The 72,089-nt window shown below is 38.8% G+C and overlaps 1 protein-coding gene across 1 annotated transcript; it reads left to right on the forward strand.

Annotated features, from left to right (window-relative positions):
- The first annotated feature begins 23,029 nt into the window (after positions 1–23,029).
- Positions 23,030–60,468, forward strand: LOC135587679 (GRF1-interacting factor 2-like). Its single transcript, XM_065079332.1, has 4 exons — positions 23,030–23,251; positions 58,842–58,918; positions 59,836–59,920; positions 60,017–60,468. Exons 1-4 carry the CDS (start codon positions 23,174–23,176, stop codon positions 60,389–60,391), a joined length of 615 nt encoding a protein of 204 aa, XP_064935404.1. The 5' UTR covers positions 23,030–23,173; the 3' UTR covers positions 60,392–60,468.
- The last annotated feature ends 11,621 nt before the right edge of the window (positions 60,469–72,089 follow it).

Here is a 72,089-nt window from a genome sequence, read left to right on the forward strand (position 1 = left end):
AAAAAAGGGGAATAATATATAATAAAACTCAAGTCATAAATTGTCAAGATGTCAAGTAGCATATCATAGTTTACTAGAATAAGTTTCCTTTTTAGTTAATAGCAAAAAGAATTATAGGAGAACAAGATCTCAATTCATGCATATAAAATCTTCAATCAGTAAAATTATGATTTGAATAAAACTCATTCAAATCAAAATCATCAAAATCACTTTAATAGTTCAAGAGATTCATAAAAATAACATAAATAGATTCATTAATCTCTTTTTTAATAAAATAGAAAAAATTTTAAGAAAAATGCTTTCCTCTTTTTAGTTGTTTCAATTTAAGTGATTTGATTTCTTACATGCATGCCCAAGTTTTTATTTATACCAAATAAAAACATGCATCATCATTTAAAAGCAAGGTTCATCATGACAAAGATCAATAAGCCATACATCACAAAGATCATCATGCATAATTTTGAAATATAAATTCATTAAGCATGATCATTATAAAATCATCAAACATGATTTCATTAAACATAAAACAATTTCAATCAAAATCGAAAGGCAATACGAAAATCATTAAGATACACATTATTACTTCTTAAAAACATACATAAAATTAATCTTATTAGATTGACAAGCATTAGATCTAACATTTTGTTCCTTTATCATAAAATAAGCAATTTTCATGATCATTTTTAAAATCACTAGAAAGATAAGCATAGTATATTTTTTACAATTTTTTTATTTTTTGCTAACTAATTTAAAAATAACTCATGAAAAAGCATCAAGTGATTTCAAAATAAAATAAAGGAGTATCGTTTGAATTGTCTACCTCATTGTTGAGAGTCACCAAAGTAAAGTTCGCCACTTCATCTTCATCGGTTTGCTCCTCGTCTTCGGATGAGCTCGATTTGTCCCAAGCCACCTTGAATACTTTCTTCTTCTTTAGCAACTTCTTTTTAAGTTCATTTTTATTCTTTAATTTTTATTTCATGAACTTTTTAAATTTTATAGTGAGAAATTCAAAGTTATCATCATCATCACTTGAGTTATCACTCAAGTGGTATTCTATTTTTCGAAGTGTCAATCTTTCCTGTTCTTTGGAAGGTTGTTCTCAAATTCATTTTATGTCATACAACTCATTTCATAGGTCATTAAAGACCCGATAAGTTCTTCAAGTGAAAAATAGTTCAAATCCTTGGCCTCTTGAATGATCGTTACTTTAGGGTCCCAACTCTTTAGAATGGATCTCAATATTTTGTTAACGAGTTCAAAGTTAGAAAAAATTTTACTAAGCGCTTTTAGACCATTGATGAGATTCGTAAATATGGTGTACATGTCTCCAATGGTCTCGCTTGGTTCCATTTGAAATAATTTAAAATCATGCATCAAAAAGTTGATTTTTGAATCTTTAACTTTACTAGTGCCTTTGTGTGTGATTTCAAGTATATGCCAAATATCGAAAGTCATTTCACAAATAGAAATATGATTAAACTCATTTTTGCTCAAAGCACAAAATAGAGCATTCATAGCTCTAGCATTCAAAGAAAAAGTTTTATTCTCCAAATCATTCCATTCGTTCATTGGAGTAGAAGACTTTTGAAATCTATTTTCAATAATATTCTATAATTTAAATCAATAGAAAGTAAAAAAAACTCTTATTTGAGTATTCTAATATGTGTAGTCCGTCCCATTGAATATAGGAGAACGAATGATAGAAAGTCCCTCTTGAAATTCGAAAAGAGTCATTTCTCTTGGTTGTTAAATCAAACGAAAAAAAATGTGAACCGTTTTATAGTGGTTCGGTCATTGTGACCTACATCCACTCCAATGATTCTTCTTACGTTGAGGCCACCAACATCCACTAACGATCTTTCTTCAATGGGCGAAGATCAACTACCCTTACAACTCAATTCACTTTTTGACAGGTTTAGGAGAGAACCTTTACAAACCCCTTCACTCCTCTCTTAAATAAAACTAACACTTAAAGCTTGAGAGGAGTTCTCACAAGATTACAATAGCATTTTTATTTATTTTTGCTCTTAATTCTTGTGTCTGTTAACCAGGGACAAGAGGGGTATTTATAGTCCTCAAGTGGATTCAAACTTGGAGCCTAAAGTATCTCATCCCCTATTTTTAGGGTACTGGCGGTACTATCGCTTATGTTGGGCGGTACCACTGCCTGTGCTGGGCTGTTCCACCACCTACAACATTGACACTAGGTGGTACCACCGCCAAGTCTGGTGGTACCACCGCCTGACACCCTACCACTAGGCAGTACCACTGCTTGACAATCTCTCGGAGACTATGTTTGGGCGGTACCACTGCCCAAACTGGCGATACCACCGCTTGACATAGTCTCGAAGATTGTGCCATGACGATTTCACATGTTGGGTCATTGTTTGGACCTTTCACTTGGCCCAACACAGCCTAGACTTGGGCCCAATTGGCCTCTAATTGAGTTGGCCTAATCCAATCCAATTACGCCTAAAACCTATTTCGATCTAGACAATTATTACAAAGCTTGATTCAAGTGTTGTTCGGCATGTCATTGGTTTATCGACGCTTCGTCCGATTTTTCGATGCATCATCCTCTCTTGTGGCCTATTACCCAATTAGCTAGTTGACCTCTGCAATTTCAATTTTCTTGGTGCAATTTCCGCTCTTCTTGGCCCAATGCCCGAACCCATGTCCCGAAGCCTTTTGTCGATACATCGACCAACCCTCCGGCTCGACGTCCAATCTTCTGATATGTTCCACTCTAGCCCAAAATGATTCTTCCTGTCTTAATTGTCTCTTCCTGATCGAAGCTTCCTACGTCACTCAAATGCTGATCAGATAAACACTATCAATTTGTTTTATCATCAAAATCCGAGATTCAACAATAATATTATTGCCTATATTATCATGCAAGTTAGCAAGTTTTTCATATATGAAAGTTAACGAAACTTTTTCATCTTTTGAGATATGTAAGATAGCACATTTTTGTATCTTTTTGAAATGTGTAAGCTAGCAAACATTGCTTCTTTTGAGATTTGCAAGATAGCACGTCTTTTCTTTGCGATGTTCAAACAAGCAATTTTTTTGAAAAAGAATGCAAGATAGTAAATAACAAGTTTTCCATCAATTCAGAACATATAAGCTAGCAAGTTTTAGATATATGCAAGTTTAGGAATTCTTTGCTTCTTGAGATGAGCAAGATAGTACTTTTGCTTCTCTTGAGATTGTAAGCTAGCAATTCTTACTTCTCTTTTGAGATAAGTTTACAAGTTTTGCTTCTTCTTGAATTGTGTAAGTTAGCAAATCTTTCTCCCTCTTTGTTATTGTCAAAGAGAAGAGAAAAATATAATATTATAATTCTTTTCCCTTTACATCAATTTTAAAATCATGATAAAAGGTTTACAATCATAGATACAAAGGAGTTGTATATAAAAAACTATAAACATCAAGAAGTCAAGTGACATATCATGGTGTATTTGGATAAGTCAAATAATGAAAAGAAAGAATCATAGTAAATGATTTTGATTCATAAAAAGAAATTTTCAAGTTATAATTCTGAGAAATCAAGGGAAACCATGATTCATAAAAAATCTCCTCTTAAATAATACAAGAACACATAATAAGAGATCTTAATTCATATAAGATTTCAAGTTTTAATTTCGAGGAATCAAAATCATGATATAGGTAAAAACTCATTCAAATTCAAATAATCAAAATAATCAAAATCACTTTCAAGAGATTCAAAATGACTTAAATAGATTTATTAATCTCTTAGAATCTCTTGTTGAAAATTTTAATAAGTTTTTGGGGATAGAGTCATGTTGAAGAAAAATAATGCATTCCTCTATATGATTGATTTCATACAAGTATGCCATTGTTTTCTAAGCTAAAACCATGCATTATTATTTAAACTTGAAAAACAAGATTTATCACAAAAATCAAGATCAAAAGTGTAACACATAGTTCCAAAACATAAGATTTCAAATCATCATTACTTCAAATCCTCATGCATAATATAAAATCCCAAGCATGATGCCAAACCTTTTAACATTTTCATTACATAGTTACATCATTAAAATATCAAGCATGATTTCATTAAACATAAAGCATTTTTAATCAAAATCATTTTGTTTGTTGTAGTAATAAATTTTTCTTTTTAAATGGATCTAACTATTCATGCTTAGTGTTAGGAGTTAACATGCAATTGTCATGCTCAAATTTTTATTTTATTTTTAAAATCACTAGAAAGAGAAGCATGATTTTTTTAATATTTTTTAGTTCTTACTAACTAATTTAAAATCATCAAACAACTCAAGTAATTTCATTGTAAGGTAAAGAGGTTTCAGGTGAGTCATTTACCTCATTGTCGAGAGCCACCAAGGCATAGTTTACCACTTTATCTTTGTTGGTTTTCTCCTCGTCGTTGGATGTACTCGATTTGTCCCAAATCACATTAAGTGTCTTCTTCTTCTTCTTTAGCAACCTCTTCTTTTTAAGTTTTTTTTTTATTTTTTTATTCTTGTTTTATAAACTTTTTAACCTTTGTTGTTAAGAGTTTAGGTTCATCATCACTTGGGCTTTCGCTCGAGTGGTCTGCTTTTATTCTAAGTGTAAAATCTTTCTTGTTCTTTAAAAAGTTATTCTCAAGTTCATCATATGTCACATAAGTCATTTCATATATCATCAAAGACCCGATAAGTTCTTCAAGTGGAAACTTATTTAAGCCTTTTGCCTCATATATTATAGTGACTTTCGAATCTTAATTTTTAGAAAGTGATCATAAAACTTTATTAACAAGTTTAAAATTTAAAAAATATTTACCAAGAGCTTTTAAACTATTGATGACATCCGTAAAACGGGTGTACATGTCAATAGTAGTTTCGCTTGGCTTTATTCAAAATAATTCAAAATCATGCATCAAAAGATTTATTTTAGACTCTTTAACTCTACTAGTGTCTTCATGTGTGATTTCAAGTGTGTACCAAATATCATGTGCAGTTTCACAAGTCGAAATACGATTAAACTCGTTTCTATCCAAAGCATAAAATAAAATATTCATAGCTTTCGCATTTAAAGAAAACGATTTTTTCTCAAACTCATTCCATTCAATCATAGGTTTAGAGGGGGTTTGAAAACCAAGTATAATGATATTCCATAAATCAAAGTTCAAAGAAAGTAAAAAAAACTCTCATTCGAGTTTTCCAATAAGTATAGTTCATCTCATTTAATATATGAGGATGAGTAATAGAAAAACCCTCTTAAAAGCCGAAAAAAGATATCTCTCTTAGGTGTTAATCCAATCGAGAAAAACTTGGCTCTGATACCAACTGTTAGGATCGAGTCAGTACTAAGAGGGGGGAGGGGGGTGAATTAGTGCTTATGTTAAAAACATCGGTTTGAAACTTCATACGATGAAAATCGATATTGGAAAGTTGAGTTTAATTTGAAAGTATGTTTGTAAGCATAGTGAATAAATAAATTAATTTATATTTTAAATAAAAAGCATAAAGTAAATGCAAACTAGATTTATAGTGGTTCGATCGTCATGACCTACATCTACTCCTAATTCCTCTTCACTCGAGGCCACTGGCTTCCACTACCGATCTTCCTTCAGTAGGCAAAGATCAACTACCTTTTTACACTCTTTCTCCTTTTCACAGATTCAGAAGAGAACTTTTACACTTCTCTCTTTTACACTGAAACCTCACTTCTCCCTTTAGAAGAACTTCTAAATACTATGAAGAGGTGACTCTATACTAAGAAAGATTTACAACTTTTTTCACAAGAATTCTTTCTCCCTTTTTCAATTTCATGCTACTCCATGTAAGAATAGCTGGGGTATTTATAGACCTCAAATAACTTCAAAAATGGAGCCAAAAAATGTCTTATCCCAGGTTTCTCAAGTCTTGACGGTACAGTACCACCGCCTATGTTGGGTGGTATTACCGCCTATAGTACTGACACTGGACGGTACCACTGCCTGACATAGTTTGGGAGATTATGTTTGGGCGATACCATGGCCGAGACTAGCGGTACCACCGCCCAGTCTAGCGATACTATCGCTTGACATAGTCTTGGAGATTGTGTCACACCCCAAATTTATAAAAAGAATAATAAATCAGTAATTTATTATTCATAATTTACATAATAAAATCCCTCTTTTTATCATTTATTTTTAATTCAAATCCTTGTCTTTACAATAGTAAATATTCTATTAATTAGAAAAAGAACCATATCTTATTGGTAGAGTCACAAGTCTCTTCCACCCAAGCTTCAGATCTATTATAAAGTAATAGATTACTCTGAAAATAAATATAAGATAAAAATATATCATCAACTATACATGCTAGTAGGAACCTCAAAATAATCATTAAAATAATCTTCAATATTCAAAAATAAAATAAATAATAATAATTTAATAAGAAATGATAATATATCAATTCATTATAAAACTTATGCATCAGAAAAATGAGATAATTTCTTACATAATAAGCAAAATCATGCATCAACCACATGTAAGACATACATAATAACAAAGACGTACATCACACAATGGTGAACTCTCCCAACAGCGGATGGAGAGGCATATTCCAGGTGTTAGGAACGAGTAAGCACTAAGAGGGGGGGTGAATTAGTGCAGCGGAAAGATTATGTCGGTTTAAAAATCTTCGTTCACTTAAAATCGATTTCGACGAAAACCGTTTCAGAGATATGTTAACTTTGAAATCATATTCATAAGCGTAATGGAAGTAAAGCAAGTAAGTAGTTTGTAGTGAAGGTAAATAGCAAGAATAGAAATGCAAACCAAGTTTTTATAGTAGTTCGGTCGCCGTGACCTATATCCACTCTATTGATTCCACTTCTGTCGAGGCCACCGGCATCCACTAACGATCTTACTTTAATAGGTGAATATCAACTCCTTACAACTCTATTCTCTTTTTGCAGGCTTAGGAGAGAACCTTTACACCCCCTTTTTATAAAGCTTCCCTCACACTCTCCCTTAGAATGATCTCTAAACTTTAGGAGGAGGGACTCTATATTTTACAAGGATTTTCAACTCTAGAAACATAGAGTTTTTGCTCACTTTTCTTATTTTTCTATGCAGAAATAGCTAGGGTATTTATAGATCCCAAATGGCTTCAAAAATGGAGTCAAAATTTAAATCCCTTGAAATTTCAGGGCACGGGCGATACCACCGCCTGCAGCCTAACACTAGGTGGTACCACCACCTGGTCTGGCGGTACCATCACCTAGAAGACTATGTCTGGGCGGTACCACCACCTAACATAGTTTCAGAGATTGTGCCACGATAATTTCACCTGTTTGGTCATTGTTTGAGCCTTTCTCTTGGCCCAACACAATCTAAACTTGACCCCAACTATCCCCTAATTGGTTTGGCCCAATTCTAATCTCAGTTATGTGCTAGCTACGAATTTCTAAGATATTTACTAAGCTAAACAAAGTCCGTAAGTCTAGGTTTCTTCTAGCGAGCTTCTAGCGATCTTCTAGTGAACTTCCAAGAATCTCTCGGCAATGTTCCAGCGGACTCCCTGCAAGCACCTAGACTTCACAATGATCTTCTTAGAGAGTTCCAATAAGCTTCTTTGGCAAGCTCCTAGACTTCTCGACCAATTCCGATAGAACTTTCGATGAACGTTTGGACTTTCGACGAACTCTCGAACTCCCAACGAAATCATGTTCTTGACTTCGGGACTTCATTTTGCTTTATACATTGCTATCATAGTTAATTCTGCACACATGAAACATACTTCGATCTAGACAATTATTACTAAGTATGAATCATGTTGTCCGGCGTGTCAATGGTCCATTGATACTTCGTCTGATTCTTCGGCGCATCGTCCTCTCTTGCGGCCTATTGCCCAATCGGCCAATTGACCTCCCCAACTCTAATATCTTTGATGAAATATCTGCTCTTCTTGGTCCAATTCCCAAAATCATGGCCCGAAGCCTTCTATCGATACGTCGACCGATCCTCCAACGCAACGTCTAATCTTCTAACATGTTTTTCTCCAGCCCAATATGATTCTTCCTACTATAATTGTCTCTCCCTGATCGAATTTTCCTGCGTCACTCAAAATACAGATTAAATCATAAATACTATCAATTAATTTCATTATTAAAATCTAACATTCAACAATCTCTCCCTTTTTGATAATGACAACTAATTGATGACAGAGTTAACCTTAACTCCCCCTATCAATATACTACATTGATAGAACTCTTGGATTCAAAAATCCAAGCAACATGTTATCATAAACTTATGCATAACATCATCATACTTCTCCCCCTTTGTCATCAACAAAAATGAGAAGTTCAACTATCAAGTGTTTAGGACATTTTACAGTTCAAATCATTACATTATAAATATAATATTCAGTTTTATCATCATGCAAGCTAGCAAAAATTTGAGTTTTGCAAATTTGTAAATTTTACTATATGTACAAGTTTAGTATGTTTTGCCTCTTGAGATAGGTAACATAGCACCATTGATTCTCTTGAGATTACGAGCTAGCAAGTCTTGGTGATGTTAAAGATAGCAAGTTCTACATCATGCAAGCTAGCAAATTTTTACATCATTTTAAAAAATGTAAGCTAGCAATATTTGAGATGTTCAAGAAAGTAACTTTTGCTTCTTGAAATATGCAAGTTAGCAATCTTTGCTCCTCATTTGAAGTATGCAATCTAGCAAACTTTATCTCCCCCTTTGTCATTGTTAAAAATAAGGGAAGAATACAATGTTGTAGTTCTTTTCCCTTTACAATAATTTTCAAAGCATGACAAAAATAAAGTATCAATCTTATTTCAATATGTTTGTGCATCATTATAGTTTCAATTTACAACATGCATAATTTCATAACTTTACATATCATCCTTGTTGAATCTCGTATTTTGATGATGAAACCACTTGATATATGTTTATGATTTAATCTGCATTTTGAGTGACACAGGATGCTTCGATCATGATGAGACAATTAGAGCAGGAAAAATTATGTTGTGCTGGAGGAACACGTCAGAAGATTGGATGTCGGGCCGGTGGATCGATCGACGTATCGACAGAAGGCTTTAGGCCGTGGACTCGGGCATTGGGCCAAGAAGAGTGGGTATTGTGCTAAGGATATCGGAGTTGCGGAGTCAACTGGCCGATTGGGCAAAAGGCCGTAGGAGAGGACGATGCGCCGAAGAATCGGACGAAGCGTCTAGGGACCAATGACATGCCGGACAACTTGGTTAATTACTTAGGATTAATTGTCTCGATCAAAGTTTTAATTTACATGTGCAGGATTAACTACGATGGAAGTAAGACAAGCAGTAGAAGTTACGCCGGAGTCAAGACCATGATCACGTTGGGGGTTCGAGAGTTCGACGGAAGTCCGGATGGTCATCGGAGGTTCTACGGGAACAAATCCGAGAAGTCCAAGAGCTTGCCAAAGAATCTCATCGAAACTCACCAAGTGGATTGTCGCAAGTCCAGGAGTTTGCTGGAAGTCCACCGGAGCATCGCCGAAGGTTCGTCGGATGTTCGCCGGAAGTTCGCCGAAAGCTCGCCGGAAGAAGCGATTGATGCACCGGAGCAAGTTGTAGTAAATGTCTTAAGAAATATCGTAGTTAGAATGTAGATTAAGTTAGGAATAGGAGGTGATCCCATTAACTTAATCTAGGGACAATTGGGCCCTTGATAGACCCAAATTGGGCCGAATGGATCAACCCATTCGGACCGGAATTCCTCCTAGGCGGTAGCACCGCCAGGGTCGACGGTGGCACAGCCCAGGAGATGGTCAACCAGGAAAGCTGGGCGGTGCAACCGCCCAGGCTCGGTCTCCGAGCGAGACAGGGTGATGCAACCGCCCCAGTTAGGCGGTGGCACCGCCTGGGCTCTGTCTCCGAGCGAGACTGGGTAGTGCAACTACCCCTGTCAGGCGGTGGCACCACCAGAGCTCGGTCTCCGAGCTCTATCAGGCGGTTGTACCACCCCAGTCAGGAGGTAGTACCGTCAGGACCCCGAAAATCCGAGAGATGACATTTTTGAGCTCCAAATTCAAACCAATTTGGGGCCTATATATACCCCACCCTTTCCTGCATGAAAGGGCACCCAAAAGCACTAAAATCCTGATCTTACTTTGTGATTTTTAGAGCTCAAAAGTGTTGTATGAGTTAAAAGTTCTCCTTCCTCTTTTCTTCCAAGTTTTGATCTATCAAGAGAGGAAAAAAATTTCTATAAGGGTTATCTCCTAAGCCCATCAAAAGGAGTGAAACTATAAAAGGATGGTTGGCCTTCACCTATTGAAGGAAGGCCTCTAGTGGACGTCTGTGACCTCGTCGGTGGAGGAAGCCAAAAGTGGATATAGGTCAAGATTGACCGAACCACTCTAAATCTCGGTTTGCATTTACTTTGAGCATCTTATCTTTACTACAAACCTCCTCAGTAGCTTACTGCCTTCTGCTCATTTATGAATATGTTTCATAGTTAAGTATTTTCCGAATCGGTGCTAAGATGGAAATTGGTTTTATCGTACGAACATCATATTTCAGTTTGCGCTTACATTCTGATTTCCATCATAACTACAAACTGCCTCTATATATTTGATTTAACTACACTTTGCCTACTCTAAGTTAAAGTAATTTTCAAATAGGCTTTCATACCGAAATCTCTTTCATCGTACGAACATCGTTTTAAATCGTCAAAAGTTTTCTGCTATACTAATTCACCCCCCCCCCCCCCCCCCCTCTCTTAGTGCTCTTGATCCTAACAATTGGTATCAGAGCCCGGTATTTCTCATTTTGGGTTTACACCCGAGAGAAATGGCTCTTCATGGCTTTCAAGAGGGCTTATCGGTTGTTCGTCCACCGTTGTTTAACGAATTGGACTACACTTATTGGAAAACTCGAATGAGAGTTTTCTTGATTTCTATGAATTTGGATTTATGGAATATTATTGAAACCAGTTTTTAACTTCCCTCTAAACCGATGAACGAATGGTCAGATTTGGAGAAGAAGTATTTTTCTTTAAACGCAAAGGCTATGAATGCCTTATTTTGCGCTTTGGACAAAAATGAGTTCAATCGGATTTGTACGTGCGAAACGGCTTTTGATATTTGGCGAACACTTGAAATCACACATGAGGGAACTAGTAGAGTCAAAGACTCGAAAGTTAACATTTTATTACATAATTTTGAGCTTTTTCGAATGCAACCAAGCGAGACTATAGGCGACATGTACACCCGTTTCACAGATGTCGTCAATAATCTAAAAGTTCATGGTAAATCTTTTTCGAATTTTGATCTCGTAAGCAAGATCTTAAGATCCCTTCCAAAAAGGTGGGATCCTAAAATAATCGTAATACAAGAGATAAAAAATTTAAATGGTCTTCCATTAGAAGAATTAATCGGGTCATTAATGACCTATGAAATGATACTTTTGGAACATTTTAAACCCGATGAGCACTTGAATCACCTTCCAAAGAATAGGAAGGATTTGGAACTTCGGACAAATGAATACCACTTGAGCGATGACTCAAGTGATGAGGAAAATGATGAACTTGAACTTCGAACACTAAATCTTAATAAGTTTATTGAACAAAAATCTAAAATAAATAATAAACTTGAACGGAGAAAGAGGCCAAAGAAGAGGAAGGCAACCAAGGATGAATCAAGAACTTCCAAAGGTGAAACGGTGAATTGGGCTTTGACGGGCTTCGATTACAAGGTAAGTAACTCAACTCTCTTGAATTATTTTGAAATTACTTAAAGTTTTTCATGAGTGCTTAATTTAGATAGTAGGAATAGGAAATAAAAAATTATTTTTCAAAAATTATATCATGTTTTTCATTTTAGCATCATTGAAAAATTAAAAATTTGATCATGAAAAGTATATTGCTAAGGTTTCATGCTTGTTATGTTTTGAAATGTTGAATGATGTATGCAACATTAGGGATGATAATTATATGATATGTGATAATGCTTAGGATTAACCCATGCATGTGTATCTTGATGATTTTATGTCATGCATGAGTTTTTGAAGTAAATGTTGATTTGAAACTCTCATTTTAGATTAACATGTTTTTGGTCTAATTATTTTTATGACAAATTAAGATGACATTCTCATGACATATTAAGATGACATAGTGTATGTACATCTATGTATGAATTTCTTGATAGTCTTTTGATGATAGATGTGATATCATGATGTGTTTAGTCTTGATGGTTTCATGACGAAACTTATGTTTTGATTTTAAATGATGATATATGTTTTCACAAAAGGCTTAAATACCCTCACATGAAATCAATTGTATGAAATGGAAATGAATTTTCTATCCTATTGAGATTAATGAATTTATTTTACCAATCTTGTGAATCTCATAAAAATAAATATGATGAATATTTTGAAAATAAATGAGTGTATCATTCATTTGGTCTTAATGATTTCTCTTGAATATACTTTTTGAAATCATACTTGATGATGAATATCAAGATATTAAAAGAATGTTATCATGGAATCATGCTTAATGATTTGTTTTATGAAATTTACCTTTCCATCTTAAATGTTGACACTTGTTTTATTAAAGGTAAAGGCATGCTTATAAGAAGCAAATCACATGAATAGAAATTTATAAAAACGAAATGTGATCCTCTATCTTATCATCTTCTCAATAAATCTATGCTTGTCATGTATGAATTTATTGAATGTGACTTTGAGGATGATTTCGGATTTCACAAATGCTTGATTCATACTTATGACATGAGAAACATTTTAAATATGAATCATGTTCAATGCTTCAATCATGTTACATTTCCCTTAATTCATTTTGTTCTCCTAGATTTATTTACCAAAGAGGAGAATCTTCCAAATGAATGAAATGATACAAATGAATCACTTATCAATATATCTTTTTGAAATATCTCTTTAATGTGATGTTGATAATTTGAGATGCCTGACATGAGATAATTGAATCCTTGACTTACTCTTTATATGGCTTGAAAATAGATGTTTAAAAATCTTGCTTGATGAGTTGTTTTATAAAATTTTGCCTTTATGTCTTGAACCTTCATGCTTATCTTGATTTGGCATATAAAGACTAAGGCATGCTTAGATGAAAAAGAATCACTTAAAAAATGTCTTTCCCATCTGATCGAGATTAATGATTTCATGATATTTTGTAAATCTCGAAATTGATTTTGATAACTTGATTATGAGTTTCAAGTTAACGATTTGACTTGAATGAGTTTTATCTAAATCATAATCTTGATCCTACAAAATTGGAATTACAAATAATATCTTTTGGTATTCATGAATTGATACTTATAATATGAAAGTATTAGTATTCATGACTTGAATTTGATTGAAACATTACATGCTTAAATTAATCATTCTCCTATGTTTCAAAAATTCTTTAAATGCCTTATGTGATGATTGAAAATTAATTTGCTTTATGATGAATCACGAATCATGACTTGATCTATGATATTGATATATTTTAATTATGATCCTTGGTTGTATAATTCTTTTACTCTATTAAAAAGATTTGTCAAATGAATCATGTCCTTCTTGAATTTTCTTGATATCATGACATGATTTTGTAATATGGCTTGTATAATGATTAATTTTTTTAGCCATTGATTTATCCCTTCTTTTCGATAATGATAAAGGGGGAGTTAGTTTACTAGCCTGCATATTTCAGTGGAAGGAAAATTTGCTAGCTCGATCATTTCATTGAAAGAACTTGCTATCATAAACACTATCAATGAATTGCAAATCTTGCAATATAAAGAGAAGCAAAGAATTGCTATCTCGAAAGAAGCAAAAAATACAAAACTTAGAAAACTTGCAATATAATTGCTCTTGCATGCTTTGTATCAAAAATAGGTTGATATCCTTAAAAGCATCGCATTAAATTTTTTATTGTATCACAATGTTTCACATGTATTGCAAATTAAAATTTTTGAGACTATTATCTTATCATGTTTAACAATTGATGTCTTTCATGATATGATTTCTTTGCATTATCGTCTTGTATGTATCATGTGATGATTGAAATATTGATTGATGCAAATTCATAGTTTATGTAAAAGTCTAAATCATTAGTTCCTCTCCTTTTTTCGCCAATGACATAGGGGGAGAAAGATTGCTAGCTCAAGGCAAATGCTAGCTAGCTTATACTCTTCCCTTCTTTTTGACAAAAACAAAGGGGAGAAAGCTTTTGCTAGTCAGAACATGCAAAGAAAAGTAAAGTGCAATCTTGTACAAGAAGCAAGTGTTGAATTGCCATGATTGAACTTAAGAATCTTGCTATGCTTTTGTACTTATGTGTTGTGATGAAAAGCTAGCTTGTATGTAGTAAAACTTGTATATCGTAAAAATTGCTAGCTTGTAGTCTAAAGAGAAGCAAACTGTTGCTATCTCAAGAAAAGCTAAACATGCTAAACTTGCACTTTGCAACGGAAGCAAAATTGTGAGCTCAAACATTGCAAATGAAGCAAAATTGTGCTAGCTTACAACTTGCATATTTCAAGAAGCAAGAGTTGCCTTCTTGAACATCTCTAATTTGCTAGCTTGCATGATGTAGAAGTTGCTATCTCAAAAGAAGCAAAAGTGCTATCTTGTATGTTATAAAACTTGCATATCTAAAACTTGATAGCTTGAATGTTCTAAGCATGATGTAACACTTGCTAAATTTTCTAGCTTCAAAACATGATGATAAAACCTGATATTCATGCAATGAGTTGAACTTATATCATAAACATAAGAATAGTTGTACTTCTCCTTTTTGTTGATGACGAAGGGGGAGAAGTATTTTGATGACATAACATGTTATGCATAAGTTTATGATGACATGTTGCTTGGATTTTTGAATCCAAGAGTTTCTATCAATATGGCATATTGATAGAGAGAGTTTGTTTAAACTCCGGGAGTTAAAGTTAACTCCGTCATCAAGTGGTTGTCATCATCAAAAAGGTGGAGATTGTTGAATCTCGTATTTTGATGATGAAATCACTTAATATATATTTATGATTTAATCTGTGTTTTGAGTGACGCAGGATGCTTCAATCAGGATGAGACAATTAGAGAAGGAAAAATTATGTTGTGCCGGAGGAACATGTCAGAAGATTGGACGTCGGGCCGGTGGATTGGTCGACGTATCAACAGAACGCTTCGGGCCGTGGACTCAGGCATCGGGCCAAGAAGAGCACGTATTGTGCCAAGGATATCAGAGTTGTGGAGTCAATTGTCCGATTGGGCAATAGGCCGCAAGAGAGGACAATGCGCTAAAGAATCGGACGAAGCGTCGAGGGACCAATGACATGGCAGACAACTTGGTTAATTACTTAGGATTAATTGTCTCGATTGAAGTTTTATTTTACATGTGCAGGATTAACTACGATGGAAGTAAGACACGCAGCAGAAGTTGCGCCGGAGTCAAGACCATGATCACGTTGGGGGTTCGAGAGTTCAACGGAAGTCCAGACGATCATCGGAGGTTCTGCGGGAACAAATCTGAGAAGTCCAAGAGCTTGCCAAAGAAGCTCATCAGAACTTGCCAAGTGGATCGTCGCAAGTCCAGGAGTTTGCCGGAAGTCCACCGGAGCATCGCCGAAGGTTCGTCGGATGTTCGTCGGAAGTTCGCCGGAAGCTCGTCGGAAGAAGCGATTGACGCACTGGAGCAAGTTGCAATAAAAGTCTTAAGAAATATCATAGTTAGCATGTAGATTAAGTTAGGAATGGGAGGTGATCCCATTAACTTAATCTGGGGACAATTGGGCCCTTAATAGACCCAAATTGGGCCGAATGGATCAACCCATTCGGACCAGAATTCCTCCTAGGCGGTGGCACCGCCCAGGAGATGGTCTCCTAGGAAAGCTGGGTGGTGCAACCGCCCAGGTCAGGCGATGGCACCGCTTGGGCTCAGTCTCCGAGTGAGACTGGGTGGTGCAACCGCCCCAATTAGGCGGTGGCACCGCTTGGGCTTAGTCTCCGAGCGAGACTGGGCAATGCAACCGCCCCTGTCAGGCGGTGGCACCGCCAGAGCTCGATCTCCGAGCTCTGTCAGGCGGTGGTACTGCCCCAGTCAGGAGGTAGTATCGCTAGGACCCCGGAAATCCGGGAGGTGACATTTTTGAGCTCCAAATTCAAACCAGTTTGGAGCCTATATATACCCCACCCTTTCCTGCATGAAAGGACACCCGAAAGCACCGAAATCCTGATCTTACTCTGTGATTTTTAGAGCTCAAAAGTGTTGTATGAGTTAAAAGTTCTCCTTCCTCTTTTCTTCCAAGTTTTGATCTATCAAGAGAGGAAAGAAAATTCTGTAAGAGTTGTCTCTTAAGCCCATCAAAAGGAGTGAAACTGTAAAAGGGTGGTTGGCCTTCGGCTATTGAAGGAAGGCCTCTAGTGGACGTCGGTGACCTCGTCGGTGGAGGAAGCCAAAAGTGGATGTAGGTCAAGATTGACCGAACCACTCTAAATCTCGGTTTGCATTTACTTTAAGCATCTTATCTTTACTATAAACCTCCTCAGTAGCTTACTGCCTTCTGCTCATTTACGAATGTGTTTCATAGTTAAGTATTTTCCGAATCGGCGCTAAGACGGAAATCGGTTTTATCATATGAACATCATATTTCAGTTTGCGCTTACATTCTAGTTTCCATTATAACTACAAACTGCCTCTATATATTTGCTTTAACTGCACTTCACCTAATCTAAGTTAAAGCAATTTTTGAATCGGCTTTCATACCGAAATCGCTTTCATCGTACGAACATCGTTTTAAATCGTCAAAAGTTTTTCGCTGCACTAATTCACCCCCCCCCCCTCTTAGTTCTCTTATCCTAACAATCCTTACTCTATGCATGATACTAAAAATAAATTAATCATCATATCATACATAATACTAACATTGGTATTTAAAACCTTCATCATTACTCCCATACATGATAATAAAGCATTCATGATACCAAACATTAAATCAACATTTTTAAGCATTTATCACTTCATGATTGTTGGTACTAAACATTCATCATTAAATCAACATTTTGATTATTTATTTTCTCTTTAGCAATTGTCAAAAAGAAACATAGGAGAAAAAATGATATAATATCTTGATTGATGCATAAGAAATCTCTAGTTATAAATCTCGAAAAATCAAGATAAAGCTCATTCAAATTCAAATTGTCAAATCAAAATCATTTTCAAGAGATTCATAAAAAGGACATTGATAGATTCATTAATCTCTCCTTTTTAGAAAAATAGTAAGAAGAAACATAGGAGTTCAAAAATAAGATCTTGTTTCATTGAGAAATATCATGTATCAAATATAGAGAAATCAAGCTGATGATTCATATAAAAAATATCATAAGTTATAATCAAGAGAAAAATCATCATTTATCTTCAAATCATTCGACTTATTAAATTAATAAAGTCACTTTTAAGAGATTCATAAAAATAATACAAATAGATTCATCAAAATCAATAAGATAGAGAAAAAGAAATTTTCAAAAAAAATATTTCCTCGTTTTAGTTATTTCAATTTAAGTGATTGATTTCATATAAGCATGCTCAAGTTTTTCGTATGAAAACCAAATATCATAATTTAAAATCGAAAGAGTAAATCTCATCATTGAAATCATCAAGATCAATAAACCATAATTTACCCAAAAATCATTATTACTTCAAATCATCATGTATAATTTAAATATAAAATCATCAAGCATGATACTTACATTATTTTATATAAGCATACCTTTTTCTTTTATGCCATATTAAAAAATATATCATTTTTAAAACCAAAAAAGTAACTTTCATTACGGTACAAATCGATAAGCCATAAATCACAAAAATCATCATGCATAATTTTGAAATATAAACTTATTAAGCATGATCATTATGCATCATTACTTTGGGCATGATATCATTAATCATAGAGAATCTTTAATCAAAATCGAGAAACAATACGGAAATCAACATGATATACATTAATGCATCTTAAAAACATACATAGAATTATCATTATATTTAAATCTAATATTTTATTTCTTTATCATAAAACACGTAATTTTTATTATCATTTTCAAAATTACTAGCATGATCCTAATTTTTTAGCATTTTCATTACATTATTAAACATATAATTTTCAAGAAAAATAATTAAACTAAATTAAAAATAACTCATGAAAAGCATCATGTAATTTCGAAATAAACTAAGAGGATTTTGATTACCTCGTCATCAAAAGTTGTTAAGGCGTAGTTTGCCATCTCGCCTTTGTTGATTTTTTCATCATCTTCGAATGAGCTCAATTCGTTCCAAAGTTGTTCCCTCTTCTTGCATTCATAGTAAGTAGTTACGTTTTTTTGTTCTTTAATTTTTATTTCATGAACTTTTTAAATTTCATAGTAAGGAGTTCAAGTTCACCATCACTTGAGCTTATGCTCGAGTGGTCTTCGATTGTTCTTAGTCTGAAATCCTTCCTGTTCTTTGGAAGGTTGTTCTCAAGTTTGTTTTGTACCACATGTGTCATAAAACTCATTTCATAGGTCATTAAAGACTCAATTAGTTTTTCAATTGGAAAATGGTTCAAATCTTTTGATTATTGTATTGCCATTAATTTCGAATTCCAATTTTTAGAAAGTGATCATAAAATTTTATTAATAATTTTAAATTTTGAAAAATATTTATCAAGTGCTTTTAAACCATTGACATATCCGTGAAATGGGTATACATGTCAACAATGGTTTCGCTCGACTTTATTCGAAATAGTTCAAAATTATGCATTAAAAGATTGACTTTAGAATCTTTAACTCTAGTAGTGCCTTCATATGTGATTTCGAGATTGAGCCATATATCAAAAGCCATTTCGCAAGTAGAAATCCGATTAAACTCAATTTAGTCTAAGGAGCAAAACAAGGCATTCATAGCCTTTGCATTTTAAGATAAAGTCTTCTTCTCTAACTCATTCCAATTGTTCATTACAAGAGAAGACTTTTGAAAACCAAATTTGAATATATGCTATAAATTCAAATCCAAGGAAAGCAAGAAAACTCTCATTCGAGTTTTCTAATATGTGTAGTTTGTCCCATTGAACAAGGGAGGACGAATGAGAGAGTGACTCTCTTGAAAGCCGAAAAGAGTCATTTTTCTTATGTGTTAAACCAAATGAGAAATGAATGTGGCTCTAATATCAACTGTTAGGAATGAGTCGGCCCTAAGAGGGGGGCATGAATTAGTGCAGCGAAAAGATTACGTCGGTTTAAAATTCTTTGTTCTATTTAAACCGATTTTGACGAAAAATGTTTCAGAGAGATGTTAACTTTGAAATCGTATTCGTAAGCATAATAGAAGTAAAGCAAGTAAGTAGTTTCTAGTGAAGGCAAATAGCAAGAATAGAAATGCAAACCAAGTTTTTATAGTGGTTTGATCATCGTGACCTACATTCACTCCACTAATTTCTCTTTTATCAAGGCCACCGGCATCCACTAACGATCTTCCTTCCTTTAATAGGTGAATATCAACCTCCTTCTTATCACTCTATTCTCTTTTTGCAGGCTCACGAGAGAACCTTTACACCCCTTTTTTACAAAGCTTCCCTCACACTCTCCCTTAAAATGGTCTCTAAACTTTAGGAGGAGGGACTCTATACTTTACAAGAGTTTTCAACTCTAGAAACACAGAGTTTTTGTTCACTTTTCTTGTTTTTCCATGCAAGAATAGCTAGGGTATTTATAGACCCCAAATGACTTCAAAAATGGAGCCAAAATTCAAATCCCCTAAAATTTCAGGGTATGGGCGGTACCACCGCCTGCACTGGGCGATTCCACCGCCTACAGCCTGACATTGAGTAGTACCACTATCTAGAAGACTATGTCTCAATGGTACCATTGCCCAGATTGGCGATACCACCGCCTGACATAGTCTCGGAGACTGTGCCGCGACGGTTTTACTAGTTTGGTCATTGTTTGGGCCTTTCTCTTGGCCCAACACAGCCCAAACTTGGGCCCAACTATCCCCTAATTGGGTTGGCCCAATTTTAATCTCAATTATGTATTAACTATAAATTTTAAGACATTTACTAAGCTAAACAAAGTCCGTAAGTCTAGGTTTCTTCCGGCAAACTTCCGGCGATCTTCCGACGATCTCTCGGCAATGTTCTAGCTGACTCTCGGCAAGCTCCTAGACTTCACGACGATCTTCTTAGAGAGTTCTAATAAATCTTGTATATATGTTGAATCTCATATTTTGATGATGAAATCAATTGATATGTGTTTATATTTTAATCTATGTTTTGAGTGACATGGGATGCTTCGATCAGGATGAGACAATTAAAGCAGGAAAAATCATGTTGGGCTAGAGGAACATGTCAGAAGATTGGACGTCGGGCCGGTGGATCAGTCGATGTATCAACAAAAGTCTTTGGGTCGTGGATTCGGGCATCGGGCCAAGAAGAGCATATATTACGCCAAGGATATCGGAGTTGCGGAGTCAATTGGCCGATTGGGTAATAGGCCGCAAGAGAGGACGATGCGTCGAAGAATTAAACGAAGCGTCAAGGGACCAATGACATGCCGGACAACTTTATTAATGCTTAGTATTAATTGTCTAAATCGAAGTATGTTTTACATGTGCAGGATTTACTATAATAGCAAGGCATGAAGCAAAATGAAGTCCCGGAGTCAAGGATGCGATTACGTTAGGAGTTCGAGAGTTCGTCGGAAGTCCGGACGTTCGTTGGAAGTTCTAGAGGAACTAGCCGAGAATTCTCAGAGCTTACCAGAGAAGCTCGTCAAAACTCAGCAAGAAGATCGTCGTGAAGTCTAGGAGCTTGCCGGGAGTCCACTGGAACATTGCCGAGAGATCATCGGAAATTCGTTGGAAGCTCGCCGAAAGAATAGACATAGGGACTTGTTTAGCTTAGCAAATGTCTTAGGATTTCGTAGTTAGCACGTAATTAGGCTTCGATTTAGGCCAACCCAATTAGGGGCCAGCTACGCCTATGTAAGAACTATGTTGGGCCCAATAAGAGGCTCAAATAGTACCCACGAAGTCTCATCATCGTAGCACAGTCTTAAATACATTTGCTAAGCTATGCAAATAAATATATATATATATATATATATAAATATATATATGTATATATATATAAATATATGTATGTATATATATATATATATGTATGTATATATATATATATGTATGTATATATATATATATGTATATATATATATATACATGTATATATATATGTATATTTATATATGTATATATGTATATATATATATGTATGTATATGTATGTATATATATATATATGTATGTATGTATATGTATATACATACATATATATATATATATATGTATATATGTATATGTATATACATATATATATATATATATATATGTATATACATATACATACATACATATATATATATATATACATATATATATATAATATACAAATATATAAATATATATATATTTGTATATATATATATATATATTTGTATATATATATATATATTTGTATATATATATATATATATTTGTATATATATATATATATATTTGTATATATATATATATATATATTTGTATATATATATATATATACAAATATATATATATATATACAAATATATATATATATATATATATATACAAATATATATATATATATATATATATATATATACAAATATATATATATATATATATATATATATATATACAAATATATATATATATATATATATATATATTTATATATATATATATATATACAAATATATATATATATATATATATATATATATATATATATATATTTGTATATATATATATATATATACAAATATATATATATATATATATATATATATATATATATATTTGTATATATATATATATATATATATATATATATATTTGTATATATATATATATATATATATATATATATATATTTGTATATATATATATATATATATATATATATATTTGTATATATATATATATATATATATATATATATATATATATATATATAAAGATATTGTTTAAGCCATGGAGACGTTGTGATAACATAAGTAGAGCTGGATTGTAGCTTTTGTAAGAGCATCATTTGATTTTTGTGAACAAAGGTGTCATTCTACCATTGTCCGCGAAATATACATCTAGATAAAAACTCATGTCACGTGACATAGTGTTTAAGTTTCATGTTATCCGCAGGATAAATTCTGTCAGGTTAAGTACATACTCAAATGGGATAGTTATTCTATTTTTTTATGTCAAAGAAGAGTGTATTATTTAATATGTGATATAAATATGAGAGGAAAGAAAAACAAAAGAAAAGATGTATCATGATCTTAAGCACATGATAGATAAATAAGACATTTTTTATTAATATTGATTTAATTATATCATATGAATGTATTTTTGTAATGTGTTATAAATGATCTTAAGTTGTTTAAATTTGTGCTTACCACCGCATGAGGGAAGCATGTTCATTTATTAAGTAGTTTTCATAAACAATCATCACAACCCATCTCCACCAGTAAATCAATAAAATATCTATTATTGGTCCAACGTGAACAATATTTGATTCAAATAATTATACATTAAATGTCAGGTGAAGGCATCGGTTTTAGGAGGCATGAAATAGTAAAATAATATCATATGATTTACTATTTTTATTCACTTTTGCACCACCTTAATCTTTTAGATACAAATATTTGTTATATGGGCGTGGTATTTAGTTTTGTTTTTTTAACCTTCTAATAGTGACTTTGTGGTTTCCAGTGATATAAATATTTTTGTATCCCCAAATTATTTGGGATAAAACGTCTACCCACTGAGCCTAATCAGAGGCATTTATGCTACATTAAAATCATATTGGTAATTATGTTATTTTAAAACAGTGCGATGAAGATATGTAATAACTCCAAGGTGGAATGGCTGTCATTGCATCATATATGGGGTGATCTGCAAGTTTCACTGCACAGACAATATACGAATCACGCTTTTACGGTCGTCCTCTTCTTCCGTAGACCACCCGATCCCTTTCCTTCATTATATAGCCAGTGTCTTGAAAACTTAAATCTATAAAGAAATCTTTTAGCTCTCTTCTCCTGCCTATCTTTATATATAGAGGGAGAGGCGGAAGGATTGGATAAAAGAAGTGGGAAGCATGCAGCAGCCGACGCATCCGCTGGCCCCCATGTCCACAATCCCTGTTTCTAACATCACAACGGAACAGATTCAAAAGGTATCTGTTGCCGCTTTCGTTGATTCTTTGTTCTGATTTTTTTTGGTTGGATCAATCTGCGGCTGTTGCTAGGGTTTTAATTAGTTCACTGCCAAAGACGTCACCTTGAGATTAAGGATCAGAAGGTATCCTTTCGTCATTTCCGTTAATTCTTTGTTCTGATGTTTCTTGTTTTGTTTCGTCAGTCTGCGGCTGTTGCTAGGGTTTTAATTGGTTTACTGCCGAAGACGTCATCCAGGGTTTTAGGCTCCATTTGGATTGTATAATTTATTGTGTGATGGGAAGTGAAGGGGAATGGTAAAAGAGGAGAAATTTGCTTTCTTTTCCGAATCTTCTCTTGTTTGGTTTCTGCAAGGTAGAAAAGGGAAGAGAAGAGAACAACTTGGCAAATAAGGAAATAAGATATTTGGATGATCCATTTTTCTCCACTGTTCTCCAAATCTCTCCAATTTTAGAGTGAACTAAAAAGGGCGCTCAACCAGATATTCCTTGATTCTCTTGACTTCTCTCCTATTCCTCGTATCCAGTTGAGAGAATAAACTTATCTTCTCCTCAGTTCTCGCCATCCATTCAGGATGGAAATTTCAAGTTGTCGTTCAAATTTTGTGTGCTTGAAACGTATTTGATAATGAACGAACTGTGAAGCAAGAACAGGTTTCTGTTGGTTGTTGGTGGTGCAATAAGCTTAAAACTGTTGTAGTTTTTTTTAATAGCCATAGCATGCAGATGCTTTGCCAAATCCTGAATTTGACTTGGCTTGATCTTTTCTCTTTTTGCTTTGACCCACCAGTTGCCCCATGCTTGGTTTCGGTTTGTGTATTCTTATGTTTTCTGTGATTGGGTTTTGTCCAGAAACTTGGAACCTTTTTCATGGAATAAAAAGGTACAAGCTAGAGATGCAGTGTCTTCATCAGATATTTGTGGAAAACATTACTGTAATCTGGAACTAAGCTAAGAAACATAGTGATTTTATGTCAAAACAGAGAACCTCTTGTGAGCTCTAACCCGAAGCTCTTATTGGCAATATATATTTTGTACATTTGTATCTAATTTGGATTAGTGTTTTCATAAGTGCTAGACGCCAAGTTGCTAACCTGAGGAACGAGAGGCTTGCCCGAGCGAAGAGAGATACTCTTGAATATTAAAATTCAAAAAATATATACCTGTTACTTATTTATAATTTAAAAAATATATACCGAAAAAGTGAAGCGAGGTGTTCTTGTTATCTACCTAATAGTGTACTACAGTATGCTATTATGTTGTAACTCCTTACAGTGTACCCACCTAATAGTGTTCACAAGTCCCTAACAATTTAACAAAGTTCAACAAAGTCCAGGAAATAGGAAATCATTAAACAAAGTGCTCAAGCTAGTATAGGAAATATATCAATTAACAAAGATGTTGTTACCTATAAATTGAGAACGAGGAGGAGATGAAGAAGTAACTAGTTGGCAAGAGGATCAGGAGTATGACACTGAGGAAGGCAGTAGTGCACGGTGGAGGAAGGTTGGGTTCTTCGACTTAGGCAAGGTTTGTGCGACTGTAGTGTTGCTTAGGACGAAAGAATTTGGCAACCAACAATGGAATACAGCTAGTTGACAATGTAAGCTGCACAGGGCGGAGAAACAAAGCTTTACATGATAGTGTAGGAAGGAGGAGGCTCGTAATCAATGATGTAATCCGATGGAAGACACTGCACATGACGATGTAGAGCGAAGGAGGCTCCCGATTGACTATGTAAGCCAAAGGAAGACATTGCACACGTCGGCATAATGTCACGAACTTAGTTGGTTTTGCCTAAGTCGTGCGACACCCTTGTGTGTTTGTCCGCAAAGGTCAGCCTCCCGAAACCTCTTATTGTCCCTTAGGACTTACAAAAGATAAAACGGGTTAAAGAAAGTGTTTCACTCGGGATCCACAAGCAATCATTTTAGAAAACACTTTATAGCCAATGCAAATTACAAACATAGACTTCACAAGCTCTGAATGGTCGCACAACAAAGGGTCCAAAATGATCTACTACAAACCGAAGTGCCCATATAACACAACCTTTGTTTACAAGCCTAAAACGACCACCAAAGCTAATCAAAATGAGGCTGCTAAGCTTACTACTAGCCCTTTACATGCTGTGCAAAGCATGAACAAAATCAAAAGACACACACATACGTGAGTATTACCCCAAACACCTCATTTATAATTTTGTCCGTGACATTCTCCCTCACTTATTCCTTCGATGTCCTCGTCGAAGCTTTTGTAAACACTACATCTCCTCACCTTTCCTGAGTCTTCAATTTTCTGCTCCAACTGCAATGCGTCTCTTGGCTCCCAACTGTCACGCCCCTCAAATAATATCGATGATTTTAAAATTTTCATCATAAACCAATCCAGGATCCAAACTAACATTTGAGGACACTGAAAAAAACATTCTATCAAATTCACATATATAAAACCTGTGCAGTTTATAATCATATATCACATCACTCGATAATTCATATTTATGGCAATCCAAGCCAACTTAACAAATATGAACAACATTTATAAATCCGCAAGCTATGTAATTTATACAATCATAACTCCAACCATTTACCATAAGTTCATATCATCGTAAACTAGACTTAACATTCCGAAATTCCAAATAAGAGAGATCTTCTAACACTTTTACAAGGTATATCCATTTCGGTTCATCGACAACATTTCATTACATACAAAATATACTTATACAACAATAACATAATAACCAACAAGACTTGCCCATAATTCTGAATAGCTCTCCACTGTCTCAGCCCAATTCAAACATCTCAAAGAGTGACAAGCTGACCTTAAAGATTTTATATAACAACGGAATGAGCTAAAAACAGCTCAGCAAGTGACAAAGCATATTCAGAACAAAAAGAACGATTTCAAACAAGTAGGGTATCATAATGCAAGACAGAATACAAGAATTCTCAAGATACCATATCATTAGATACAAAATCATAAGTGTCATGTCATTCAAAACATATTTGGTTCATAACAGATGGAGCATAGAGTAATTGGAGCATATCAATAGCGTACGAGATGTTCCGGAGCATATCAATAGTAAATAGGATATTTCAGAACATATCAGTTCATAGCAAATGGAGCACAGAGTAATTGGAGCATATCAATAGCGTATGAGATGTTCCGGAGCATATCAATGGTATGCGAAGCATTTTGATGTATATCAATGGCATAGGAAACATTTTGGAGCATATCAATACAAAATACGAAACAGAAGCTCAGACGTCGTACCCTAGCATAGTGCATGTGAGATTTAACTCAGTGGTGGCTCCACGCCGTGATGAGTTCTCGACTCCATCCACGGGTAGCCCTTTCCTACTTGAGCCCTCTCACCCTGCCCAAGTGCTAGGTCGGCTCTGAATTTCATATCAAACAGATAGAAGGTGAAGTGGGATTCCAAACATAATATGGTCTATCCATTTCTGAATGACCACCAAACATAATATAGAGCATCGCGGGCTCTAAGCACATACCCTTTACCATTTCTGGCAAAGGTCCAAATAATCCCACAAACACCAGAGTATAAAAGGGTATTGTGAACAATAAATTGGGACATGTCGGAAGCACATGCGGAACAACGAAATTTACATGTGCCTTTATGAAACATTACGATACAAACATGAAGTTTACATAACAGATTTAGGTATCCAAATACATGTAGGACAAGAGCATACAAGAATTCAAAGTAGTAATATAAAGCTCAATTGAATAAGAAAGCTAAAGGATATTAATTTTCAAAGGAATGAAACCAGAATATAAGAAATCGACCAAAGCTCGATTTCTGGTAGAATACAAGAGGCACATTGAACAAATAATATCAAACTATCAATCGTGCTCCAATTTTACTCAGAAAATATATCATTGGAAAGATATTTCAATCTAGTTTCTGATGAAATAAATTTCGTACGAATCAAGGTTTCCAACAAGGAGTTACCATAGATTTAGTAACCCAAGATCAAAGAACAAATCTCAATTTTTACAGAATTCACAAGGTTAGTTTCAACAAAAAACTGGGCAGGCAAACTTACTCCGAATTCCTAAAATAAGCTATCAAAAGAAAGGTTTATGAGTCTATATTCTGATCAAATAATTTTTGTCTAAATCAGAGATCAATACATGAAGTTATAACCATAACAAGATAGAAAGGTTAGAATCTCAAAAGTTACACAGATTCGAATCGTTACGTCTAAATAGGAGATATATCAAATGCAAGGCTAGAACAATTCAAAGTTCCTCATATTCAAAGCAAATGTAGAGATAAAATTGTTGAATCTCGTATTTTGATGATGAAACTACTTGATATATGTTTATGATTTGATCTGCGTTTTGAGTGATGCAGGATGCTTCGATCAGGATGAGACAATTAAAGCAGGAAAATCATGTTGTGCAGGAGGAACATGTCAGAAGATTGGACGTCGGGCCGATGGAACGGTCGACGTATCGACAGAAGGCTTCGGGCTGTGGACTCGGGCATCGGGCTAAGAAGAGCGGGTATTGTGCCAAGGATATCGGAGTTGCGGAGCCAACTGGCCGATTGGGCAATAGGCCGCAGGAAAGGACGATGCGCCGAAGAATCGGACGAAGCGTCGAGGGACCAATGACATGCCGGACAACTTGGTTAATTGCTTAGAATTAATTGTCTCGATCGAAGTTTTGTTTACATGTGCAGGATTAACTACGATGGAAGTAAGACATGCAGCAGGAGTTGCGCCGGAATCAAGATAACGATCACGTTGGGAGTTCGAGAGTTCGACGGAAGTTCGGACGGTCGTCGGAGGTTCTGCGGGAACAAATCCGAGAAGTCCATTAGCTTGCCAAAGAAGCTCGTCGGAACTCGCCAAGTGGATCGTCGCAAGTTCAGGAGTTTGCCGGAAGTCCGCAGGAGCATCACCGAGGGTTCATCGGATGATCGACGGAAGTTCGCTGGAAACTCGCCGGAAGAAGCGATTGACGCACCGGAGCAAGTTGCAGTAAATGTCTTAGGAAAAATCGTAGTTAGCACAATGATTAAGTTGGAAATGGGAGGTGATCCCATTAACTTAATCTTGGGGCAATTGGGCCCCTGAAAGACCCAAATTGGGCCGAATGGATCAACCCATTCGGACCCTGATTGTTGTGGGAGGTGCAACCGCCCAAGCCAGGAGGTAGCACCGCCTTGGCTAAGTCTCCGAGCAAGACTGGGCGGTGCAACCGCCCCAGCCAAAAGGTAGCACCGCCTGGGCTCAGTCTCCGAGCGAGACTGGGCAGTGCAACCGCCCCTGACAAGAGGTGGCACCGCCTGAGCTCGGTCTTCGAGCTCTGGCAGGCGGTGCAACCGCCCCAGTTAGGAGGTGCAACCGCCTGAGCTCAGTCTTCGAGCTTTGGCAGGAGGTGCAACCGCCCCTGACAGGAGGTGGCACCGCCTAGAGGCTTAGTCTTCGAGCTCTGCCAGGCGGTGCAATCGCTCCAGTCAGGAGGTGCAACCGCCTGATCCCGGAATTCCGGGAATTGACAGTTTTGAGCTCCAAATTTGAACTGGGTTGGGGCCTATAAATACCCCACCCATTCAGCACTGAAAGGGCACAGACATACACCGAAATCTTGATCTTTTTCTGTGATTCTTAGAGCTCAAAATTGTTGTAAAGGCCAAAAGTTCTTCTCCCTCTGTTCTTCCAAGTTCTGAGTTGTAAAGAGAGGAGAGAAAATTCTGTAAGGGTTGTCTCCTAAGCCCGTCAAAAGGAGTGAAACTGTAAGAGGGTGGTTGGCCTTCGCCTATTGAAGGAAGGCCTCTAGTTGACGTCGGTGACCTTGTCGGTGGAGGAAGCCAAAAGTGGAGTAGGTCAAGATTGACCGAACCACTCTAAATCTCGGTTTGCATTTACTTTGAGCATTTTATCTTTACTGCAAACCTCCTAAATAGCTACTGCCTTTTGCGCTTTTACGAACGAGTTTCTAAGTTCAGAGCTTTCTGAATCTGCGTTTAGGCGTAAATCTGCTTTTTCGTACGATCATCATATTTCAGATTGCGTTTACGTTTTGAGCTTTACCATAACTGCAAACTGCCTTTATACTCTTGCTTAAACTGCATCTTGCCTAATCAAGTGATTTACGAATCAACATTTAGACGTAAATCAGTTTCTTCGTACGAACGTCTGATTTCAGTTTGCGCCTATATTCTGGTTTTCATCATAGCTGCAAACTGCCTGCATAGATTGACTTTAATCTTGCTTAGAATCGACTTTCACACAGAAATTGTTTTTATCGTTCGAACGCAGTTTCGTTTTAATCGTAGAAAGTTTTCCGCTGCACTAATTCACCCCCCCCCTCTTAGTGCTCTCGATCCTAACAAAAATTACAGTAAGGAAAGATCAGGACACTTGCAATAGGAAAAAATTGAAAGCTTGCAATAGGAAGGATCGTAACACTTGCACGAGGAAGATCATAATACTTGCAATAAGAAAAATTAGAACAATTATAGGAGAAACGATCGGGAAACTTGCCTTTCGAAGGTTTTGATCCAAAGATTCGAAAAAGGTGTACGCTCGAATCCTTTTTCTTCTTTTCCTCCGTCTCCTCTCTCTGTTTCGTTTTCTGCACTCGTTTTCTTTCTTTCTCCGCAACTACAACTCGTGCCGAACATCGAGGCACAATCATCTGCTCTCTCTTACTCTCATTTCTTCTTTTTCTTTCCCAAACGCAGCTGCCACAGCCACCGCCACCGCCGCTGCCGCTGCCACAGTCGCAACCCCTTCCACCGCACTGCCTTCTTCCTCCCCTTCTTTCGCAGGCACAGCTGCTGCATACGCAGTCGCTGCCGCCGCGGCCGCAATCCCGACCGCAGCCCTTTTTTCCCGCTTTCTTCTTCCTCTCCTTCCCTTCTTCCTTCCTCTTCCTCTTTCCCTGCCACATCTGTAGCTGCCGCAGCCGCAGCCGCAGCTACTTCTTTCCCTTCTCCTCTTTCTTCTCCTTCCTTTCTTCTTCTTCTCTTCTTCTCCTTCCTCCCCTTCTTCTCCCCGACGAACAGCACCTCCTCTCCTCTGTTTCCTCCTGCTGGAAACAGAGGTGCCGCCTCTTCACCCGCTTCTACTTCTTCTCTTCCTCTTCTTCTTCTTCTCTTCTTCCTCACCATCTTTTCCTCTCCTTCTCTTCCAGCTGCAGCTGCCACCGCCGCAGCCGCAGCTCCTCCTTTCCCTTCTCTTCTTCTTCTCCTCTTCTTCTTCCCTCCTCCTCCCCGGCGTCACACACACCCTCTCCTCTGTTTCCTCTGCAGGAAACAGAGGTATCACAACCTCTTCTCCTGCTTCCTTTTCTTCTTCTCTTCCTCTTCTTCTTCTTCTCCTCTTCGAACGCCCCACACCTCTCCTCTGTTTCCACCTGCAGGAAACAGAGGTGCTGCAGCCCTAGCTGCTGCCACCTCTCGCTCCTCTCCCTCTTCCCTCTCTTTTCCCTCTTCTTCTCCTTCTCTTCTTCTCCTCTTCCCTTTTCCTCCCCAACGCCACACACCTCCTCGCTGCAGCCTTGCCGCAGCTATCCTCTTCTCTTCTTCTTCTTCTTCTTCTTCTTCTTCTTCTTCTTCTTTTCTTCTCTTCTCCCTCTTCTTCCTCCTCTCTTCTTTTCCCTCTTCTTCTTCTTTTCTTCTCTTCTCCCTCAACTACTCTTCTTCTTCTTCCCACGCCCCACAGCTCTCTTTGTTTCGGGAACAAAGAGCGTGGGAGGCGGTGGGATAAAACCGAAATTTTCGGTTTTCTTTATTTTTTTTTCTTTTTTGCAACTTAACAGTTTAGTCCTTGAAATTTCAATATTTACATATAGATCCTCCAATTTACATATAAATCCTTATTAATAAATTTTCAAAAGTGAGGGATATTACACCAACTACACTCTACCACTGTCGTTGAGTAGTCAAACTTTGATCCATCATACTACTTTAACTCGCCAATGACTCTAACTTTGATGTGGGGTCGGTTGAGTTGTGTTAATCCTTGTTGGTTCTTGCGGATTCTTTAAATGAAGGAAAAGACCATCCTTGGTATGCACTAGTCTCTCAAATGCCTCGTGTCGTTTGAACTAGGTGGATGTTTGTTGGAGTTTTAACGAGCATCGTCTCGCAAACTTTGAAGTTTTTTGGTCTTTCCTTCGTAAAATTTGCCCATCGATTCTCTTTCTACTTAGTTGTCACTTCCAAGTAGGTTCTCATCACTTTCGTTTTCGATTGGCATTCTGTTGGAAAATGAAACGGACAATCTACTATCAGTAGCACCGATCACCATTAGTGAATATTTGATAACTATTGTCTTCTCTTAGGTTTCTTCGAAGGGTCTTTGAACCTATGCAGAGCTCCTCTACTGGATAGATAAGAGAATTGGGATACCCGATTTTGCCCATTTCTTTAAGAGTTGAGAAGGCAAAGGTTACTTGACTTCGCCCCCCTTCTTGAGGGTTGTACTTCATGCATTGAGCTGGTTACTAGCCATCATCCGCTTTTTGCTCACACTTCTGAAGCACTCAAAGTGTTTGCACTCCTTGCATTAAGTTAGCTACCGTGATTCACCTTCTGAATGCCATCAAACTTCTTGAATGCAAGAAATTTTCACCCCAACTTGGAGCAAGTCTCTAATAGTTTTGGTCACCTCTGGGATTATACCGTCTTCTCCATCATCTCTGTCGCCTACTCCTCTAAGTAGTAAAGTTACAACACCACATACTACCTACTTCGTTCCTTGATTGAGTACTCTTGCATCGACCCGAAGTCCTCCACCTTCGGTTATTTTGATGAGAAGCTCGTTGACACTGGTCTTACAAAGTTGCCCGGCCTCTGCCCTTCAGCCTTGTCTCGGTACTTGGAGTTTGCCTCTATATTATCTATCTCCTCGACTCCTTTCATGACCAAGCATTCTCCTTCCATGAGAACAAGGGATTGATGACTCCACGGAAGTCCTGCATTTGCGGTACCATGGTTTTGCCATGCCTATGACTCTATTATTCGTCACCTCTCATTTGCGTCCCTTTCTTCACGATCGGTAGATCAGCCTCGGCACTTTAGCACTTCTCCGAGTCCATCTTCATTATAATTGATGCTTGGTTTTGGGTAGCTAAGTCCCTTTAGACTCGTCGTCGCTTTCTCGTCCCTTTTGACCACTTGCTTCAACACCTCTGTATTCTTCAAACAATTCCCTTGGTCAATGGAAAGATAGACAGAAACTTCCATGCATGGCCTCCGCCATCATGTTGTAGGGCTCATGTCGATTCTATTCTCCTTAGCTTCCTTGATAGCAACGTTCGCTTACTCGGCCTTGTCCTCTGACTTGCCGGGCTCCCTTAAGTGAATATGAGCTCTGGAGCAGTCCAACTCTCTAATCGCTCCAATCATTAGTATTTGCATTCGAAATTCTTCCTTGGTGGTACACAGCCCCCATATGCTGATGACCAAAGCTTTCATCCGATGCAAAACTCGATGCATGCATGGAAGACCCGCCTCTGCGGTACCATGGCATTCACTCCTCGAATCCATAGCCCTTCTTGCTTTTGTGTTGTTCACCGAAGCAAAGCTCCTAGTAGCTCCCGATCATACCTCCATATGATCTAGTCCCTTGTAGGACTAGTTTCGTGTGTATCGTATTGCCTCGAATTGTTCCACCATGATCCGTTGCACTATGTCGCCTCCTGGTGACATCTCTATTGCATTCTGATCATTGTAGGATGAACTCATATTGCGATCCCTCCATGTGTGGCCTCTACCAGCACATCACAGGGCCTCTTCCACCTTCGATTGTGTACGCTCCTTTAGCAATTGACCTTCGTCCACCCATTCTCGGGTCACACCCAGATAAAGTACAGCTCTAGGATAGTCCGTCGCCTAGCAACTCCCGAAGTCCACTGACTTCGTTGAAATTATTGCACCATTATTTGAACCTTGGTCCTCTGCCTCCCCCCCCCCACAGCACAATCTCCACTACGCACCGCTTCCTTCATGGTAACTCGAATGGCAGCACTGTGGCGTATTCTTCAAGAGTACTCGCCTCAACGTCCTTTTGCCCCTTGCCAAGGCCTTATGGCCCTAACTTTGCCTCCGCAAGTCGAGTCGCCTTGGTTCCTTCGTCAAATGCTTCTTCAAGATAAGGTGCATATGACTTGAAGCTCCCTTCGTTTTTGGCACCATGCAAGATAAGTCTGCTCTATCAGAATGAGGGACCCATGGAATGATATGATCCCGCTCTTGCCTCTACAAAAGTTTATATTCTTGACATCTGTCCAAGGAAAGCTTCATGCCTCCGCTCCATGTTCTATCTTCTATGCTGACTCTTTTCATGTGGCTTGGGTACTTCACCAAGTTACACCCAAGTTGCTCCACTCGATTTGCATTGAGTTGATGGTGGCCCTTGCGCCCACCACTCCACGGGTCAGCCCTCCTTTGAGTCTGATTTTTATATCGGCTCCAAATGTGTTTTTATTTTGTATTGCTTTAGGTCGCTCCTCCACTTGATCTTGAAATGCATCCACCAATGCGTTACCTCATACAAGATCATGTGACGACTCCTCGTCGCTCGCTTGGTCCGTTGAACTTTATGGAGTTGCTGTCTTGAGGTACTCCTCCTCAACATGTGCGGTCCGTTGTATATGAGTCTTTCTCTAGAGCGTTGGGACTTATCTCTCTTGGATATCTGTCCCGTTAGACCAACTTCTCTCTTTGTATCCTTCTCTCTGGATGTTTTGGAGACCACCATCCCCTTGGACTACTTTACCTTACTGAACAAACTGTGCATTGTTCTGCCCCCGCAAAAGCACTTGCTAGATTGCGACTCTTTGCCAATACAACTCTCATTAAACTCCTCAAGGCCTAGTAATATGCTGAACTTGCTGCACACTTCAGCCTCCAATGGATATATCCTTCTCATGCCGAAGAAAAAGTTTCAATGCTCCATGGCACTGAGTTTCGGTCGCTTTGGGATGGCCACAAACATTCTATCGTCCGCATACAAGCCCTTGTATGAGTACTGAATTCTTCGAGTTAACAATTCCCCTCACCTCTATGAGCTTTGTATAACTCTTTCGGTTGCTGAGCAACCCATCTCATTTTGCACGATCTCATCTTTTACCAAGCACCCCACTTGCCTTAAGCACTATCAAGTATGGTTGCCAACGTCGAGCCGTAACTCGAACTCAGCCATCCTAACCTTTGTGTGCTATGCATTCTTCTCAGGTTGGTTGCTTGTTCTCGTGGTATCTCTCACCCGAACGGTTGACTATTCCTCTGAATGTCAATCTCACATGCCTGGTCCTATGAGCGATTCCTTTCCCCTACATCTTCATGCCCGTTTCTCTCAAACGGTCGCGTGTGCTGGCTGCGCTCAATGCAGCCCACTAGGTCCCCCACATTTGCATGTCCAGTGTTTCTGTGTGCTTGTTTCGCTCTGATACCAAATGTCACGAACTTAGCTGGTTTTGCCTAAGTCGTGTGGCACCCTTATGTGTCCGTCTACAAAGGTCAGTCTCCCCGAAATCTCTTATGGTCCCTTAGGACCTACAAAAGAGAAATCAGGTTAGAAAAAGCGTTTCACTCAGGATCCACAAGCAACCATTTCAGCAAACACTTCATAGTCAATGCAAATTACAAACATAGATTTTACAAGCTCTGAACGGTTGCACAACAAAGGGTCCAAAATGGTCAACTATTGACCGAAGTGCCCACATGACAATCTTTGTTTATAAGCCTAAAACAGCCACCAAAGGCAACCAAAATGAGGTTGCTAAGTCTACTATTAGCCCTTTACATGCTGTGCAAAGCATGAACAAAACCGAAAGACACGAACATACGTGAGCATTATATCAAACACCCTGTTTATAATTTTGTCCGTGACAATAGGGTGTAGGCTCGCAGTCAATGATGTAAACCGAAGAAGATGCTGCATACGTTAGCAGTGAGCAAAGGAGGCTCACGATATGGTTTTTTTCATTGGGTTCTTCACCGGATCAGGCATGGAGGGGGGGAGAGGAGGAGGTGGGAGAGTAAGTTTTTATTAGTTGTTTCATTTAAACCAACTAATTCCAATTGATTGAACCCAATCAAAGTCCAATTGAACCCATGCTTTATTTGGCTCGGGCACATGCCTAAGTCGCCCAGTGCCTAGCTCAGCTGCATGCCCGAGTTGTAACAGACAAACTTCTAAACAAGATGTTGGATGTAATGCTTATGTCTGTTCGTTGTCTTTTGGCATGTTTATGCCTTGTACAGCAGGTAGAGGGGCGGCCGAAGGCTAAATAGTCCCATGTTAGTTGGGTTGGTGGCCTCTTTAGGCTTATAAATAAAGGTTGTGTCATGTGGACACGTGCGAGAGCTTTTCGGTCTGTAATGGACCATTTTACCCTTTGTTGTGCCACTGTTCAGAGCTTGTAAAGTCTGTTTGTAATTTGCATTGTCTATGAAGTGTTTTTCGGACATGTTTGCTTGTGGATCCCGATTGAGGCGTTCTCTTTAACCCGTTCTCTCTTTTGTTAGTCCTAAGGGACAATGGGAGGCTTCGGGGAGGCTGACCTTTGCGGACGGACGCGCGAGGGTGCCGCACGCCTTAGGCAAAACCAGCTAAGGTCGTGACATTATGGTATCAGAGCGGGACAAGCACTCATAGAAACACTTGACATGCAAACGTGGGGGACCTAGCGGGGCTGCGTTGAGGGCAGTCAGCACACGCGCGACCGTTTGAGGGAAAACGGGCATGGAGATGTAGGGAAAAGAGTCGCTCAGAGGAGCGGGCATCTGAGATTGGCATTCAGAGGAATGGCCAACCCTTCGCGCAAGAGGCACCACGAGAACAGGCAAGCTTGGAAGAATTTGGAGCGCACAAAGGTTGGGATGGCTGAGTTTGAGCTACGGCTCAACGTTGACAACTTTACTTGATGGTGCTCAAGGCAAGCGAGGCGCTTGGCAAAGGACGAGACCATGCAAAGTGGAATGAGTTGCTCAGCGACCGAAAGAGTTGTGCAAAGCTCACAGAGGTGAGGGGAATTGCTAACTTGAAGAATTCGGTACTCATGCATGGGCTTGTATGCGGACGATGGATTGTTCGTGGCCATCCCAAGGCGGTCGAGACTCGGCGCCATGGAGCATTGAAACTTTCTCTTCGACATGCGAAGGATACGTCCGGAGGAGGCTGAAGTGTGCAACGAGTTCAGCATGTTGCTAGGCCTTGAGGGGTGCAGCGGTGGCTGTATTGACATGGAGGCGCAATCTAGCAAGTGCGTTTGCAAGAGGCAGAACAATGCACAGTTTGTTCAGCAGATCGGAGTAGTCCAAGGGGATGGTGGTCTCCGAAACGAAGAGAGATATTGCTCCAACGGGATAGTTATCCAGGAGGGATAAGTCTCGGCACTCCAGAGGGAGAATCATGTGAGACGGACTTCACATGTTGAGGAGGAGTACCTCACGAACAACAACTCCACGAAGCTCAATGGACCGAGCAAGCAGCGAGGAGTTGCCGCATGATCTCGCTCGAGAGAATGCATTGGTGGATGCATTGCGAGATCAAGTGGGGGAGCGACCTGAAGCAACTTAAATGAAGGCACACTTAGAGTCGATATGGAGATCGGACTCAAGGGAGGGTTGACCCGTGGAATGGTGGGCGCGAGGGCCACCATCGACTCAATGCAAAAACGAGGGGCGGAGCAACTTGGGTGTAACTTGGCGAAGTACCCAAGCCGCCTGAAGGGAGCCAGTAGAGAAGTTGGAACATGGAGCAGAAGCATAGTGCTTTCCTTAGACAGAGGTCAAAGACATGAGCTCTTGCAGAGGCAAGGGTAGGATCATGTTGTTCCATGGGTCCTTCATTCTGACGGAGCGGACTCATCTTGCATGGTGCCAAAGACGAAGGGAGCTTCTGGGCACATGCACCTTATCTCGGAGGAGCATTTGATGGAGGAACTAAGGCGACTCAATTTGCGGAGGCGAAGTTGGGTTCAGAAGGCCTTAGCACGGGGCAAGAGGACGCAGAGGCGGGTACTCTTGAAGAATATGCCACAGTGTTGCCATTCAAGTTGCCATGAAGGAAGCAGTGCGCAGCGGAGATTGTGCTGGTAGGGGCAGAGGCCCAGGATCCAGATAATGGTGCACAAATTACAGTGAAGTCGGTGGACTTCGGGAGCTACTAGGCGACGGACTGTCCTAGAGCGGTGCTTCATCTAGGTGTGACCCAAGAGTGGGTGGATGAAGGTCGATTGCCAAAGGAGCGAACAAAATCGAAGGTGGAGGAGACCCTGCGATGTATTGGCAGAGGCCACACATGGAGGGTTCACAATTCGAGTTTATTCCACAAGGATCAGAATGCAATGGAGATGTCACCAGGAGGCGACATGGTGCAGCGGATCGTGGTGGAACAGTTCGTGGCAATGCGACACACACGACATAGTCCCGGGAGGGACTAGATCATATGGAGGTATGATCGGGAGCTACTGGGAGCTCCGCTTTGGTGAACAACACGACGGCAAGAAGGGCTATGGATTCAAGGAGTGAAGGCCATGGTACCGCAGAGGCGGGTCTTCCGGGCGTGCACCGAATTTTGCATCGGATGAAAACCTTGGTCATCAGCATATGGGGGCTGGGTTCCACCAAGGGAAAAGTTCGAATGCAAGTACCAGTGAGTCCCATGAGAGGGACTTGATCATGCAGAGGTATGATCGAAGCAGCTGGAGAGTTGGACTGCTCCAGAGCTCATATTCGCTTAAGGGAGCCCGACAAGTCAGAGGACAAGGTTGAGTAAGCGAACGTTGCTACCAAGGAAGCTAAGGAGAACAGAATCGGGGCAAACCCTACAATGTGATGGCAGAGGCCATGCATGGGAGTTGCAGTCTGTCTTTCCATCGACCAAACGGACTGCTTGGAAGAACACAGTGGTGTTGAAGCAGGGGGTCGAAAGGGGCGAGGAAGCGACGACGAGTCCAGAGGGACTTAGCTACCCAAAATCAAGCATCAGTTAGAATGGAGGTGGACTCAGAGGAGTGCCACGAAGACATCTCTACTGATTGTGAAGGAAAGGGATACAGAGGCGAGGCGACGGATAGTAGGGCCATGGGCATGGCAGCGCCATGGTACCGCAGAGGCGGGACTTCCGTGCAAGTCATTGATCCCTTGCTCTCACGGAGGGAGAGCGCTTGGTCGTGAAAGGGGCCGAGGAGGTGGAGCATGCAGAGGCAATCTCCAAGTACCGAGACAAGGCTGAAGGGCAGAGGCCAAGAAACTTCGTAAGACCGGTGTCAACAAGTTTCTCATCAAGATAGCCGTAAGTGAAGGACTTCGGGTCATGCAAGAGTGCACGACCAAGGAACGAAGCAGGCAGTACGTGGTGCTGTACCTTTGCTACTCAGTGGAGTAGGCGGCAGGGTTGATGGAGAAGACGGTACAATCCCAGAGGCGACCTCATCTATCAGAGAATTACTCCAAGTTGGGGTAAAAACTTCCTGCATTCCAGAAGTTCAATGGCATTGAGAAGGTGAATCACAGTAGCTAACTCAACGCAAGGAGTGCAAACACTTCAAGTGCTTCAGAAGTGTGAGCAAAGAGCAGGCGAAGGCCAGTAACCAGCTCGATGCATGAAGTACAACCTCGAGGAGGCGGGCGAAGTCAAGTAACCTTTGCCTTCTCAACGCTTAAGAGAATGGGCGAAACCGAGTACCCCAATTCTCTTATCTATCCAGCAGAGGAGCGCTGCACAAGTTCAAAGACCCTTCGAAGATAATGGAAGACAATAGTTGTCAAATCCTCACCAACGGCGATCAGTGCTACTGAGAGTAGATTGTCCGTCTCATTTCCCAACGAAATGCCAATCGAAAGCGGAAGTGATGCGAACCTACTTGGATGTGACAACTAAGTGAAAGAAGAGTCAATGAGCAGATTTTGTGGAGGAAGGACCCAAAACTTCAGAAGTTTGCGAGGCGATGCTCGTTAAAGCTCCAATAAGCATCTACCCAGTTCAAGCAGCATGTGGAAATTTTGAGAGACTGGCGCACTAAGGATGGTCTTTTCCTTCATTTGGTGGATCCGCAGGAATCAACGAGGATCAATACAACTCAGCCAACCCCACACCAGAGTCAGAGTCATTGGCGAGTTGAAGCAGCATGGCGGATCAAAGGTTCGACTACTCAGAAACAGCAGCGGAGAGCAGCTGGGAGCCAGGAGGCGCATTGCAGCTGGAGCGGAAGATTGAAGACTCAGCAAAGGCGAAGAGTTGCAGTGTTCACAAAGGCTTCGACGAGGACGTCGAAGGGATAAGTGGGGGAGAATGTAACGGACAAACTTCTAAACAAGATGTTGGATGTAATGCTTATGTCTGTCCGTTGTCTTTTGGCATGTTCATGCCTTGTACAGCAGGTAGAGGGGCGGCCGAAGGCTAAATAGTCCCATGTTAGTTGGGTTGGTGGCCTCTTTAGGCTTGTAAATAAAGGTTGTGTCATGTGGACACGTGCGAGAGCTTTTCGGTCTGTAATGGACCATTTTACCCTTTGTTGTGCCACTGTTCAGAGCTTGTAAAGTCTGTTTGTAATTTGCATTGTCTATGAAGTGTTTTTCGGACATGTTTGCTTGTGGATCCCGATTGAGGCGTTCTCTTTAACCCGTTCTCTCTTTTGTTGGTCCTAAGGGACAATGGGAGGCTTCGGGGAGGCTGACCTTTGCGGACGGACGCGCGAGGGTGCCGCACGCCTTAGGCAAAACCAGCTAAGGTCGTGACAGAGTGGTGCCTCATTGAATTGCCTTGCATGGTCACCTAAGCGAGTGCTCGAGCACCAATTGAAAACACTGATTTGGATTGTCTTTTGTAGTCTTTTTATATGCTTAGTTTTAGCCTTATGTACCAAGTGTACTTATTTAATACTGCGATTCTGAAGGGCTCCTAAGATGGTCCACTTCATTAGATTAGCTCAGCTTCTGCCCTTCAATTTCTGTCTTTGTCCAATAGCTCAGCTGCATGCCCGAGTGGTGCCTCATTGAATTGCCTTGCATGGTCACCTAAGCGAGTGCTCGAGCACCAATTGAAAACACTGATTTGGATTGTCTTTTGTAGTCTTTTTATATGCTTAGTTTTAGCCTTATGTACCAAGTGTACATCTTTAATACTGCGATTCTGAAGGGCTCCTAAGATGGTCCACTTCATTAGGTTAGCTCAGCTTCTGCCCTTCAATTTCTGTCTTTGTCCAATAGCAACCAAGGCTTGTGATCATTTTCATCTGACTCATATAATCTATTGAATGGCTTCTTTTTGGTCCTTTTACCACCATATGAAGAGGACAGTAATTGGACTTTGCTGAAGCTTGCATATTTGGAAGCTGTAGGGGGATTATTATGGTATATAAGGCTAAATGGATCTTCAACTACTTGGCTTGGCTTAAACATTTTGGTCCTAATGGTTTAATGTTCTAGTCAGTAAGTATATCAGGCCAAGTTGTGATAAAATTGTCTTCTTTACTTGTTCTATCCTATTTTAGTAGGTCTTTTATTGTTTCTGTCACTCACTTTCTATGAACAAATCATAATGATCATTTATTGAAATAACATTATAGTAAAGAAAATTTTCAGATTAAATTTGATTCAGGATCATTGTTTGTTAGATTCAAACAGATCAGGAACAGGTTGGATCAATATTTATTTATTTATAAAACAATAAATACCAAAATAAAACTATAGCTTATTTAAAATAATATTTATTTATTTATTATATTTAATACTTTCAGATAATTAAGCACTATAAAACTATAGCTTAATTATCTGAAAGTATTTTATAATAAAAATGGTTAATAAAAATATTTATTCAGCTAGACTGTTACTATCTCCTTCGATGTGCTCAAATTTGATTTCGACTCCGCTTCCAGTGATGTAGTCTACAAAGGCCATCCATCGGACTCTAGATGGTTTGTTCTGAGTGGACTTGTTGAAAAAGCTTATTATTGCTTGACAGTCAGTTCTGATTATGATTTCCTTTTTATCAAGAAAGTAAATCTTCAAAGCCTCCAAGGTTTTCATGACTGCATGCATCTCAGCGTCTATAGTGGACTTGATTGGGTTGTACTTTCCGCTGGCGTAGGCACATACCTTCTTAGTATTTCTGGGGTCGTATTTTTGTTTTTTCCATTTGCAAATGCCTCCCCATCCTTCCATGCATCCGTCTGTTTCAAGTATTATAAAACAGTCTTCAGGAGGTACCTCTAGATCAGGGAGATTTTGTACCAGGCTCTTAATCTTTCTGATTAATTTCCAATCTTGCTCATTCAGCCTTTTCTCGCCAGTAGGGCTTGTTTTTGAATATAATGGGCCTAGAAGCCTGCCCAGGTTGGGTATATAGCTTCTTGCATAGTTTAGAATCCCAAGCCATGATCTGAGGCCTTTCTTGGTAGTAAGGTCTTCTTCTTGATATTCTGTGATTCTTTTAATAATATGGGGCTGTAACTTGATTTTGGAGTTCCCCAAGACGGCTCCAAGAAATTCAATTTCCTTTACTGCAATTTTCATTTTCGTTGGGCTTAAGACAAGGCCGTTTTCTTGGCATATTTCTAACATTTTAGTAAGGTGTTGCCCATGCTCCTTTTCGTTTTCTGAGAAGACAAGAATATCATCAATGTATACTGCAATGAATTGTTCAGTACCTTTGAAGCAGCTATCCATTTTTCTTTGGAATATAGCAGGGGCATTTTTGAGACCAAATGGCATTGCAAGCCATTCATATAGTCCTTCAGGAACCCAGAATGCAGTCCATTCAATGGAATCAGGGTGCATGGCAACTTGGTGAAAGCCCGATTTTAGGTCAAACTTTGAGTATATTTTGCTATTGCTGACCTTTTTAAGGATGGTATTAATACCAGGAAGGCTGTATTGATCCTTTTCGGTGATGTCGTTGAGCCTTTTGTAATTAAAAACCATCCTTTCCTTCCCCTTTCTTTCAGCTCCTGTTATGGGGTCCACCGTGTTTCCTGAATTAACAATTATAGCAGTAGTACGGTGCTTACTTTTGCTTGGTCTGATAACCCCTATTTCTAGTAGTGCTTTCACATGCCTTGAGAAGGCTTCCTTTGCTTGTGGTGTTAAATGTCTCAGGGGTTTGTCCTCCACCACGAAGTCTTGATTTTTAATTTCCAACCTGCAGGTTATCTTGTTCTTTTCCCAATGTTTGAGGGGATCTTCTCCAATATAGCCTTGGGCCTTTAACTGGTCTAGTAGGCTTCCAAACTTGGCCCTTATATCTTCATTGCTTTGCTGAGCTCTTGCAGAGTAAAATACTGCCTCTTGGATTTGGATATAGTCCTCTTCTTCCAGATCTAGTTCTTCTATTGCTGCAGCTGTTGAGATATAGGGCAAAGTATTAATAGTCGTTAAGTTTTTGTAAAACGTAACCGTGTTACCTTCAATTCTAACTCCTCCTTGCATTGCCCTTATAAAATTACATCCTATTATCATTTGAATATCATCTCCAAGCTTCATTGAGAACACATAGGTGTAAGGAATCCTGAAAGTGTTGTTCCCAATAGTCATTTTGCCTCCCCTTAATTTTTTGTTCGCGGTCGTTTTGGAGGTGATCTCACTGAAATGCACCACATAAGGGTTTTCTTCTATTGCAGCTTTTGGTACAGCCTTCTCGTCTATGCAACAAGTGGTAGCACCTGTATCTAGTATGGCATTAACTTCAAAAGGGGGAATATTCAGAATTTCCATATGCACCTTTAAGTTGAAGAGCATATTCTTAGATCTTCTTGATCCTCCCGTTTTCTTTGTTTCCATAGAGAGGATTTTCTGCGTTTCTTCCTCCAAGAGAACAAGGGCCTCTTCATTTTCTTCTTCTTCTTCGCTTTCTTCAGTTTTTCCTTTTCCAAGCCTTTGTATTTCTTTCAGGAGATCGGCCTTCTCTAGCCTTAACCGATCCACTTCCAGTACTTCTCCTTCCAATTTGTCATATTTTTCCTTTAGCTCTACCACTTTGTTTTGTAAACGGAGGTTTTCCTGAGTTATGGCTATAGATTGAATATGCATTTCTTCTAGCTCCTTAGCCTTTTATCGTTCAAATTCAACCGCCATTTTGAGCCTCCTTATTTCTGCTTCGCAATGATTAATAAAGTCTTGTTGTGTTTGAAGCAAGTTTCTAGGTTCATACCTTGGGGGTTCCTCCATCCTGACGGGGGTCCTTTTGTCAAAGTAATATATGCTACACATTCCACACGAAGTGATCTTGCATAAGGGACAATGTCTCCTATGCCTTCTTTGCGACGTTCTCTTGAAGCATTTGCATTCTTCCAATCCTGGCGGTAGTTCTGCGTTGATTTCCCATATGTGTCTGCATTCCGCTTGTTCTTGGGAAACTTGTATTCTTGCTCTGTATCCTGTTTTAGGTCCTATCCACCAAGTTCTACTATCTTCTATTAGAGCGAAAATTTTATGGGTGAAGGAGTGAATACCATGCTGTAGATCTTCTATGTCTTCTCCTTCAGAAATTGAATAAATTGCGTCGCTTTGGTTTTCTCCTTCTTGTACAGATAGTATTTCATATTCATCTGGAATATCCAACTGTTCAAATATAGCAACTCTTTTGATATTCTTTCGGTCATTTGGGCACTCTCTTGCAAAATGCCCTTCTTCTCCACAAAGGTAACACTTACATTTCTTATTTCTTATCAAGTGCTTTCTCTTCTCAATCCTTGCGTGGGATGAGTGAGGTTTACCTTTATAGGTCGTTGATCTTCTTACCCCATATTTTCTTTCAGGTTTGTTGTAGTATCCTGGGATAGGAATTTCACTGCAAAAGGACAGGTCCTTTAATGCTCTTCTAAATGAAGCATCTTTGTATTCAACTTCTAAGTATTTATAGGAGAAGAGTATTCTCGGGATCACTCCTATAGTGTTTCCCCTATACTTTGCTTCAAATGCCTCTTTGATTCTCTTTCCTAGCTCCCCTGGCATTTTGGACCATAGCTTTTCAGATAATTCAGGGCCCAAGAACATCCTTCCTGTTTTGGATGCCAACCTCATATAATCATTTAAGAATTGAATAATATATTTGAGGTTAGTACAGGATAACCTTTCAAGGTCTCTGTAGGCTTCTTCTTGAGCTGTTGTGGATCCCTGGAATGGATCTTCTAGTATGAAGATCGTCCTTAGTTGTGAGAGGATATTTTGTGTTCCTCCCGTTCCGTCTCCATTGGCTAGAAGTAGTTGGTATTCTTCTGGATAAGCCATTCGCCATTGGATCCATGCCAATTTTTCAACTTCCCCGAGCAAATTTTCAATAAACTCCATTTTTGCTAGAGGATCTGTAAATCCTTGTGAAGATACCAAGTTCTTCGTTATTGATTCCCATCTCATAAATACTTCATCAAACATTCCCAATTGGGATGGGATTATAAATATTGCTCCCTGCTGCTGAAAGGCTGAAGGGGGGTTCCAGGCTTCTGAAAAGTCCTTTGCCTTGAACCTTGGTTGTCTTGAATGCCCTTCATATTCCGGCCTTTGGCTTATGGATTCTATATTCACAGCCGGAGGGTAATTTACTGGTCCCATGGTTGAGTCCGCCGGTGGTCTGTAATTTGACACAGCAGATGATGAATATACCTGATGAGATAATTTTGCTAACTGGGGGTATTCCATTACTAGTTCTTCTTCCAGTCCTGCTGCAATTAATTCCCTCTGAGGCCTTCGAGGATATGGCATCTCTACTTCTTTTTCTGAGATATGGGTATCTTGGAAATAGGAATTCAGGCCTTCGCGTAGTTCTTCTGCTTCATCTTCACTACTACTTGATAATTGAATATTGACAGCTATTGTGTCGCTTCGTATTTCTTCTTCATCACTGAATGTTTCATCATCCACAGTGTTATAGTGGATTCTACTGGATGTCGATGCTGCTTTATAATTATCAAAACTGATCGAAATCCTTCCGTCAATTAGGTTCCTACTCCTGAGCTCAGCAGGTTGCATGGGGATTGAGACTTGCGTCGGTCTAATCATCCAGTTTCTTCCTCTGATTTCTGTTGTGGAATAACTTCTACCTGATAGAGCTCTTATGCCATGGCTTGTTAGGTAATCCACCACCCCTGAGATTTCATAAGCAAAGGCGACATTCGGGGTATTTGAAAGCCGCCCTACCATTCCTCTGGTAATTAATAGATTTGCTTCTCTATTCTGCCATGTGTCATATCCACGGGTTAGTATAGAGAGTTGTATATTGCGGTAAAAATCTCCTACCGTCATCATAGTATCTGGTACAACATAGACCAGTTGACTTCCTCTGGTCAAGTCTACTTCCATGGTAGCAATGATGGACCTATCATCGACCCATCTGTTGTCCCGGAACACTAATAGTGCTAGTGTCCCTTCTTCCTGCCTGTGGAGTGTCTGAATCCTTGTTTGTAGGATTCCAAGATGAATATATCTCATCCCGCTCCTAATTAGTTGGTCAAAGCTTTGTTCTTGTATGAAGGCCCTGTCTTCTTGGTTATTGGTGACCAACATAGCTTCTTCCGATCGATGCGTGTAAACCCTGTGGTGAGCATCGTCCCTCCTTGAGTGATACAGTATTTCAGCTGGTGCTATTGCAGCTCTTTCCCTCATGGATAATTGTAGCTGTGCCTGAGGGTCTATTTGTTGCTCCAGAACTTGTATGTTTGGGTTTGGGTTTCTGGAAATTAGTTGTCCCAGTCGTCTCCTAGCGTTGAATATTCTCCTCTGGTTTCTCCTGTAGTTTCTGATCTGATCTTCTATAAGAGGATTTGACGTGGATACCTCTTGGGTTCGCGTTCTGGAAGTCATCCTTTTGCTTCCTGAAAGATCTTTATAGGATCCTTAAAAACCAAGATTTTTCCTTTCGTCTCTTTTGGCCTTTCTGAAGGACCCAGGTTGAGATTTGCCAATTTGGTAATAAGTTCGTCTGGTACTACTTGGGATTGTATTATCTTTGATTGTTGCAATTCCCGTATTGTTTGTAGTTCTGTCCGTATTCCTTTTATGTCTTCAGCAATTTGTATCAGAAGTTGTATCTGAACGTTATGCTGCTTGATTACGGCTACCTGATGGCTGAGAGTTCCAGGGAAATCACTTGTTTTGAGAAAACCAAGTGATGGAGGTTCGATGGATTCAGTAGCTTTGAGGGCCTCTTTGTAGGATTCGGTGCCCCTAGAGGATATATGGCTCATCCAAAAATCTGTTTCTCTATTTTGGATAATAGAATTTCAATCCTTTGGAGTTTTTGATCTAGGTCTTGTGATGATCGTAGGGTCTTTTCTTCAATAAGTTTGGATTGCTTAGATATTTCTAACACTAATTTCTGTACCTCGGATTGGGTGAGGGGCTTATTTTCAATGAATAAAGAGGATAGCGTTTTTACTGAAGATTCGAGATTTCTAATCCTCTTTTCAAGGTTATGGTTTTCTTCAAGCAAAAGTTTGAAGTTCCTCAGGTTTACTCGGCTTGATAGGCAAGTTCTGTCATAAATAACAGAGATGTTATGAGCTAGTTCTTTCTTAGTGGGTTTTGTGGTCTCTGCTAGATTCAGATAGTCAAGATGAGAGGTATGCGAATCTGTATACCACTTTTGAATAGCTTCTTCCCAAAGTTTAGACATATACTAAATATGCATTGTTTTAGATCTACTTACGTTCTTAACCCTGAGGGCTTACGTCAAAGGTCTTACTGAGGTTCCCTGACCAGATTGCCTTCCTCGGGCTCCTCACAGGTTTAGATTGTAAGAGATATCATTATCAAGCATATTTTAGCATAAATGTCATGATAGTTTGGTTGGAAACTATATCAAAATAGCATACAAACTAGCTCTGATACCAAAATAAAGCGGAAGCGGAAAGTTGACCAATGATTTGTAAGAAATGATAAGCACAAAGAACTATAGAAAGCTTAAAATGCTTACAAAGGATTGGACTTAAACGAAGCGGAAGCGGAAAGTTTAAAATGCTTACAAAGGATTGGACTTAGATTTCTGCTCAAGTAAGACTCTGGTTTTTCGACCGATGTCTTGCAAGAGACTAAGCTAGAGAATATATAGAGGAAGAGGATAGAACCGGGTACTCATTGGGCCCCATCGCATTCTTATCTCTTCTTCTAATATATTTCTAGACTTCCTACTGAAGGAAAGGATATTCCTTAGTACAATTATTGATGATACAACGAGCGGCTCCCCGGGGCTCAACTCGTTTGACAGCTAAGAAAAATAGGTGCTCTACCCCACGTAACTTGTTTTTACTTGGCGGCTAAGAAAAGTAGATGCTCCAGCTGTTGCAGGACTTCTAAAGGCTAAAGCTAGTTGTCCTTTGTGAGACGTCTTTTGCCAGAGATAGAGCCTTCTCCAGTTGTTGTTGCTGCTGGAGGACAACTGGTAACCAGTCCTTGTACCAGTTGTCTTTTCCACCGCTCCTTCTTTGATATTCTTTAGTCTTGATTAGGTGGATGTCCATGAATTGCTATAATGCTTCACATGCTTGTAGGGAGGCTTTCTTTTGAATTGCCCCAAGTCTTCTTTCAGATAGTCCCATTTCATCAAATGTGAGTCCTTCACGTGTCCTGGCTCTGAGCTTATCCATTTCTTGTTGGTATTGCAGGAGGAGGTCGCCTGGTTTATTAGTTGATTCAGGTGTGTAGTGGCCCTGAGGTTTGGTTTGGCTTGAACCTCCTAAGTGGCTTCTAGGAGAAGGAGTAATGATTCGTTCGGCCATCCTGCAACCAAAATATTTATTAGTCGAGATAAAGAGTCGGCTAGAATGTTACTATCTCCTTCGATGTGCTCAAATTTGATTTCGACGCCGCTTCCAGTGATGTAGTCTACAAAGGCCATCCATCGGACTCTAGATGGTTTGTTCTGAGTGAACTTGTTGAAAAAGCTTATTATTGCTTGATAGTCAGTTCTGATTATGATTTCCTTTTTATCAAGAAAGTAAATCTTCAATGCCTCCAAGGTTTTCATGACTGCATGCATCTCAGCGTCTATAGTGGACTTGATTGGGTTGTACTTTCCGCTGGCGTAGGCACATACCTTCTCAGTATTTCTGGGGTCGTATTTTTGTTTTTTCCATTTGCAAATGCCTCCCCATCCTTCCATGCATCCGTCTGTTTCAAGTATTATAAAACAGTCTTCAGGAGGTACCTCTAGATCCGGGAGATTTTGTACCAGGCTCTTAATCTTTCTGATTAATTTCCAATCTTGCTCATTCAGCCTTTTCTCGCCAGTAGGGCTTGTTTTTGAATATAATGGGCCTAGAAGCCTGCCCAGGTTGGGTATATAGCTTCTTGCATAGTTTAGAATCCCAAGCCATGATCTGAGGCCTTTCTTGGTAGTAAGGTCTTCTTCTTGATATTCTGTGATTCTTTTAATAATATGGGGCTGTAACTTGATTTTGGAGTTCCCCAAGACGGCTCCAAGAAATTCAATTTCCTTTACTGCAATTTTCATTTTCGTTGGGCTTAAGACAAGGCCGTTTTCTTGGCATATTTCTAACATTTTAGTAAGGTGTTGCCCATGCTCCTTTTCGTTTTCTGATAAGACAAGAATATCATCAATGTATACTGCAATGAATTGTTCAGTACCTTTGAAGCAGCTATCCATTTTTCTTTGGAATATAGCAGGGGCATTTTTGAGACCAAATGGCATTGCAAGCCATTCATATAGTCCTTCAGGAACCCAGAATGCAGTCCATTCAATGGAATCAGGGTGCATGGCAACTTGGTGAAAGCCCAATTTTAGGTCAAACTTTGAGTATATTTTGCTATTGCTGACCTTTTTAAGGATGGTATTAATACCAGGAAGGCTGTATTGATCCTTTTCGGTGATGTCGTTGAGCCTTTTGTAATTAAAAACCATCCTTTCCTTCCCCTTTCTTTCAGCTCCTGTTATGGGGTCCACCGTGTTTCCTGAATTAACAATTATAGCAGTAGTACGGTGCTTACTTTTGCTTGGTCTGATAACCCCTATTTCTAGTAGTGCTTTCACATGCCTTGAGAAGGCTTCCTTTGCTTGTGGTGTTAAATGTCTCAGGGGTTTGTCCTCCACCACGAAGTCTTGATTTTTAATTTCCAACCTGCAGGTTATCTTGTTCTTTTCCCAATGTTTGAGGGGATCTTCTCCAATATAGCCTTGGGCCTTTAACTGGTCTAGTAGGCTTCCAAACTTGGCCCTTATATCTTCATTGCTTTGCTGAGCTCTTGCAGAGTAAAATACTGCCTCTTGGATTTGGATATAGTCCTCTTCTTCCAGATCTAGTTCTTCTATTGCTGCAGCTGTTGAGATATAGGGCAAAGTATTAATAGTCGTTAAGTTTTTGTAAAACGTAACCGTGTTACCTTCAATTCTAACTCCTCCTTGCATTGCCCTTATAAAATTACATCCTATTATCATTTGAATATCATCTCCAAGCTTCATTGAGAACACATAGGTGTAAGGAATCCTGAAAGTGTTGTTCCCAATAGTCATTTTGCCTCCCCTTAATTTTTTGTTCGCGGTCGTTTTGGAGGTGATCCCACTGAAATGCACCACATAAGGGTTTTCTTCTATTGCAGCTTTTGGTACAGCCTTCTCGTCTATGCAACAAGTGGTAGCACCTGTATCTAGTATGGCATTAACTTCAAAAGGGGGAATATTCAGAATTTCCATATGCACCTTTAAGTTGAAGAGCATATTCTTAGATCTTCTTGATCCTCCCGTTTTCTTTGTTTCCATAGAGAGGATTTTCTGCGTTTCTTCCTCCAAGAGAACAAGGGCCTCTTCATTTTCTTCTTCTTCTTCGCTTTCTTCAGTTTTTCCTTTTCCAAGCCTTTGTATTTCTTTCAGGAGATCGGCCTTCTCTAGCCTTAACCGATCCACTTCCAGTACTTCTCCTTCCAATTTGTCATATTTTTCCTTTAGCTCTACCACTTTGTTTTGTAAACGGAGGTTTTCCTGAGCTATGGCTATAGATTGAGTATGCATTTCTTCTAGCTCCTTAGCCTTTTGTCGTTCAAATTCAACCGCCATTTTGAGCCTCCTTATTTCTGCTTCGCAATGATTAATAAAGTCTTGTTGTGTTTGAAGCAAGTTTCTAGGTTCATACCTTGGGGGTTCCTCCATCCTGACGGGGGTCCTTTTGTCAAAGTAATATATGCTACACATTCCACACGAAGTGATCTTGCATAAGGGACAATGTCTCCTATGCCTTCTTTGCGACGTTCTCTTGCAGCATTTGCATTCTTCCAATCCTGGCGGTAGTTCTGCGTTGATTTCCCATATGTGTCTGCATTCCGCTTGTTCTTGGGAAACTTGTATTCTTGCTCTGTATCCTGTTTTAGATCCTATCCACCAAGTTCTACTATCTTCTATTAGAGCGAAAATTTTATGGGTGACGGAGTGAATACCATGCTGTAGATCTTCTATGTCTTCTCCTTCAGAAATTGAATAAATTGCGTCGCTTTGGTTTTCTCCTTCTTGTACAGATAGTATTTCGTATTCATCTGGAATATCCAACTGTTCAAATATAGCAACTCTTTTGATATTCTTTCGGTCATTTGGGCACTCTCTTGCAAAATGCCCTTCTTCTCCACAAAGGTAACACTTACATTTCTTATTTCTTATCAAGTGCTTTCTCTTCTCAATCCTTGCGTGGGATGAGTGAGGTTTACCTTTATAGGTCGTTGATCTTCTTACCCCATATTTTCTTTCAGGTTTGTTGTAGTATCCTGGGATAGGAATTTCACTGCAAAAGGACAGGTCCTTTAATGCTCTTCTAAATGAAGCATCTTTGCATTCAGCTTCTAAGTATTTATAGGAGAAGAGTATTCTCGGGATCACTCCTATAGTGTTTCCCCTATACTTTGCTTCAATTGCCTCTTTGATTCTCTTTCCTAGCTCCCCTGGCATTTTGGACCATAGCTTTTCAGATAATTCAGGGCCCAAGAACATCCTTCCTGTTTTGGATGCCAACCTCATATAATCATTTAAGAATTGAATAATATATTTGAGGTTAGTACAGGATAACCTTTCAAGGTCTCTGTAGGCTTCTTCTTGAGCTGTTGTGGATCCCTGGAATGGATCTTCTAGTATGAAGATCGTCCTTAGTTGTGAGAGGATATTTTGTGTTCCTCCCGTTCCGTCTCCATTGGCTAGAAGTAGTTGGTATTCTTCTGGATAAGCCATTCGCCATTGGATCCATGCCAATTTTTCAACTTCCCCGAGCAAATTTTCAATAAACTCCATTTTTGCTAGAGGATCTGTAAATCCTTGTGAAGATACCAAGTTCTTCGTTATTGATTCCCATCTCATAAATACTTCATCAAACATCCTTCAGGAAGCAAAAGGATGACTTCCAGAACGCGAACCCAAGAGGTATCCACGTCAAATCCTCTTATAGAAGATCAGATCAGAAACTACAGGAGAAACCAGAGGAGAATATTCAACGCTAGGAGACGACTGGGACAACTAATTTCCAGAAACCCAAACCCAAACATACAAGTTCTAGAGCAACAAATAGACCCTCAGGCACAGCTACAATTATCCATGAGGGAAAGAGCTGCAATAGCACCAGCTGAAATACTGTATCACTCAAGGAGGGACGATGCTCACCACAGGGTTTACACGCATCGATCGGAAGAAGCTATGTTGGTCACCGATAACCAAGAAGACAGGGCCTTCATACAAGAACAAAGCTTTGACCAACTAATTAGGAGCGGGATGAGATATATTCATCTTGGAATCCTACAAACAAGGATTCAGACACTCCACAGGCAGGAAGAAGGGACACTAGCACTATTAGTGTTCCGGGACAACAGATGGGCCGATGATAGGTAAATCATTGCTACCATAGAAGTAGACTTGACCAGAGGAAGTCAATTGGTCTATGTTGTACCAGATACTATGATGACGGTAGGAGATTTTTACCGCAATATACAACTCTCTATACTAACCCGTGGATATGACACATGGCAGAATGGAGAAGCAAATCTATTAATTACCAGAGGAATGGTAGGGCGGCTTTCAAATACCCCGAATGTCGCCTTTGCTTATGAAATCTCAGGGGTGGTGGATTACCTAACAAGCCATGGCATAAGAGCTCTACCAGGTAGAAGTTATTCCACAACAGAAATCAGAGGAAGAAACTGGATGATTAGACCGACGCAAGTCTCAATCCCTATGCAACCTGCTGAGCTCAGGAGTAGGAACCTAATTGACGGAAGGATTTCGATCAGTTTTGATAATTATAAAGCAGCATCGACATCCAGTAGAATCCACTATAACACTGTGGATGATGAAACATTCAGTGATGAAGAAGAAATACGAAGCCACACAATAGCTGTCAATATTCAATTATCAAGTAGTAGTGAAGATGAAGCAGAAGAACTACGCGAAGGCCTGAATTCCTATTTCCAAGATACCCATATCTCAGAAAAAGAAGTAGAGATGCCATATCCTCGAAGGCCTCAGAGGGAATTAATTGCAGCAGGACTGGAAGAAGAACTAGTAATGGAATACCCCCAGTTAGCAAAATTATCTCATCAGGTATATTCATCATCTGCTGTGTCAAATTACAGATCACCGGCGGACTCAACCATGGGACCAGTAAATTACCCTCCGGCTGTGAATATAGAATCCATAAGCCAAAGGCCAGAATATGAAGGGCATTCAAGACAACCAAGGTTCAAGGCAAAGGACTTTTCAGAAGCCTGGAACCCCCCTTCAGCCTTTTAGCAGCAGGGAGCAATATTTATAATCCCATCCCAATTGGGAATGTTTGATGAAGTATTTATGAGATGGGAATCAATAACGAAGAACTTGGTATCTTCACAAGGATTTACAGATCCTCTAGCAAAAATGGAGTTTATTGAAAATTTGCTCGGGGAAGTTGAAAAATTGGCATGGATCCAATGGCGAATGGCTTATCCAGAAGAATACCAACTACTTCTAGCCAATGGAGACGGAACGGGAGGAACACAAAATATCCTCTCACAACTAAGGACGATCTTCATACTAGAAGATCCATTCCAGGGATCCACAACAGCTCAAGAAGAAGCCTACAGAGACCTTGAAAGGTTATCCTGTACTAACCTCAAATATATTATTCAATTCTTAAATGATTATATGAGGTTGGCATCCAAAACAGGAAGGATGTTCTTGGGCCCTGAATTATCTGAAAAGCTATGGTCCAAAATGCCAGGGGAGCTAGGAAAGAGAATCAAAGAGGCATTTGAAGCAAAGTATAGGGGAAACACTATAGGAGTGATCCCGAGAATACTCTTCTCCTATAAATACTTAGAAGCTGAATGCAAAGATGCTTCATTTAGAAGAGCATTAAAGGACCTGTCCTTTTGCAGTGAAATTCCTATCCCAGGATACTACAACAAACCTGAAAGAAAATATGGGGTAAGAAGATCAACGACCTATAAAGGTAAACCTCACTCATCCCACGCAAGGATTGAGAAGAGAAAGCACTTGATAAGAAATAAGAAATGTAAGTGTTACCTTTGTGGAGAAGAAGGGCATTTTGCAAGAGAGTGCCCAAATGACCGAAAGAATATCAAAAGAGTTGCTATATTTGAACAGTTGGATATTCCAGATGAATACGAAATACTATCTGTACAAGAAGGAGAAAACCAAAGCGACGCAATTTATTCAATTTCTGAAGGAGAAGCCATAGAAGATCTACAGCATGGTATTCACTCCGTCACCCATAAAATTTTCGCTCTAATAGAAGATAGTAGAACTTGGTGGATAGGACCTAAAACAGGATACAGAGCAAGAATACAAGTTTCCCAAGAACAAGCGGAATGCAGACACATATGGGAAATCAACGCAGAACTACCGCCAGGATTGGAAGAATGCAAATGCTGCAAGAGAACGTCGCAAAGAAGGCATAGGAGACATTGTCCCTTATGCAAGATCACTTCGTGTGGAATGTGTAGCATATATTACTTTGACAAAAGGACCCCCGTCAGGATGGAGGAACCCCCAAGGTATGAACCTAGAAACTTGCTTCAAACACAACAAGACTTTATTAATCATTGCGAAGCAGAAATAAGGAGGCTCAAAATGGCGGTTGAATTTGAACGACAAAAGGCTAAGGAGCTAGAAGAAATGCATATTCAATCTATAGCCATAGCTCAGGAAAACCTCCGTTTACAAAACAAAGTGGTAGAGCTAAAGGAAAAATATGACAAATTGGAAGGAGAAGTACTGGAAGTGGATCGGTTAAGGCTAGAGAAGGCCGATCTCCTGAAAGAAATACAAAGGCTTGGAAAAGGAAAAACTGAAGAAAGCGAAGAAGAAGAAGAAAATGAAGAGGCCCTTGTTCTCTTGGAGGAAGAAACGCAGAAAATCCTCTCTATGGAAACAAAGAAAACGGGAGGATCAAGAAGATCTAAGAATATGCTCTTCAACTTAAAGGTGCATATGGAAATTCTGAATATTCCCCCTTTTGAAGTTAATGCCATACTAGATACAGGTGCTACCACTTGTTGCATAGACGAGAAGGCTGTACCAAAAGCTGCAATAGAAGAAAACCCTTATGTGGTGCATTTCAGTGGGATCACCTCCAAAATGACCGCGAACAAAAAATTAAGGGGAGGCAAAATGACTATTGGGAACAACACTTTCAGGATTCCTTACACCTATGTGTTCTCAATGAAGCTTGGAGATGATATTAAATTATAATAGGATGTAATTTTATAAGGGCAATGCAAGGAGGAGTTAGAATTGAAGGTAACACGGTTACGTTTTACAAAAACTTAACGACTATTAATACTTTGCCCTATATCTCAACAGCTGCAGCAATAGAAGAACTAGATCTGGAAGAAGAGGACTATATCCAAATCCAAGAGGCAGTATTTTACTCTGCAAGAGCTCAGCAAAGCAATGAAGATATAAGGGCCAAGTTTGGAAGCCTACTAGACCAGTTAAAGGCCCAAGGCTATATTGGAGAAGATCCCCTCAAACATTGGGAAAAGAACAAGATAACCTGCAGGTTGGAAATTAAAAATCAAGACTTCGTGGTGGAGGACAAACCCCTGAGACATTTAACACCACAAGCAAAGGAAGCCTTCTCAAGGCATGTGAAAGCACTACTAGAAATAGGGGTTATCAGACCAAGCAAAAGTAAGCACCGTACTACTGCTATAATTGTTAATTCAGGAAACACGGTGGACCCCATAACAGGAGCTGAAAGAAAGGGGAAGGAAAGGATGGTTTTTAATTACAAAAGGCTCAACGACATCACCGAAAAGGATCAATACAGCCTTCCTGGTATTAATACCATCCTTAAAAAGGTCAGCAATAGCAAAATATACTCAAAGTTTGACCTAAAATCGGGCTTTCACCAAGTTGCCATGCACCCTGATTCCATTGAATGGACTGCATTCTGGGTTCCTGAAGGACTATATGAATGGCTTGCAATGCCATTTGGTCTCAAAAATGCCCCTGCTATATTCCAAAGAAAAATGGATAGCTGCTTCAAAGGTACTGAACAATTCATTGCAGTATACATTGATGATATTCTTGTCTTCTCAGAAAACGAAAAGGAGCATGGGCAACACCTTACTAAAATGTTAGAAATATGCCAAGAAAACGGCCTTGTCTTAAGCCCAACGAAAATGAAAATTGCAGTAAAGGAAATTGAATTTCTTGGAGCCGTCTTGGGGAACTCCAAAATCAAGTTACAGCCCCATATTATTAAAAGAATCACAGAATATCAAGAAGAAGACCTTACTACCAAGAAAGGCCTCAGATCATGGCTTGGGATTCTAAACTATGCAAGAAGCTATATACCCAACCTGGGCAGGCTTCTAGGCCCATTATATTCAAAAACAAGCCCTACTGGCGAGAAAAGGCTGAATGAGCAAGATTGGAAATTAATCAGAAAGATTAAGAGCCTGGTACAAAATCTCCCTGATCTAGAGGTACCTCCTGAAGACTGTTTTATAATACTTGAAACAGACGGATGCATGGAAGGATGGGGAGGCATTTGCAAATGGAAAAAACAAAAATACGACCCCAGAAATACTGAGAAGGTATGTGCCTACGCCAGCGGAAAGTACAACCCAATCAAGTCCACTATAGACGCTGAGATGCATGCAGTCATGAAAACCTTGGAGGCATTGAAGATTTACTTTCTTGATAAAAAGGAAATCATAATCAGAACTGACTATCAAGCAATAATAAGCTTTTTCAACAAGTCCACTCAGAACAAACCATCTAGAGTCCGATGGATGGCCTTTGTAGACTACATCACTGGAAGCGGCGTCGAAATCAAATTTGAGCACATCGAAGGAGATAGTAACATTCTAGCCGACTCTTTATCTCGACTAATAAATATTTTGGTTGCAGGATGGCCGAACGAATCATTACTCCTTCTCCTAGAAGCCACTCAGGAGGTTCAAGCCAAACCAAACCTCAGGGCCACTACACACCTGAATCAACTAATAAACCAGGCGACCTCCTCCTGCAATACCAACAAGAAATGGATAAGCTCAGAGCCAGGACACGTGGAGGACTCACATTTGATGAAATGGGACTATCTGAAAGAAGACTTGGGGCAATTCAAAAGAAAGCCTCCCTACAAGCATATGAAGCATTACAGCAATTCATGGACATCCACCTAATCAAGACTAAAGAATATCAAAGAAGTAGCGGTGGAAAAGACAACTGGTACAAGGACTGGTTACCAGTTGTCCTCCAGCAGCAACAACAACTGGAGAAGGCTCTATCTCTGGCAAAAGACGTCTCACAAAGGACAACTAGCTTTAGCCTTTAGAAGTCCTGCAACAGCTGGAGCATCTACTTTTCTTAGCCGCCAAGTAAAAACAAGTTACGTGGGGTAGAGCACCTATTTTTCTTAGCTGTCAAATGAGTTGAGCCCCGGGGAGCCGCTCGTAGTATCATCAATAATTGTACTAAGGAATATCCTTTCCTTCAGTAGGAAGTCTAGAAATATATTAGAAGAAGAGATAAGAATGCGATGGGGCCCAATGAGTACCCGGTTCTATCCTCTTCCTCTATATATTCTCTAGCTTAGTCTCTTGCAAGACATCGGTCGAAAAACCAGAGTCTTACTTGAGCAGAAATCTAAGTCCAATCCTTTGTAAGCATTTTAAACTTTCCGCTTCCGCTTCGTTTAAGTCCAATCCTTTGTAAGCATTTTAAGCTTTCTATAGTTCTTTGTGCTTATCATTTCTTACAAATCATTGGTCAACTTTCCGCTTCCGCTTTATTTTGGTATCAGAGCTTTATTTTGGTATCAGAGTAGGAACCTATATTTATTTTAAATCAAGTATTGGACTATTTTCAGGTCTATAGATAACTATAGATTGCGTATTAACCAATGGGTTAATACTATAGACAGTATAGCTTAAGGATTTCCCTGTTCAAGTATTTTCCTCTTATCAAGTGCTTTCAGATAAAAAGTATAGATATTTATCCATTTTATTCAGATAATAGCTATATTTAATATATATTTATTTATTTATTTATTAAATAAATAAATATATATATTTAGTTATCAAATAAATAATAACTATTATCTTTATTATCAAAAATAAATATTTTATAGTGCTTTATTATCTATATTTATTTTGCTTTGTTGTGTTTTTTTGGGGTAGTTTTTGAAATTGTTTTAAGTAGGACTTTTTACAGTTCTAGTTTTAGACAATATTGCATTATGACTTACAAAAACTTTAGTAAGTTAGGATATGATGCTTTTTTAAATCATTTGGTTTATGATCTGACGCAGCACTTTTGGCTTTTTTTCTGATATCAAAATGCAGCAGGGTTCAATTTTTGATTTTACGGAAAGTTTTCTACCTTGAAAATGAGATTTTGTTTTCTTCTGCCACTTGACATTGAATATGATAAAATAGATGCAGTTTACCTCTTCCATATGTTATGCTGTTTTATGTATGAATTAGCCTCTTCCATATGTTGATGAGAGGCTAATTCATTAGTCTGGATTCTGGTGCTGGAGGTATTAACAATTTTCTCTTGTTTTGTTTCTTTTTTTCATTTTGGTTTCACTCAATAAATTTAGTAGGATCCTTCTAAAACTGTAACATCTTTATCCCTAGTTATTAGCTTTAAAAAGTAGTTTTGCCAGACAAACCTTTCTTCTAAACATTTTGCTTCTTAATGAAAATCCATCAACTTCAGACCTTAGATTGCCTAGACAATCTAAGGTGAGCAGTTGCCAAATTTTCGAAAATCCAGCAAACTTATAACCTTATGCTGCAGTCCTGGTTCTTGGGATCTATAATTTTAAGACCTTAGATTTGTCTTACATCTAATTTTGGTAATGAAGTTTTCTGTGGTAGATGATATAGCATCACATGATAGTGTTTGGTGAAACATGTTTCTTCACCAAAAAAAGATGGCTGTCTTATTTTTGAATTGGTACCTAACCCTCGTATTTGTGTAACGGCAATGTGCTTGTTTTTGCCTCAGATTTTATCACAAGATTTTTCTTTTTCTTCAACATATTTTGGATAGAGAACTGCAACCTTGGTTATATGTAGCCTTCTTCTGTTCTTGCATTTAGTTAGATCCGTGAAAGTTGATTGAGGTTAATCTGTTTCCACAATCTTTTGTTGCTTGCTTTGATGCAGTACCTGGATGAAAACAAGCAACTTATTTTAGCAATATTGGAAAATCAGAATTTGGGAAAGCTAGCTGAATGTGCTCAGTAAGTTGACTACTGAACTTCATTTTTTGTAGTCGCAGTTTTTTATCAGGCTCATTTCTTTGTCCTGTCTCTGTTGCATATCTGTCAAAATAAAACTGTCAATATAATGATCTACCATATGCAATCCATTTCCCACCCCTATCAAGATGTGAGCATTCTTGTGGTAGACGCACCTAGATCTGATTTTATGATAAGCCTTTGTTAGTGTTTCCTTTTTTCATTGACGAGAACATTGTTTACCCGAGTCTGCATTGCAGTTGTAGTTCTGCTGATACTTCTGATGCTTGATTGCTGAATCAGAGCTGTTACAGAGCTGACTAAAAATCTCTTTACAACTTTAGATTCTTTGTTCTGTAATCTGATGGAGTAACATAACCATGTTAGATCTGTGCAGAACTTGAAACCATATCTGATATGGAACGATAGGGAACTTGAACTCAGGAATATACTTAGGTTGAATGACATTCAGTATGCATATTATATATAAGGTCAGGTATGGGTTCAGGATCCATGCCCAAACTAGTACCGTTTTGATTGATCCATTAACACTTATAAAGGCAATCTCCCACACCCCCCCTTTTCCTCTCTTTTCACAACCTAGCTGTCAACAATTTTTCTCACATTATATCACAAAGTAGTACATGTTAGTTCTATTTTTTTGTTTTTATTTTTAATTTTTTTGGCTGATGCAACTTTGCATCTGATCCCCACACTACGTCACCATCCTCGCAGCAAGTGTTCACAGGCAAGGGACGGGTATTAACTGATGGTATCTTTAGTACATGTTAATGCTAATAATGCATGCATAATTTTAGTATCTGGAATTTTTTTGGATGATAAATATTTTAAAAAATAGAAAGTGCATGTATTTTTCTTTAATCTATGGACATAAATATCAGTAAACTGTTATGGATCAGGTATCAAGCCCAGCTTCAAAAAAATCTTTTGTACCTGGCTGCAATTGCGGATGCCCAACCTAATGCACCTGCTGTACGTCCTCAGGTCAGTTTGATACCATTTTCTGGAAACTCATATTTTACTGCTTTGCATTATCTGCTCATCCTTTCCATTACGACTGATATATTTTTTTATTAATAGATGATGATGCACGGCTCAATACCACAGGCAGGCCATTACATTCAGCAGGCACCGGTTTTCCCTCCCGGAGCTCCCCCACAATATAACCCACAACAAATGCAAGAGCAGCAGATGCACCAATTCGAAGGAATGGTGTTCCCAGGGCAGGTGGCCATGAGACCGGGGGCAGTCAATGGTATTCACAACATGCAAACTGAGCCACGTCCAAGGACTGGCACTTCTAGCAGCGCAGTTGATAGACGTGGGAATAAGCAAGATGCAAATGCTGGTGAGGTGGCTGCTGCCGACAGCCATCGGAGCTCAGGATCTGAGCATGGCAGTGGGGATGCTGACCAACTGCATGTCAAAAGGCCAGAGGAGGCTAAAATGTCATGAAACTTGTATTTAAAGAACTTAGCGCAAATTACTGGTGACTTTTATATGCGAGAATCTTTATGGCCCTTCTCATGATATACGTTCATGCATGCATAATGGTTCTACGTCCGAATCTTAAATGTCACCCTCACCTAGTCGAGCATCGCTTGGCTTTTGTGGCAACCACAGAAAATTTAATCATGGCAATTATATAGCATGATCCATCTTCAGTAATCTTGAACATTTCTTTTCCAAAAATAAAAACTTTATTTAAGAGTTCATAGTACTACGAAAAGATCTAACTAGATAGATCTTCAGTCAATATAGAACAAATATCTAGAGGAAAATAATCTTCCCTGAGAAAAAGGTCTGTTCTGAGGATCCTAATTTGAGTGTTTGATTACATTCATGAAAGCAATATAAAAGTATAAAAGAGATAAATTGCTTTATATGTTACAACCATGAATTATCTATATTATACAAAATATTAAACATATATGTGGCTCATAATCTAATTGATGAGGTGTATTAAAGATAATGATTATGTTCTAATCAAATATTTAAATATCAATATTTTTGTACATCCAAGATGCCTTTCTAGAGATCCTCTCTTATCTCTCGAGGCTGCGATGTTTTTGTGAACGCAACTTCATTACGGAAAGTAGGATAAAGAGGTAAAAGAGGGCTAGCTCATTTCAAGGATCGGAGGAAGTAGGATAAAGAGGTAAAGAGGGCTAGCTCATTGCAAGGATCGGAGATGACAACAGACAGCATCAAAGTATCGAGGTATTTCGACTTTATATGAGTATGCCAAATATAGGTATGCACATCAATTCCTAGATCTAAGATATATTCGATTTCAATCCTTAGTATAAATATTTTTCGTATTATAGAAATTCAACATGAGCATGTTGAGTAAAAATATGCACATCAATCCTCATATCTAAGATTTGTTAGATTTTAATCCTTGGCATAAATATTTTTTGCATTATAAATATTTTCTAATAATTGGTATTAGAACCATAGATTAATGAAATTTAATTATCTTAAATTATAAAATAATTTGTATCTAATTATGTGATTAAATTTATTATTGTTTCAATCTCAAATTAATCCATGATGTCTTATTTCATAGGTGAATTCTCCAAAAAAAAAAAAAAAACTCTTAACTTTGGCTTTTTGCTTGTGCCCCTACTTACAAAATTATTTAAATAGTATCGATACTTTTTAAAAATATAATGTTAACCTTGAAAATTCGCTTGGGTTCATAGGATTAAACCAGATAAAAAAATCAATTTAACTTGACCGATTTTTTATCATATACTATATATCTTTGTTTCACATTTACCAATCGATATGACTTGTACCGTTTGACCTTTCATCTTTGGTCGCTCTTGTTCTATCACCATTCCATAGTGTACTCCAGAGCTTCCAAATATCATCGACTTCGTATCTCATTGTGTTTATGGTCGAGTTTCATCACTAGCAACACTAAGTCACTTGAGCTTCTATTCCATCGTTGTCGCAAAATGGGTTTTAGGGTTTGAGCATTTCTAATAGAGTTTCAATATTTTCTTTAAGGTATATCTCTATTTTTGTAAAAATATTTGCTAGAAAATCTAAACTTTTGGTTTATTATATAGCTAGTGTTCTAGGGTTGCACTGACGTTTATTATTCTGAATAGCATTATAAAAACTTGTTATTTTACAACTAATATTTTGAGCATTTTTTTATAAAAATAAAATATTTTTCCAAAATAATGTGATATTTTTGCCTTTTTATTTCATTTCTAACAAGTTATAATTCATCCATGCAATATTTTTTCACATTTGAACTTCTAAATAGGTCAACAATATATATAGAAAATTTGGCTCAAAAAAATATTTGTCTAATAGGTGATGCACTATTATTGAGGAAAATTTAAAAATAGTGCATCACATAGATGCACTATTTAAAATGATCTGAAATTTTTATTTTTAGGCAAGCTTTAAATAGAACACTTATGGTCATATGTCATTGGTTTCCATTTTAGAATATTTTTTTATATTTTTATAAATTTTTGGGGATTTGAACAATTTGTCAATTTTCTAGTTTCTTAATTTTTATATTTCTAACAAATTGTAATGCATCCATGCAATATTTTTTCACATGAGCTTCTAAATAAGTCAATATAAAAAATTCAAATTAAAAAATCCTAATAGGTAATGAATTGTTTTTTAGAAAAAAAATAAAAAATAGTGATCACATAGATGCACTTTTCAAAAAGATCTGAAATTTTTAAGAAAGCTTAGAATAGGACACCTGCAGATATATGTCACTGGTTTTGCATCTTAGAGATTTTTTTAAAACTTTTATGAAATTTTGAGCATTTGAACAATGTATCATTTTGTATTTTTCTCCTTAATTTTTATATTTTTAATAAATTATAATACATTTATGTAATATTTTTTCATATTTGAGCTTCTAAATAGGTCAACAATATATATACAAAAAATTTGGTCTAGAAAAAAAATTTCCTAATAGGTGATGCACTATTTTTGAAAAAAAATTAAAAATAGTGCATCTTATAGTTGCACTATTCAAACTGAACTAAAATTTTTAGACAAGTTTTGAATAGGACACTTATGGATATATATCACTGGTTTTTTGTTTTAATTTTTTTTGATCAATTTATCAATTTTTGAGCATCTAAACGGTGTGTCAGTTTTTTATTTTCTTCTTTTTTATATATTTCTAACAAATTATAATACATGATTTCTAAAAATATCCCCTTAGATAACTAAACTACTAGTTTATCGTCCAACACAATGACTTTTGGACCACCGATGCACGAAGGCTTTGTTGACCAATTCGAGTTGAGATGATACAATGCAGGTTTAACATTTTTGACTTTGTTAAGGAGACATGCAAAGTGGCTAGTACATTATACGGTAAGTTACTTTTGTTAGGGCCAAAGTCGGGGAGATTGAATTAGTACTTTCGTAAAATCATATTGATTCAAAACATCATTCGATAAAATTGTATTGGAAAGACGTTTAAACTTAAAATGTTTACAAGAGTAGTATTGAGTAGATAAAGCAATTAGAAAATAAGTAAACAAGTAGAGAAAGATTTGATCGTCGTGATCTACATCCACTCTCGATTCCTCTACACTTGAGGCCACTAGCTTCTACTACGGTCTTCTTTCAATGGGCGAAGATCAACTACCCTTTTACACTCTTTCTCCTTTCCACAAGCTCAGTAGAGAACCTTTACACCTCTCTTTTAGGCTTCACTAAAATTTCTAACTCTAGGAGGAATAGACTCTAAATCCTAAGAGAGTTTTCAATTTTTCTCAAGTATTATTTTTCCTCTTTCAACTCAATTTCGTGCTTTACCAAGCAGAAATAATTTGGTATTTATAAACCCCAATTAGCTTAAAAAATAGAGTCAAAAAATATCTCATCCCGAGTTTCTTAGGTTCTAACGGTACCATTGCCTATGTTGGGCGGTACCAGAGCTTGCAGCACTAACACTAAGCGGTACACCAGAGCCTGCAACACTAACATTGAGCGGCACCACCGCTCTGTCTAGCGGTACCACCGCCTGACACAGTTTGGGAGACTGTGTCTAGGTGGTACTATAGGAAAATCTGAGGGGGGCGACATCACATGTGCAGCGAAAGAACATAAAATCAAAATCCTTCAATTTTTCATCGATATGTTCATCGTTGTACGAAGATTGATGCGTAAAAATTACGAAACTTAAAACTGCGTATATAAAAGATTGTGTTACCTAGGTAGATCATATATTCCTGAATCATTGCATATCTCTAGGAGAGGGTGAAAGAGGTCAAGCATCCTCCTCTCTAGTGGTGATCCACACAACAAGGTTACAACGATGCTCCTCAAGTCTTTAGGCCTACTATCTGAGGAGGAGAAGGAGAGGAGAATAGGAGATGGCAACCAAAAAGGCTATAGCCTATGAACTATTGGTTCCCTCCTATTTATTGAGGTCCGCTATCAACTTAACCCTAATAGATCCTGCCCTATTGGATATTGGATCTTCATCCAACTACCCAAGCCACTTAGATTAATTGATCTCTATCTAATAATCTCTCTTTGGCTCTTATTGGATCTCATTCATATAATCCAATAATTCAAAGACTTATTGGATATCCAATAAGATAAGGGCTCTAGCGGATATCTCATATCTAACCCTCTGCTCATCGCAATGCCTACCATATGTGTGTGTCCCTTTAGACCCAATATCGAGCTGGTCATGAGTCATATCTGTCAGAACTCCTTCTGGCTCAGTAAATTTTTATCTATATAATAATTCACTCGACTCATCAACTGCGGATGTACTAAGCCACTACATCGTAGTCTCTAAACGATACAAGGGAATACAATCTATTGAACATATCTATCCTCAATTACCATGTACCTATAGTCCCTCATTGATCTTATTAAATCTCAAATTTTGATTATGAAGTCAATTGTCATATGTTAATCTAATCTATATGTTAAGAAAAGTGTGCAGGATTAACTACGATGGCAGTAAGACATGTAGCAGGTGTTACACAGGAGTCAAGACCAAGATCACATTGGGAGTTTGAGAGTTCGTTAGAAGTCCGGACATTCGTCAGAAGTTCTGTGGGAACCAGCCAAGAAGTCCAAGAGCTTGCCATAGAAGCTCGTCGAAACTCGCCAAGAAGATCATCGCGAAGTCCAAGAGCTTGCCAAGAGTCCGCTGGAGCATCGCCGAGAGTTCGTCAAATGTTTGCCGGAAGTTCGCCGGAAGCTCGCCGAAAGAAGCGATTGGCGCACCGAAACATGAATTACAGTAATGATATCTTAATTATCGTAGTTAGAGTATAGATTAAGTTAAGATTGGGAGGTGATCCCACTAACTTAATCAGGGGCTAATTGGGCCCTTAACATACCCAAATTGGACCGAATGGAACAGCCCATTCGGACCCTGAAATCCTGGCCGACGGTGGCACCGCTTGGGAGACTCAGTCTCCCAGGATTTCTGGGCAGTGGTACCGCCCTTGTCAGGCAGTAGCCGCCGACAGTTATTACTATCAGCGGTAGTACTGCCCCTGTTAGGCGATGGTACCACTTGAGCTCGGTCTTCAAGCACTGTCAGGCGATAGTACCACCCAGACTGAGCGGTAGTACCACCCAGTGCCTGATGACAGGCGGTAGTACCACCCAGTAATATCGATGGTACCACTAGGACCTTGAAAATTCAGGAATGGATACTTTTAGGCTCCATTTTTTAACTCATTGGGGCCTATAAAAACCCCACCCTTTCTTGCATGAAAGGGCAATGAAATTCTTGAAATACTTTTTAATCTTGAGGCCTTAAAGTTTTGTAAAAGCTAGAGTTCTCCTCCTTCCTTCTTCTAAGTGTTGAGACCATTCAAGAGAGGAGTGAAACTTGTAAGGGTTGCCTCCTAAGCCCGTCAAAAAGAGAAAAGCTATAAAAGGGTGGTTGGCCTTTGCCTATTGAAGGAAGGCCTCTAGTGAATGCTGGTGACCTCGTCGGAGGAGGAAGCTGATAGTGGATGTAGGTCACATTGATCGAACCACTCTAAAATCTCGGTTTGCATTTACTTTGAGCATCTTTCCTTTATAACAAATTGCCTCTCCTCCTTACTTGTTTTAAATACGTCTACATTTACTTTGATGTAAAACATCTTCCGAGATCAGCTTTCTACGAAGACTTTACGAAATCTATGTTTTTGTGATTTACGCTGCTACAAATCACCTTAGTCTTCTCTTACATTTTCACTTTAGACTTCAAGCTCAAATTCCTTCCAAAATGAATTAAGTTAAATCGGCTTTAATTGAAACAAGGTTTTTGAAATCGTGAAAGTTTTTCGCTGTACTAATTCACCCACCCCCCTCCCCTCTTAGCACGCTCTTGATCCTAATAGATCTAATATTCCAAAGACCATATACCGGGTATGTTGTTGTCAAACCCATATAGTTTCTGCTCGAGTCTCACTCTGATCGGATTCTCCCGGAGAACTTTTTCTCTCTCAATCCGAATGACCCTAGCTAGGGATTTGTTTGAGCAAGAATATATGGGATATTCCTCTCATAACACCGAGAGTGGATGATCAATCCTCTATCGATACTCAATAGTCCTCATAAAGTTGGCTACCACTCCCAATGATCGGTTGTGCTAAATCTAGAACTTCTAGACGTATAAGTCTGGTATCAAAGAATGTAGTACTCATACAGGACATCCTTGATATCTCAAGTCTAAGGACCAGATACACCCTTAGGACTATGGAATCGCTATCTGATAATAAGGCATCATCAACCATCCAGTATTCCATAAGCGGATCAATCAATGAACTCATTCTCCAATGAGTACATGTATTGTATCTCTAGTGTCTCCACACAAGCAACTATGATACCAACTGCATCCATCATATGGACGGGTATATAACACACCAATCTGTCTGATTATCTCGATGTCCTTCTCGAGTAACCTATGACCGGGATTATTTAGGATCTGTGTTTAAAGGTGAATCGATCTCATTATTATAATCTCATCACGATCTGATTCTCATTGCACAAATCCACGGACATACAATATATTCAAGCAATAGGCAATATAAAGTGATAAAATATCGGATAATAATAATAAGTAAAAAGAATGTGTGTTAAGTTACACGTGACATCACTCACGTGATTGGCTTGTAAGACACCTATGACTAGCAGTGATGCCCCCCAAGATTTCCCTACACATTTGCAATCAATGAGTCAAGTGAATTATTATAGAGATAATAATTCACTGAGTTAGAAGGAGTTCTAACAGATATGACTCACGGCTAACTCAGTGAATTATTATCTCCATAATAATTCACTTGACTCATCGACTACGGACGTACTAGGCCACTACGCCGTAATCCCCAAACAATACAGAGCAATCTAATTCTTTGGACATGTATGTCCTCAGTTACCATATACTTATAGTCCCTCAATCATCTAATATCCCATAGATCATATAACGGGCATGATGCTGTCAAGCCCATACGGTTTCTCCTCGAGTCTCGCTATAATCGGATTCTCCCAGAGAACTCTTTTTCTCTTAATCCGAATGACCTTAGCCAAGGATTTATCTAAGCAAGAATATAAATGATATTCCTCTCATGATATCGAGTGCAAATGATCCTCTATCGACACTCAATAGCCCTTGTAAAGTTAGTTGCCACTCCCAATGACCGGTTGTACTAGATTTGGAACTTCCAAACCTATAAGTCTAGTATCAAAGAGTGGAGTACTCATACATGATATCTTTGGTGTCTCAAGTCTAAGGACCAGATATGCTACTGGGACTACAGAATCGCTATCTGATAATAAGGCATCATCAACTATCCAATATTCCGTGAGTGGATCAATCAGTGAACTCATTCTCCAATAAGCACTTACACTGTATCCTTAGTATCTTCATATGAGCAGCTATGAGACTAGCTACCTTCATTATATGGATGGGTATAGAACACACCAGTTTGTCCGATTATCTCGATGTTCCTTTCGAATAACCTATAACTAGGATTATTTAGGGTTTGTGTTTAAAGGTGAATTGGTCTCATTATCGTGATCTCATCACGATCTGATTCCCATTGCATAGATCCATGGACATCACAATATACATATATATATATATATATATATATATATATATATATATATATATATATATATATATATATATATATATGTATGTATATATATATATATATATATATATATATATATATATATATATATATGTATGTATATGTATATGTATATATATATACAATAAGTAATATAAAGTGATAAAATGCTAAAATATAATAAGCAAAAGGAATGCATATCATACGTGCTATCACTTATGTAATTGGCTTGTAGGGCATGACTAGTAATCTCCCACTTGACCGAAAGCCACACCTATATGTCTGATCCCCATTAAACCTCTATGACGCTCAAAGATGATTTGAGACAATGGCTTCATCAGTGGATTTGCGATGTTATCATCGGATGGAACTCTTTCTATTGCTACATCTCTTCGGGCAACAATCTCTCTGATCAAGTGGAACCTCCTCAGAACGTACTTTAACTTCTGATGAGACATGGGTTCCTTTGTTTGAGCAATCGTCATGTTGTTGTCATAAGATAAGGAAATCAACTCCTCGCTGCTTAGTATGATTCTTAAATCTGTGATGAACTTCTTTATCTTAACAGCCTCCTTTGTTACCTCTGTTGTAGCAATGTACTTTACCTTTGTGGTTGAGTCAGTAGTAGTGTCTTGCTTGGAACTCTTCCAACACATTGCTCCTCCATTTAAGGTGAACATATATCCTGAATTAGACTGGAAGCTCGAGTCCATGTAGCCCTCAACCTTGAGGCTACTACCTCCATATATTAGTAAAAGATCATTTGTCCTTCTCAAGTACTTAAGGATACACTTTATTACTTTCTAATGCTTCAAGATTGAATCTGTCTTATATATACTCATGGCACTCAAAGCATGCACTATATCAAGCCTGGTACATAGTATATTATACATGATAAACTCTATCATTGAGGTATAGGGTATCTGTTGAATCTCGGATTTTGATGATGAAGTCAATTGTCATTTGTTGTCTAATTTATGTGTTGAGATAAGTGTGCAGGATTAACTACGATGAAAGTTAGACAAGCAGCAGGAGTTGCGCCGGAGTCAAGTTCATGATCACATTGGGAGTTCGAGAGTTTGACGCAAGTTCGGACGGTCGTCGGAGGTTTTGCGAGAACAGATCCGAGAAGTCCAGAAGCTTGCCAAGCGAAGCTCGTCGGAACTCGCCAAGTGGATCGTCGCAAAGTCCAGGAGTTTGCCGGAAGTCCGCAGGAGCATCACCAAGGGTTCATCGGATGATCGACGGAAGTTCGTCGGAAACTCGCCAGAAGAAGCGATTGACGCACCGAAGCAAAGCTGCAGAAATTGTCTTAGATCTAATTGTAGTTAGCACGTTGATTAAGTTGGAAAATGGGAGGTAATCCCATTAGCTTAATCTTGGAGCAATTGGGCCCCTGAAAGACTGAAATTGGGCCGAATGGAGCTAACCATTCGGACCCTGCTTGCACCAGGAGGTGCAACCGCCTAGGCCAGGAGGTGGCACCGCCTGGGCTAAGCCTCCCAGCGAGACTGGGCGGTGCAACCTCCCCAGCAGCCAGGAGGTGGCACCGCCTGAGCTCAGTCTTCGAGCTAGACTGGGCAGTGCAACCTCCCTGACAGAGAGGTGGCACCGCCTGAGCTCAGTCTTCGAGCTAGACTGGGCGGTGCAACCTCCCTGACAGAGAGGTGGCACCGCCTGAGCTCAGTCTTCGAGCTAGACTGGGCGATGCAACCTCCCTGACAGAGAGGTGGCACCGCCTGAGCTCGGTCTTCAAGCTCTGGCAGAGAGGTGCAACCGCCTCAGTCAAGAGGTGGCACCGCCTAGGCTCAGTCTTCGAGCTCTGCCAGGCGGTGCAACCTCTCCAGTCAGGAGGTGCAACCGCCTGATCCCGGAATTCCGGGATTTGATCGTTTTGAGCTCCAAATTTGAATTGGGTTGGGGCCTATAAATACCCCACCCATTCAGCACTGAAAAGATACAGACCTACACCGAATTCTTGATCTTTTCTGTGATTCTAAGAGCTCAAATTTGTGTGAAGTCCTAAAGTTCTCCTCTTTCTGTTCTTCAAGTTTTGAGTTGTAAAGAGAGGAGAGAAAGGTCCTGTAAGGGTTGTCTCCTGAGCCCATCAAAAGGAGTGAATCTATAAAAGGGCAGTTGGCCTTCGCCTATTGAAGGAAGGCCTCTAGTTGACGTCGGTGACCTCGTCGGTGGAGGAAGCCAAAAATGGAGTAGGTCAAGACTGACCGAACCACTCTAAATCTCTGGTTTGCGTTTATTTTGAGCACTTTATCATTACTGCAAACCTCCTACATAGCTACTGCTCTCTGCGCCTTTACGAACAAGTTTCTAAGTGCTGATCTTTCCGAATCTGCATTCAGACGTAAATCGGTGTTTTCATACATTACAGTTTACGTTTACGTTTTGATTCTGCAAAACTGTCTTCTGCGCTTTTACGAACGAAGTTTCTAAGTTCAGATCCCTTTAAAACTGCGTTTAGACGTAAACTGCGCAAACTGTGTTTAGACGTAAAACTGTGTTTTTGACGTAAACTGCGCAAACTGTGTTTAGACGTAAAACTATGTTTTAGACATAAACTACTTTTAAACGTAAAACTACGTTTAGACGTAAAACTGCGTTTAGACGCAAACTGCATTTAGACGTAAAACTACGTTTAGACGTAAAACTGCGTTTAGACGTAAAACTGCGTTTAGACGCAAACTGCGCTTAGACGCAATCTGATCTTAGACGCAAACTGCGCTTAGACGCAAACTGCGCTTAGACGCAATATGCATTTAGACACAAACTGTATTTAGACGCAAACTGCATAAACTGCGCTTAGACGCAAACTGTGTTTAGACGTAAACTGTACTCAATCATAAGTAATCTTGGAATCGGCTTTTGCATCAAAATAGTTTCTATCAAACAAACGCAGCTTTCGTTTTTAATCGCTGAAAGATTTCCGCTGCACTAATTCACCCCCCCCCCCCCTCTTAGTGCTCTCGATCCTAACAATTGGTATCAGAGCCCGGTTAACTCTCAAACGGATTAAAATCCAAGAGAGATGGCTTACGCCAGAAACCAAGAGGGCCATTCCATTACACGTCCACCCATGTTTAATGGGACGGACTACACCTATTGGAAGACCCGAATGAGGATCTTCCTTATTTCTATGGACGTAGAACTCTGGAATCTTGTTGAGAATGGTTTTTCAAAGTCTTCTCTTCCAATGATCGATTGGAACGATTCGGAAAAGAAGGCTTTCGCTCTTAATGCAAAGGCTATGAATGCCTTATTTTGTGCACTTGACAAAAACGAATTTAATCGTGTTTCGATTTGTGAAACTGCATTTGATATTTGGCACACACTCGAAGTGACTCATGAAGGCACAAGTAGAGTGAAAGAGTCAAAAATCAATCTTTTGTTACACTCTTTTGAACTTTTTCGGATGAAACCGAGTGAGACTATTGGCGACATGTTTACCAGCTTCACGGATGTTGTCAACGGTCTAAAAGGACTCGGAAAAAGTTTTTCGGATTTTGAGCTCGTAAATAAGATACTAAGATCCCTTCTTAAGAGTTGGGATCCTAAAGTCACTGCTATTCAAGAGGCAAAAGATTTAAACAACTTCCCTCTTGAAGAACTAATTGGGTCATTAATGACCTACGAGATGACTTGCAAAGCTCATGAAGAGCAAGAAAACATCCTTCCAAAGAACAGGAAGAATATGGCACTTAGAACTTTGGAAGATCACTTGAGAGAAAACTCAAGTGATGAGGACTGTGACGATGACTTGGCACTTCTAACAAGAAAATTTTAAAAATTCATTAAAGGAAACAAGTTTAAGAATGATACTAAAAATAAACTTGAACCCAAGAAGGATCAAGTTATTTGCTATGAGTGCAAAAAGCTGGGACACTACAAGAGTGATTGTCCCCAAGCCAAAAAGAAAACAACAAAGAAGAAGGCGCTCAAAGCAACATGGGATGATTCGAGCGCATCTGAGGAAGAGGAGTCCAACACCGAGCAAGTTGCTCATTACGCCTTAATGGCCATCGGAGAGGAGGTAACGAATTCAT

Source organism: Musa acuminata, chromosome BXJ1-8 (assembly GCF_036884655.1).
Source record: "Musa acuminata AAA Group cultivar baxijiao chromosome BXJ1-8, Cavendish_Baxijiao_AAA, whole genome shotgun sequence".
In the NCBI taxonomy this organism is placed as follows: Eukaryota; Viridiplantae; Streptophyta; class Magnoliopsida; order Zingiberales; family Musaceae; genus Musa; species Musa acuminata.

What these genes read in the sequence shown, in the direction of transcription:
- LOC135587679 (XM_065079332.1), top strand. Translation starts at nt 23,174, where the DNA reads ATGCAGCAGCCGACGCATCCGCTGGCCCCCATGTCCACAATCCCTGTT. An exon ending in AAGCTAGCTGAATGTGCTCA is followed by an intron (nt 58,919 to 59,835) that starts GTAAGTTGACTA and finishes GTTATGGATCAG; the next exon opens with GTATCAAGCCCAGCTTCAAA. An exon ending in CACCTGCTGTACGTCCTCAG is followed by an intron (nt 59,921 to 60,016) that starts GTCAGTTTGATA and finishes TTTTATTAATAG; the next exon opens with ATGATGATGCACGGCTCAAT.